Below are 72,089 nucleotides of genomic sequence, written 5' to 3'. Positions count from 1 at the left end.
CATCTTTCTCCCACAGAGCAGCCAGTTGGTTCAAACCCCGGCCTTTCTCCTTTCTTTTTGATTAGCAACCAAGCAGTTTAGCCACTGAGCCACCAGGGCTCCCTACATATACATATTTTGCACAATTATATAAGTGGTGGAAATATTCTTAGAAATAATTTTTGAAAGATAGAGAAAGAGCTCAAGCATATCAAATAGCTAGTTTGATTTGGAAAAGAAGAATATAAACTATGTGTAACAGAATACTGTGTTAATATGTTACACAGATAATTCATATTCCCTATATATTTTTTTTATACATTATTCCTCCAACGATATCTAGATACCAAATCTAAAAAGCTGATATAAATGGCTGTACAGTGACATACATCTGTATACAGGTGGAGAGGATTTGTGGGTGGCAAAAAAAAAGAAAAAAATATTTGAATGGGGGAGTGTTGGTGGCAGAGTGGTTAAGAGTTCAGCTGCTAACCAAAAGGTCGGCAGTTCAAATCCACCAGCTGCTGCTTGGAAACTCCATGGGGTAGTTCTACTCTGTCCTATAGGGTCACTATGAGTTGGAACCGACTTGACAGCAATGGGTTTGGAGTTTTATTTTTTTATTTTTTGAAATAAGGTAAAAAGTAAATTTCTATTCACAGGTAATATGGCCCTGTTCATTATCAGCTTGCTGTGGTAAGTTTGGACATTGAGTGGTATGAGATGGGGACACATCAAAGCAAAAACATGGGATTTTTGCCAAAGAAAAAGCCATTCACTTAGGATTTTCTAGATTAGCCTGCTTCTTACAGTACGTATAAAGTAGGGAAGCTGACTCCAGTGAATTCACTACACATGGATAGCAAAACTATTCTCAGAATGCTATATATAGCCTTTAAAAGTCACCAGTAGCTGAGGGACACACCTTTATTTTTTTTATTATTGTTCTTTAGATGAAGGCTTACAGAACAAACTAGCTTCTCATTAAACAATAAGTACACATATTGTTTAGTGATATTGGTTACCAATCCCAGGACATGTCAACAAATTGACACTCTCCCTTCTCGACCTTGGGTTCCCTATTACCAGCTCTCCTGTCCCCTCCTGCCTTCTTGTCCTTGCCCCTGGGCTGGTGTTCCGGGTTAGTCTCATTTTGTTTTATGGGCCTGTCTAATCTTTTGCTGAAGGGTGAACCTCAGGAGTGACTTCATAAGGGACACACCTTTACATGAAAGAGATATCATAAAGGGTTTTTCACGTGGGCTTGTCACATAAGCAAGAAGTTTGTAGGCATATCTGTAGGGCTAAACTCTGTGCTCAAAAAAAAAAAAAAAAATAGGCCAGGGGCAGTGAATGGGCAATGAAATTTCTTAGGGGGAAATTCTTTCAATTCCTAAACACGAATTGTAGGAAGAACTTGATTGTCATTTATAGCCTTAAGCATCAACAAACACCCCCCACCCAACTTCATTTGACAAAAGGAAGTAGGAACTTTTGAGAAATCAGAATTACAACAGCTCTCTTGTTGGTGAAATGGTACAGCAGACCAAGTTAAACTGGTGTCACTTGACTTATTCTTTGAGCCAATTCTTATTCCTTATCTTCCATTCCTCTAGTTTAAGGATAAACTCCTAAAGAGCTTAATGCTTTGCTTTAGTTTCCATATTCGAATATACTAGAGACATTTGATAAGTCCTTATCAACTAGCAATAGCAATATGGCCTCTTTTCCCATCATTTTAATGAAATCTCTCTCCTGCAAGTCATCAGTGACTAAGTGATTGCGACATCCAATGTTCTCATATTTCATCCTCTTAGTCTCTGTCTTCTTGTGACCTGACCAGGCCCTCCTTCCAGAAACTCTCCACCCTTCCTTTCTATGGACTTTCCTGGTTTTCTCTTTAACTGTGTGACTACAACTTCTGTCTCCCTTCCTTTTTGCACACTTTCCATATATGTAATCTAAAAGGTTGTCAGCCCTCTTCTCTCTTTGTTCTTTCACTCTCTTGACAATCTCCTCTACTATTTGGGTCTTAGAAGCCCTGGTGGTGCAATGGGTAAAACAGTTGGCTGCTAATCAGAAGGTTGGTGGTTGGAACCCACCAGCTGCCCTGCGGGACAAAGGTGTGGCAATCTGCTTCTGTAAAGATTACAGGCTTGGAAAACCCATAGGGTCTCTGTGAGTCAGAATTGATTAGAAGGCACTGGGTTTTTTGGTTGTTTTTCCTTTCCTTTTGGGTCTTATTGCCAGAAGACCTTCACAGTTCTGTCTTTGGCTCCGTCTTCTCCAGAATGCTGAATCCTCATTCCCACCTGCCTGCTACTCTTCTCCACTAGGATAAAAGGCTGCTGAAATTTCAAAAAACTCAACATGCCCAAACCAAATTCAGTATCTTCTCTCTAACATTTCCATTTCCTCCTGTGTTTGCCATTTTTTAAACACTATGTTTTGGTGGTTGTTGTTAGGGGCCATAGAGTTATTTTTGAGTCATAGCGACCTCATGTGATAGAGTAGAACTGCCCCATAGGGTTTTCTTGGCTGCAATATTTACAGTAGCAGATCGCCAGGTCTTTCTACCATGGAGCTGTTGGGTGGGTTTGAACCACTAACCTTTCGGATAGCAGCTGAGCACTTAATTGTTGTGGCACCAGGGCTCTTTTATAATTTAAAAAAAAAGTTGCTGGAAAGTTGATTCTGACTCATAATGACCCTAAAGGACAGAGTAGAAATGCCCAATAGGGTTTCCAAGGCTGTGATCTTTACAGAAGCAGATTGCTACATCTTTCTCCCTTGGAGAGGCTGGTGGGTTTGAACCACCAACCTTTCAGTTTGCAACCGAGTGCTTAACCATTGTGCTAGCAAGGCTCCTTTTATAATGTTATAAAACAACATAAACTACCATGCAGGACAAGTTTATGAAGGTACCTCCCTGAGAGCTTTACAAAACTATTATGACTAAAATAAAATATTAGCCAAGTTGGAGAGCTCAAATTCAACTATGATATCTTCCCTGTGCCTTTCTGAAACAATTTGCAAAGTCCTGTCAATTCTTTCTCTTGAAAGATATTCCGTTTATATCTTCTGCATCCTCTCTCTTCTATAGCCTATCCCAACAGTCTCCTAAAGGCTTTTTAGGCCTTCCCTCATCCAAATTGCTTTATATATTGCTGGCAGAGAAATCTTTTTAAAACACTGTTTTGCTCATGTTTATGTGCATTCTCATCATTTGCTTTGCCAAGACTATTCTTTTCTTACAGAAGAAATCTCTATCTCTTTGTTGCTTCCATATCGTCAAGTATTTGAGAGTCTGGCAAGTTTGTCTTCCTATTAGATGAGAACTCTGTAAGTGCAGAGCCGCATATGCTTATCCTCAATTCCCCCACGTACACTTCAGTGCCTGACATAAAGTAGATCCTTAGAGATCTTTGAGTTTAGTTGGGTAATTATTGTTCTTGTGTTTAAAAGGCTTCATTATTTACTAATTTGTTACATGCTACAATTTTTTTTAAGACTAATATTTTATTGTGTTTTTGGTGAAAGTTTACATAGCACTTTAGACTTCCGTTCAACAATTTCTATACAAACTGTGCAGTGACATTCTTCACGATGTGCGCATATTCTCATTATTTCTGTTCTGGTTATTCTCATTTCCATTGGTCTAGTTTCCCTGCTCCCTTACATTCTCATCTTTGTTTTGAAGTAATTATTGACCATTTGGTCTCATATGGATGATTTTTTAAAGGAGCACAATACTTTCGGGTGATATTCATTGTCTTGTTTTAGCCAGTCTGTTATTTAGCTACAAGGAGCTACAAGGTGACATCAGGGGTTAGTTTCGGTTCAAGGTTTGAAGAGTATCTCAGGGCAATAGCCTAATGGAGTCCTCCAGTCTCAACCAGTCCAGTAGGTCTGGTTTTCTTTTCCTTCCTTCCTTCCTTCCTTTCCTACCGTCTTCCTTCCTTTCCTACCGTCTTCCTTCCTTTCCTACCATCTTCCTTCCTTTCCGATCTTCCATTCTTTCCCTCCTTCCTTCTTTTTCTTCCTTCCTTTCTTTCTTTTAGGTTCTGTTCCACATTTTTCTCCCACTCTATCAGGGTTCATCTATTGTGTCCTTGATTACAACTGTCAGTAGTGGCAGCCAAGCACCATATAGTTCTTCCAAGCTCAGGGTAGATGAGGCCTTGGAACGTGCTATAAATTTATACCTCATCAAAAAGACCCTTACATTTGGGATCTGAGAAAGGTCAGCAAGAGGACAGCAGAAGGCAGGGAAATAGGACCAAAGAAAAAGAAAATTGCGAGAAGTGGCAAGTGGCAGACTAGAAGTATTCTGAGACTTTTTTTTTTTTTTTTTCCACTTTGTCTGGTGAGTGCTATAGAGGGGGCCCAGACATCCCCATACCACAACCACTAGTCTCTCCAGGCAGGAATCTCATAATGTGCAGTACCCCTGTTACACCACTCTCAGGCCAGCTGCTTCCAGAGGATGCTCTTTGCCCACAGGCAGCCACCCAGTTACTGATGGGCTAAGCGCTTGTCTCCTGGCAAGAAAACCGGAATAGCTAGCTAAGGTTAAGAACGAACCTGTCCTGAAATGTTGATGGTAATCCACCTGTATTAAGAAAAGAGTCAAAGCTCTGGAGCCTTCTCTCTTTCCCAAGTAATGCACAAGTATTTTATTTAACAGTGGCTTTCAGGAGACGGTGACCTGCTTTTGGTGTCCAGGAGTATAAGCTAACAGGAATCCAGAACTGTGTAAAGGGAGAAAGCACTGTGATAAATGGATATTTTGGTGTCCCTGATCAGGCTTCTTCTGCTATGAAATAATGCATTTACTGTCACCAGCAAGGCCATGGTGACAGGGATAAAGTGTAGCCTAGGAGAGATGGTAAGTTTCTCCTCAAAGACTAAGTTGTTCTATTAATTATCTGTCTCCTTAACTTCACGTGCACCTATCTTCCCCATAGTTTCCTCCTCCGGGTAGAAAGCAAGAGTGCTAAACTATCAAAAACCTCTTTATGTGTGCTGATGTTGGAAAATGTAAGCTTACAGACTGTTAGGCACTTACAAGTCCAGTCTCATGCCTCACTTCACCTTGGCACAAGTGGATGTCTACATGAAGCTTTCACAACGAACAGTTTCCAGTTCTTAATTCTCCTTCATTTCTTGCCTAATTACATTGTAAACTATTTTGCTCTAACTCTTTTTTGGTGAGAAAGTAGAGTCATTTGTTCTCCATGTCAGCTGTACCCTTTCCTCTGCCTTCCCAGATAATTTCTTCTCTGCATCACGTGTACTCTTTGCTCTGCCTTCCCAGGACATAATCTGATCCACAGTGCACCAAGATCATAGGCATCCAGCATATACCACCACAACTCAATCAGCTTTCCTTACCTCCACCTCAAATTTGTCCTGTCACCATCCTCTTCTCTGGGTGTAAGATTTAAAAAAAAAAAAAAAAAATTCTAGAGCTAGCATCGCTACCTGAAGTCTACCTAATTCCTGCCCCATTAATGACAATATTTCCCTTTATAGCCCAGTTGTTCCTACTCTGCTGCCTCTTTCCTCTCCTAAAAACATGGTCAAAATCTTCATTATCTTAAAGTTTTTCTTTTTTTCCTTCTTCTTACTAACTTCTTTCCCTTCACTTCCTGAATAGAGATTCCACACACATCCTACCTTCTTTTTCTCCTCACTTCCATTCTTCTCACTGCCTTGAAAAATGTCATCTGCCCCCAGGGGTCTACGGGAAGTGTTCTTGTTGACCTCATCGCTGAATCATTAGCTGCTTTTCAGCCCTTCTATGGCTCTGACTCTAACAATCAGCACTGTTGACCATCCTGAACCACCCTGGTACGTTAGACTTCCATGCTGAGTTTCAAGTTTTCTTCATCTACTTGCCTAGAACTTCCTCAGGTTCCCTGAACACTTCCTATATCCAGAGTTAAATTCTTTCTTCTCCACACACTTTCTTCTTTTTCCTTTTACTCCTCAACTGCTTTATGAAATTACTTGCATCACTAATAAATATAAATCTTTTTATATCTCCTCAATTCTTCACTAGAATTTATTTCCTATAGACAAAACTCCTTAAGATGTTTTTGCTCTCCTTGGTTGAGATCCTAACATTTCCACACACCAAATATTTTTTTAATATTTGGGTTCCAGTCAGATGAAATTTTCTTAACTATACATATTTTTGGATTTTTTGGGGGGGTGGTTATTACTTTTTGTTTTACAATCATAAGCACCTGGGGAATGGGTGATGAGGACACATTGTTTGAGATCAGGGAACTTGTAAGTTATAGTTAGCTTCTGAGACCACTGTACATCATGGGGAAACTCATGAGTCCCTTCACCATTCTGGATTTCCTCCTTCCTTGTTGCGTATTTCTGATATGTAGGATGAGAGGGCTATAACCACTCTAAAAGTGAAATGGAACACTAGGTGGTATGCATGAGTGTTTTTGCTCTCACTTTCCCTCTTTGGCTATCCACATGTCTCATATCTATGGGAAGTTCTTGGCAGTGGAACATTTGAACAGGCTTGTTAGGAAGGAAGGACTATGCTCTCCAGTTGGACTTGTGTTTCTTAGTGTGTCTTATACAGAATTGATTGAGAATACTCAGGTAGACGCGTACTTACTTTCGGTCAGACCAAATGGTTTGAAGTGCCCCATACCCATCTAGGTGATATGTCCAACTTATTTTTTTTTTCCTTGAGAAATGTTTATTCTTACAGATACAGGCTTTCAGGGAGGTGAACTGACAATTTCCCTCTTTAACCTATTCTTCAAAAACTCTTGGGCTTGCCTGATAACTGTTTCACATATTCTTTACCATTTCCATTCATCCCTGGGGGCAGAGGCAGCTCTCTTCATCTTACACAAGAAGGGGGTTGAAATGTCAGAGAACAGGTTAGTCTCCCAAAAGGGTCATGAGAACTCTATTTACAAAAAGCCATAGATTTAAGTTTCTACAATGTTGACTTTCCCCAAGTTAATAACTACTAATAGCATGCATTTCTCAGAGAAACTGAGTTAGGTTCCTTCTTGAGAGAAAAGAGTGATGTCAATGCAGAGTCTCTGTCTATCCTGATTCTTATTGTGTATCCTCTGTTTTGAAGTGTCTGACAGGAATAATTGCTTCATAAATATTTGTGAAATTGAAATACATTGAAATGTTGTCCAAAAAAAAAAAAAAAAGACATATATATATATGGTATTGCTAGTAGTACCAGATTTTTGATACTTGGGCAAATGTCTTATTGTCTTATGCCATTTTCTGAAGAAAGCATGAGATATTTCTAAGGTTGTGACTATGGAAGACTTTTCTCTGGGGCGTTGTCAAGGAAATTGGGAATTTGGTTGAAGCTGATCTCTGCTAAAAGATCCAGAGTTTAGAACAAAAATCTCTCCTTAGGACATTTTAGGATTAGGTACTTTCATAAAGAAATCAATGTAGTTCATTTCTTCTCATGGAGCCTCTGGCCCTAGCTGTTGCTGGACACAAGATACTAGATTTGACAGACAAGTAGTCAATTCAAATGTGACATTGTCTTGTGGCTTCTTGGATTTAATAATAAATGTACCTTGTTTGAATATAATTTTGCCAACTATGAAAAATGACCATTTTGGATAATTATATGAACGGTCAAATAGAAATAACCTAGAGCTGACGTAAATGTTACTGACATCAAGTAGTTTTAAATCAGCATTAAAGCAATGTTGATCGTACCCTCCACAGTTTTTTAGATCCCAAAACATTTTATTTTAAACAAGAAGAAAACAAGGTATGTCACAGATGAAAATGACACACATACTTTTGTGCTTATTATTTAAAGAAAGGAGAAACATCTGAAATCTGTTTGCTAACTACAGTATAATACAAATTAGCCTGCAGGCACCATGTGTGCTGTGTCCTGTCTGCTTGCCAGCCCTGCTTGGTCCCAAAGTATTAATGAGCAAGTGCAAGTATTTGAACAATCAGCATTTACGCATTTGCATGCAAACTCTCATGCTGTGTAATTATACACAGAGCTGGCACTCAAATTAATTAAAGCTGATTTCTCTGTAACTGCAAACTGGTCAGATCCTCGGCTTTGCCTTCCTATGAAGTCATCACTCTATATTCAACGTGACACTTCTGTCCCTGGCATTCTTAGGAATGCTAATGTTCGACAATTGTGAACCCGGCAATATTTTAGAGAGCAGCTGACAATGGCTGGGTGTTCTTGTGCTTTTCCTCTCTTCTCTATTTCCCCCCTTCTGGTATAAAGATAAAGAACAGCTTTTGAATGCCTGCTTTGTAATTATCTCAGAGAATAACGCAAACAAATTACATATATTGTTTCATGGGTTCCCTCCTCTCCTTTGTGACTCCACCCACTGATTAGCGTTCACAAACAATTATCAAACTTAAAAAAAAAAATGTTTATTTGATGATAACAAACAATTAGTTTTGATGGTTTTCTTCTTAATTTTGAAAAGGCTCTAACAAATGGTGTTTTATTTTGAGAGATAAAGATCTCATAATTCAAGATCAGGGAGATTTGGAGAGAAAGCAGCAGCAATGACTGCTAGATTTGATTAAGACTTTTTGAATCCTCATCAAACAGAATGGAATTGAGACAGAGACTAGTATTTGCCAGAGAGATCCATAAACCTTAACTTGGAGGACAGAAGGCTTTCTTCAGCTCTTCTGTAATAAAACCATCTCCTTTGGTTTCTCAATTCCTCTGAAGAAACTGTTTCTGTGACAATTCCTTTGAAAAGACACCCTCAGAGCAATTAAGATATTATTATGATTTTCTTCATAAATTTATATCTCTGAATTACAGGCGGCTACTAAAACATTATCACATAGAGCCTTGAGAGATGAGCTGCTTCCACACATTGCCCTAAAATCCCTCTTTACCACTCAACCACAGCTCACCATCATCCTTACTTCTCTGCATCCTGTCTACAGAGACAGCTATTATAGGGCTCAGATGTATGTCTCTTCTAAGACCAGGCACCAAACAGTTCTATCCCTCAAGTTCAAGATCCTGAAAAACACTGAATATTGCCTAGAAGATTGCTCTAATAACCTACATTTGAAAGATAAGATCGAGTAGGAAATTCCTTTGTAATCTGTTTCTAATGATCAAAGCCAGAGATATAATTGCCCTTACCTTATTCAACAGTAATTCTGGATCCACATACAGCGTCAGTTCTCCTTGCTCCCTTTAAAGTCCAACTGGCATTAAAGTCAGAAAAAAGTATCGAGCCTTCCCGGAGAGGCTCCTCGGGTGATCACAGTCACAACACTATCATCAGGATTCCGAAGCCTACCCTTCTGTCTTGTCATGGATTTCCTATGCAGACAGGTGTCATATTGGCATGAATTTAGTTGCCAAATACATTTAAGTGATGGGCGTGGCTGGGATCATGTAGCCAGTTCCACCTGTCTCTAAACTCTCATAACCTCCATTGCTTTCAATATTTCACTCAGCTACTCAGTGACTTCATGAGTTACCCACGCACTGGGCCCGACTAAGTGAGGTGTGGGAACAGTATCGAGTTAAGCAGCACCATCATTGTAGTACACAATGCTCCTTGCTGCTGGCAAATACCTATTTGCTGAATCAGGATTGGGCTGCACTGAGCAGGACTGGGCAGTTCTACTGCTTTCTGTTTGTTTCCTTTTTAAAAACTATCCTCTTCTAATTAGCCACTTAACAAAACAGTTTCTTTTTGAGGTTCATTCGTTCCACAGATTTTTAGGATAGAGAGTTTTTTTTTTACTTCAGCCTTTTTAAAACCAAGAGTTTGCAAAGCAAAGGCAAAGAAAAAAATAAAATCAGAGTTCCCAAACAATTACGATGAACGTCATGACATATGCTGTACATCTTATTTTTAAATGTTCTGATAGCAAATAAAATATATGTTAGTTATGATTCTTTTGTTTCTTTTTAGACATCTTAAGAAAGAGAATCTTTTTTACAAAAAAGCAATAGTAGGGAGTCTACGGATGGCACAAACAGTTAAGTGCTTGACTATTATCTGAAAGGTTGGCAGTTCAAATCCACCCAGAGGTGGCTCAGAAGACAGGCCTGACCATCTGCTTCCAAAAGGCACAACCGTGAAAACCCTATGGAGTAGTTCTACTCTGCACACACGGGGGTCACCATGAGTTGGAATCAACTTGATGGCAACTAACAACAACAAGAAGTAGACATATGACACTCAATGAATGGTTTCTTACTGTTGATTGGGGGGGAAAAAAAACCATTGCCATAGAGTTCATTTCAATTTATAGTGACTCTACTGTTGATGGTTTTGTTAAAAATGGTTTCATACCTCTATAAACACAAGTGTCAATGGAATTCAGGTAACGGAGACAAGATTTTAGAAGCTTGCCAAAATCATATGCATTATTAGTCATTATAAGGAGCCCTGCTGGCACAGTGGTTAAAGTGTTTGGCTGCTAACCAAAAGATCAGTGGTTCGAAACTACCAGCTGCTCCACAGAAGAAAGATGTGGCAGTCTGTTTCTGTAAAGATCTACACTCTTGGAAACACTATGGGGCTTTCAGCTTTGTCCTATAGGGTTGCTGTGAGTTGGAATCGACTTAACATCAGTGGGTTTTGTTTGGTTTTGGTATTAGTCATTATAAGCATAATATAATCGGAATAATGTTTAGAAAACATGGGTTCAATAAATGTAAAAAAGGCATGTCTTGATTTATAATTTCAATCTACATTGTGTGTAGTCACTGTGCTCTATGGGTGGGATATTAATTTTCTCAGATTTCTCAATTCCGTGGTGACATTTAAATCAAGCAAACTTTTTTTGGATTAATTTCATTTCATATCGAAATTTGGTCCAATATCCCACCCAAAACAGGAATTTCCTATATAACATTGCCTTTGCTTCAATTTGCCTACCATCTAGCCCAAAACTGGTGTGTAACAATGTGCAAAAATATTTGTTAAACTAAATTTAGTGATATATTTTTAATTACATATACAGAAATTGTAAATGATAGAAACAAACTGATCTGTAAACTCTTGAATGTGTGCTTCCTATACAGGACTTATACATTATACGCACGTATATGTGAGCAGTAATCATTGGCTAAGTAAATAAAAATTAAGTAACTTTGAAGAGAATACTTACCTATCTCTAAGACAGCCCATTCTCATTTTACTTAGAGAGCTTCCTTAATTTTGGTTAATACCTCCTTAAATTGTCTATTCTTTTGTACGAGTTCATTCTGAAGCTTCTGAGAATGAATTTAATCCCTATTCCTCATGAAAGTTATTCAACTATTTGAAAAATGGCTATCAATTTCCCCTAACTCTACTCTTTTTTCAGACTGTACATTCCTTTAATCATTCTAATATGATATGGCTTTTAAGGCCATCACCATACTAGAGAGATTCCAGTTTGTCCATGTCTCTTCTAAATGTGGCACTCAGAACTGAATGCATTACTTGAGATGTGGTCTAATTATGCAAAGTATATGGCTGATGCCTCCCTTGTTCTGGACTCTGTTTCTAATAATTTAGGATTTTACAGAGGCAGGAAATGCACTCTGAGGAGGGGTTGGCATCATATCATATTCTTAGTTCTTGAACTTTCATAAAAAGAAAATGTCTAAGTCTTTTCCTACCAAATACTATTTAATTAAGTCTCTTACAACTTGTTCTTGTTGCAACTGATGTTTTAAATGGGAACCGTGGATTTTATATCCATCCATACTAGAGTTCATCTTTGATACTGATCCATTGTTCTATTTATATGTGGCATTTTTTGAATCCTGATTTGGCTATCTAATATATTGGAGTTATCGTATTTTCTTTTGCTCATTGTTTAAAAGACATGTGAGTGGCTACTACGTGTATCAGGCACTATGTCAGACACTGGGGATACAAAGAGCAAGATATGGTCCTTTTACTCAAAGGGCTCACTGCATAGCAAGGAGCCTGCCAATAGAATTATTACATCCTCTATATTTTCTTTCAAGTCACTGGCAAAAAAACTGCTAGTGAACCTCTCAGAGACATCTCTTAAGGTAGACAACAATCAACCAGCCTTAGGTAATGAGAATAAAACAAAACACCTATCAATTCTATTAAGCACTTATTAAGTGATATGTAAAAATCATTTTATGTACATTATGTCGTTCAAGAGGCACAGCATACTTATGACACGTTGTTGCTGTGGTTGTCTGCCAACAAGTCAATTCCAACTCATAGTGTCCCCATGTAACACAGCAGAACTGCCACATAGGGTTTTCTTGTCTGTGATCTAGATAATTCTAATCCTTCATTACAGTTGGCAGGAGTTTATGCAACTTGCTCAAATTTACATTACTTTAATTTGAACCCCCAGGCTCTCTGACCTCAAGGTTCATCCTTACGCATTCTGCCAGAGGTAACTGTGTCATTTTGGAAACTTCCTAACCATTCTATAAGCTATCTTTAACTTATGTTCTAGGAACATATGAGCATTTTGTTTAAAAGTTCTGACAACCAGTTACACTCTTTTTTTTTAAGAGTAAAGGCAAATGAGTTTACTTGGGCCTGTTTTATTCTTAGTGAACCCATACTCACTCTTAATAATCACTGCCATCTTCTCAAAATGTGACTTGTTAGTATTTCTGTCTATTTTGATAGGGACTGATATCATATTCATTGGTTTGCAGTTCTCACAATCTTTCTTTCGCTCCCAATAAAATCAGGTCCACTATGGCTCATTGCCTGCCTTCTTGCCCCTGCCCCATTCTCCATGGTACCTCAAAAACAACTGACAGATCGGGGGACAACTTGGCCAATTGGCATAACGTAGTTCATAAAGATATTGTTCTACATCCTAGTTTGATAAGTAGTGTCTGGGGTCTTAAAAGCTTGTGAGCAGCCAGCTAAGAAACAACTATTGGTTTCTACTTGTCTGGAGCAAACAGAAAGAAATCAAATACTCAAAAAAATAATTTAATCTATAGGACTAATAGCTCACATGAAGCACGGCCTCATCTAACCTGAGATCAGAAAAATTAGATGGTGCCTGGCTACCACTAACAACTGTTCTAACCAGGAACACAATAGATGTTCCCAAATAGAATGGAGGAAAAATGTAGAACAAATCTTCAATTCCTGAAAAAAAAACAGACTTAATGAGACTGGTAAAGAATAGCAGATCCCCCAGGTCTATTGCCCTGAGATACCCTTTAACTTGGAACTGAGCCCACTCCTGACAGTTACCTTTTGGCCAAGTAATAGATTGGATCATAAAATAAACAATATGACCTGTGAGTACTATGCTCCTTTAAATAAGAATCTATATGAGACCAGATGGTCAATATTTACCCTAAAGCAAAGATGAGAAGGTGGGGGGCGGGGGGGGGGGGGGCGGAACAGAAAAGCTAGATCAATGGAAACAGAACAACCAGAATGGAAATAATGAGAATGCTGACACATAGTGAAAAGTGTTACCAATGTCACTGAACAACATGTAAAGAAATGGTTAAATGGAAACCTAATTTGCTGTGTAAACTTTCACCAGAAATGCAATTAAAAAAAAAATTACAGAGGTTCCATGAACACATTTGAAGTTCTTTCATGAAGACATTAGAGCTAATTTATGTAGCTATATGGTTCACTTTCTTGGGGTTCACATTGACCCCTGTATTGAAGGAGGGTCTTGGAAGTGAAGTGAAGACAGAATTGTTTGGTACAAAGCCTTACATATATAAAGCACTCCAAAATTTCTTGCTGGGGGAAAAAAAAAATGACGAAGAAGAAGAAAAAAAAAAAAAAATTAAACCCAATGCTATTTTGTAAAAAAATAGAAAAAAAAAAAAAAAGGAAAAAGACCACTATTTTTGCATTCTAGGGAAGTGCAACACTTATCTCACACATGACTGATTCTTTTGTTGAGGAAAACAACTGGATAAGTCTAAATGGGACACTCCAGTTGAAAAAGTCAAGTTTCCTCTGGGCGCAGCCTGATGGGCAGTGCTGGATAAAGACAGGGCTAAATTTCTCCATAATAAAATTATGAACATTTTGTCCATCTGGGAAAGGGGAACTGAAAATGGGAAGAAGGAAAGATATATGAAAAGGGTAGTGGTATGAGGCATTGCCCAGGAACATGGCAGAAAGCCCAGAATGCATCAGAAGAATACAAAAACCCGAACCAAGCTCACTGCCATCAAGTTGATTCCAGCTCACAGCAACCCTACATATAGGACAGAGTAGACCTGCCCCATAGGGTTTCCAAGGTTGTAAATCTTTACAGAAGCAGACTGCCACATCTCTCTCCAGTGGAGGGGCTAGTGGGTTCAAACTGCCGGCCTATTGGTTAGTAGCTAAGCTGCTTTAACCACGTCTCACCAGGGCTCCTTAGAGGAATACAGCCAAGGAGAACTTCTCAAGCTGCTCACACTTACATCTCAACACATAGCTGCCTCGGCACTGTGTTAGCCCAAGTGTTAACATAAAAAAGAAAAGTTGTCTTTGGATACACTTCAGCTCATGGCGACCCCATATGTGTCAGAATAAAACTGTGCTCCATTAGGAGTTCAGTGGCTGACTTTTCAGAAGTGCTAGGCCTTTCGTGGAAGGCGCCTCTGGTGGACTAGAACCTTCAACCTTTTGGTTAGCAGATGAGCACATTAACCATTTCATCACCAAGGGACTCCAAGTGGCAACATGGAAGCAATAATATAACACAGGGTCCTTTCCTTCAAGATGGAAAAATAATGGATAATCTCAATTTTCTAAAATGAAAACTATCTTTAGAAGAGGAAATAACTTTTATTTGAAAACGTTTATTATTCCAGTTAGAGTAGGTTTTAAAAAATAGTAGAATCATTATTTTCTCATTAATATTCGACTGATATGGCTTTTCACTAATTATACATTACTATATTTTTTTAATAGACTATTTTTTTAAGCAGTTTTAGATTTATAGAAAAATTAAGCAGGAAGTATAGAGAGTTCCCATATGCCTTCTCCTCTCCTTCACACACTTTCCCCTATTATTAACATCCTGCATTGAGTGGTACATTTTTTACAATTGATAAATCAGTATCGATACATTATATTTAACTAAAGTCCATAGTTTACATTAGGGCTCATTCTTGGTCCTGTGCAGTTCTATAGGTTTTTGACAAATGCAGCATACTGTATTTTTAAGAGCTGTATTAATTTTTTTAATAGCGGCATATCTTTTTTTTACATAGAAAGGCCTAAAGTTATTTCTGGGAGATGACCATATTCTTAAAGGACATTATGTTATCAAGAGACTTTAGAGTCCCCAAAATGTGAAATATTTTTTAAAAGGTTATTTTATCCCTATCTATAAAAATTAAAGTATCAGTTTTATACTAATTTCATAAAAATAATCAAAGAAATGGTAGGAAATAAGGAAGTTTTGAAATGTTTTCCAGAAGAATATTGTACGTGTATTCACATTAAAGATATTTTGTTCAATATCCCTAAAATATGCTTAGTTAAAAAAAAAACCTGTTGATCAATAAATCAATTCTGACAGAGAATAGTTTATATATTATACTATTTTGAAAATAGAGTTTTTTATGTAATAGCAAATTTAAGACTCCCAATTTTGATCAATGTGCGAAAGGAAAAATTTGTTGCTGAGAATATTCCTCTTCGGTAATACACAGTATTGGGAGCTTCAGCCCAGTGGTGTCATGCTAATAGGTTATGCTGGCACATGAACCTCACTGAAGGACTCAAGAAACCAAATACAGAACAGTTTGCTGTAGAAGGGCAATTATGGGACCTGGTCTGCTTTCATTATCTAAGACAAGTGAGAATAAAATGCAAAACTGCGCCATAAATGATGCAAGGCATATGAGGTTTGAGACTTCTTTTTTATTTTAATTATCCAAGTTTTTATTAATACGGGCATTGAAATACATGATCCTCGTCTGGATGCTGCCTATTTCAAAGAGAAAATATTACAGAGCCTTATATTAGAATAATGCTCATGGCTAACTTTTTCTTATTATGTGCCAGGTATTTGTGAAGCATCTTATATACATTATCTCATTTATTACTAACCACAACTCTGTGAAGTAGGTAATATCATTATCATCTTTTTTACAGAGGAGGAAACTGAGGCCCAGAGAAATTAAATAACTCTTCCAAGGCCACATTGTTAGCAAATAACTGAGCCCGGATTGATACACAGGTAGAATCCGGAGACTTCTACTCATTTATTTTGCATCTATTGGGTGCTTTATGTACCCACTATGTTCTTAAGTCTTTTTCATACGATCTATATCCTCAAGAAGGACAGACTTCATCCTCCTAATTTGTTTTGTAATGCTGCTGCTGCCATTGTTATTAGTTGCTAGTTGTTCATTAGCTGTTCATCAGCTCAAGCTCCTGGTAACTCTATTTACAATAGAACAAAACATTGCCCCATCCTGTGCCATCCCCATGACTGTTGATTTGCTTGAGTCCGTTGTTGTGGCCACTGTGTATTTTGAGTACCTTCCACCCAGGAGCCTCATCTACCAGCAGTATTTTGGAAAATATTCTGTTGGTTGATCCATAGGATTTTTATTGCCTAATTTTCAGAAGCAGATTGCCAGATCTTTCTTCCTAGTCTGTCTTAGTCTGGAAGCTCTGCTAAAATCTGTCCACTATAGACAACCTTGCAGATATTTGAAACACAGGTGGTACAGTTTCCAGCAACATAGCAACATGGGAGACACTAAATACCACAAACTGACAGATGAGTAGTGGTTTGCAATGCCAAGCAGTCCTTAATGTTCTATTCAAAATGAGTGCAGAGTATACTTGCATTCTTTAGGACAAAGCTCAAGGGTCACCTTCTTTATGGGATTTTTGCTGATTTCATTGGACAGAGCTGATCATGGTCTCTGTTCTACCTCCATATCCTGTATTGATGCCCATTATAATATCTGTAATATTTATTGTACCTATTTATTTACATATCTACTTATCCCCAGGGCCTAACTCGATGTCTGGAGAACAGTAGGTGTTAAAAAAAACTTTTGTGGAATGAATCAATAACTGGGATTAGCCCTTATCTTTTCTGTATCATTTCTTGACACATAATTTTCCCTGCTAGGCACCAATTTGTCTCCTCCTGGGGGAAAGCAAAGTACTGCCTTCTCTAGATTTTGAATTAATGTTTTCTCTGTTTACCAAACTAAAGTAGCAAAGAAACACAAGTTTCTCTGCTCAAGCAGAGAATGTTTTTCTCAATAAATAAACATGTTTAAAAAACTCAATCTACAAGATCCCACTTAGATTAACTCAAAGAGAAGTTGCTCAAAGTGTGTCCACATTGCAGTGATAAATATGGCTCAATGCTATTCACCCCCAGCATCTACCCCACCACACCCCCAATCTTTATTACTAAGTAATCTGAACCATAATTTAAACAGAGAAGAAAGGAGAAGTGGTAATGTGGTCATCCAAACATAGCCCTGGGGAGAAAAATAGTCAAGTGCTAGTTAACATATTAGAATAATACTACAGTTTCCTTCCTTCTTTCACTCTTCTAGTATTTATTCAATGAATGAGTGGCTGAATTAATGATGGCAGGGGGAGAGTTGGGAAGCTGTAGGTAGGCTCTGAAATGGCTGCAGAGAGCAGGGCATCTTTGAGTTGACTATGAGACTAAGGCTTAGTCAGGAGAGGGCAGAGTGGCAGGGAACAGTATGAAAGACATAAAGAGCAGCATCAGCTGCATGGGGACATGGGGAAGCATGAGCTCTTGGGCAACTGTGAGAAATTTAGTGGAGCAGAAGGTTCTTGGAGGAAAGGAAAGAAAGATGTGCTAGCCACACATCTGCCCAGTGTGGACACTTTGTGTTAAAAGTATGCAGCCAGTAGACCAGCACTTTAGGCCTAGCTCTGCCATAACCTCAGAGCATGGGCTTATGAAAATCCTCTTACACCAGGTGTTCGAAATTCAAAGGCCTGAAACTGAGGAGACTGGATAGAAGGCAGTAGGAAGTGGTGGTCCCTTGTTGCCATGGGGCTATGGACCCAGTGTTTTCCAGTGGTACCAGGACTTCCAGCTTTTCTAGGGAAGTCAGATATCCAGGTTTTTATGTGAAATCTCCACTTGTTTAAGTACTGGAAACTAATTTCATGTTTTGTTAAGTAGTATGCTGGCAAAAATATGCCTGCTGCAACTCTACAACCCCTATTTAACTTTCTATTCTATTGAATGAGTTGATAATACTTGCTCTAGCTACCTCAAAAGATTATTAGAAAGATCAAACCATCTTGTAGGTAAACAGCTAAAAAATTACAACGTGCTATAGCAATTTAAGTATCATTCATATTATTATTAATGTCACCAGTTCTCATTTTTCCAACAAGCCTATTTGTGTCTCGCTTGCTCTTCCCTGACTTTATTTTTGTCTAACAGCAATCCAGGGGCAGAAAAGAGCATGGCATACAATGGCCTGCCATCAGAGGAATTAGTCCAATATTGCTGGGTGGAGATTGCTTGGCCTCTGTGTTATTTCACATGATTCAATCTATTTGAGTAACCGGATCTTCTCTTGGCAGTAGGATGAGTATAAACACTTTTAAAATACCTTCTCTAATTTGATTATATACAATATGTATGTATGTATTCGTATTAAAAAAAAAAACCAAACCCGTTGCCACTGAGTTGATTCTGACTCAGCATCTTTACGTGTATATACATACATATATGTTATATATATATGACAACCATTTTGCCTCAGCCTACCTAACTCTTGATAACCACATTTTAAAAAGAAAACTAAGAGTAGACATTACCCAAGCATATTGGTATGAGCTATCAAAATACTTGATTTTTAAATTATTATTTCTTTTCTACAAAGTAGAGATTCTTGCGTGCTTACAGGGTTTTTGGCCAAAGCTTTGTTTATCCTTAATTTGTAGGCTAAAAAAACAAACAGAGCTGATACCCATGAATATTGAAGATGGGTCCTAGAACTAAAGATAACAATTAAATATTGGCATGGCTCCCTGACTGGAGTTGCAGAATCTCTTGCTTTCACTTTAAGCCTTTAAGCAGGATTTATCTCATTTGGGAAGATTTTCACATGGTACTGCCAAACAGTGACCTCTCAAGATTCCTGCTGTTGGTTGACAGGACTGTACCATTTTCCTGGAATGTATTCAGAGTTTCTGTGGCATGTGTACTCTTTTAAGAAAGCAAAAAATCTCGTAAGGATCCCATAAATTTTACCCTGCTGCTGATTGGAACTTCTTCAGAAGCAGCACCAGAACAACCGGGTCTTCTTTAAGTGCTCCTGTAAAGATGTTATTTCGGCAGCTGTGGCTGAGGCTTCCACGGCAGGCAGCCCAATAAGGTTTAGATTAAAAATGGGAAATAAACCTCTTGAAGCAGAATTCTGAATGTACCTACCACCAAGAGTGAAATGAATCACATGTTTCCTATAGGTGACATTTTACTCTGACTTAAGGAATCTCAACAGGGAAAGCGTAGGTTTGCCTAGAGAGAACAGGGAAAAAATTGCAAAGAAATGAAAATCCTAGAAAAGAGAAAGGCAGGCTGCCAATTCTGTGATTTTTAACTAGAAATACTCCCAAACTGCGCCCCCTGTTTAGATAGCCAAACAAAACAAAAAACCTCTTATAAATACTGGAAATAGGGCTGCCAACTCCAATTTATCCTACCCCAGGTAGTCCTGGATTTCATGGTGAATAAAAGTTGGATTCTGAGTATTACATTCTGAATGAGGCTAAAATCAAACTGAATGTTGGGAAGATCAAATCGATTGCATCTGCTGTTGATAGCCTTTTTCACAGTGAGAAAGAACTGGAATTCTTCCATTCCTGCTCTGTTTCAATTTATTTTCCTTTCTCTTTGTTCCCTCTGTGAATAAGTTGGGGAATGGAAGACATACAAACAGAGTCTGAGTTTCAGGTATCCATAAGAGCTAGATCTCATCCAAAGATTAGGTCTTATCAGGAAAACTAAATGGCACTGTGTTTGTGAACAACTATCCTCAAGAGAGTTGCAAAACCACAATCTGATGAAGCTTCAGGGAATCTGTAAGATCAAATCAGTCAAAAATACTTACTTAGTCTAAGTCTCAAACAAAATGGTTCCTTCTTGCCCTTTGATGACCTTTCCCCCCATTCAACTCATTGGAACCATTTCTAAAGTCCGGTCGCTCCATTGCCTCACCCACACAGCCTCTGTCTACAGCCAGGTCTGCAGGTAGGTGAAATGGGATGGTGGAACAAACAGGTTTGGGTGTGGTGTGGTTCCTGTCATGTTGTCATAGCATCACAGTAACTTGTTTTTAACATTTTGTATTTACACCTCAAAATGAGAGTCTACAAAATGTTTTGAAAATCTGGGACCTCACACGATGCTTTCCCCTCTTTACAAAAGATAATTGGTGGAGGCTTTTTTTTGTTTGTTGGTTTGGTTTGATTTTCCCCTGGTAGCCTCTGCCACAGGCCTGGGAGATTCTTAAGGAGAGAGGCTGTGTTATATATTTCTGAATTCCTTGAAAATATAAATGATTAATAAATCCATGTTAAATAAGGGAACTAATCTATTAGAAAACTTAACATTCCATTAGATGCTCATTTAGCATGGATAGAAGTTAGAGATAGGGAAAGAACTATGATACGTGGAAAAATTTACTGGACACAGTAGAAGTGCAAACCTCCCTAAGTCAGACTTGACCAATCACTCACTTTACGAGGAAGGTGACAAATACTGCATTTTAGTTATAATCATTAGCCAAAGTACACAACTGTATCCGTTTTACATTAAAGGTAGTATTTGAAAACTTTCTATGTAAGACCATAGTTTTTAACATTTACAAACCCTTTTGGGAATCCAAGGAAAGCTATAGACTCTTTGGAGAAAAATGAAAAGTCACATCTAAAAAACAAAACAAAACAAAGAACAACAACAAAACTTTGTTCATGAACATCGTGAAGCACGTTCCTGGATAAACCTGTATCCCGGGTCGAGAACTTTTCATAAAGGCGAAGCCCCTGAATGGGGATCTTCAGGTTCAGGTCAGGGCTTTCAAGAAAAGGTTTAAGGTTCAGCACAATAGCTCTCTATGCAGTATAATCACAAATTCCGTCCATTCCAAGAGATGACATTGAAAGAAACAAATATGCACACAGAGCTGCCCCCTCTCTGTGGAGGTAATGGAATTTTCACGCACAACCCACTAGGTATAAGAATTCAAAGGCACATGTTTAAGCCAGCTGACCCGCCACAGTATTATGGCCACTTCACAAAGTCCTCACATCCAAAGAGATATACACAGTAGGTTCGCTGCAGTGAAACCCACAAAGCATAGCAGAGGTATGGGGTTTGTGCCCTTGGAGCTTAACGTGGAGTTTAAGATATTTCCTAAACAAATTTAAAAGAGAAATTAGTGTCATTAATCACTCTCTGGTTCCTTAAAATGTTTTTCTCTCAGATTTAAAATTTAAGCTGATTACCAGGCATTCACTGAGATTCAAAGGCCAAGGAGGAACCTGCAAGAGAAAACAATCAGCATCTCAGCTGTCCTTTGTGACCCCTCATCCCCCCGCTTCCCAGAAACAGCTTCCTCTCCCTAATAGTTTCCTTCTTGCAATGGCAGAGAAAAAAAAAAAAATTGAACTTTCTAACTAAGCCAACTTCAAATTGCCAAACGAGAATCTGGAAGGTTGCTTTTTCAAAAGCGTTTGTAGCCAAACAGATGTATTTCTAAATTTTACTTCATTCACTGGGTTTCTCCACTATATTTAGGATTCATTGCTCATTTTCTTATCATTTTCCATTTCATTGCTTTTGTTTCACATTTGAGTAACTGTAGGTCAAATGTACTCCAGACTATTTTGTTAAAGACATGTTAAAATCAAATAGAAACTGTATGATTAACGATATGAATCATCTGTTTTTTTTAAAAAAAAAACAAACAGGAAAGTAAACAAGTGCTTGGCAAAGCCCCAACTGCTTTGCGGCGATTGTGGTGCTGAGTATATCGTGAGGAAAACAATTCCCCCTTCCAAGGCTGAACTAAAATTAGGCTCCACCTGCAAGATGTTAATGAAAACTTACACAGCTGCATTCCAGAAACAAGTTACCCAGATTGCTTTTGGACGACTCTGTGTAAAAGCAAACTTGTTAGCTCTTTGCCTAATTCCCAAAATGTACTATTATTTTTAATGGCAATTATTAGCACAATAACAAACTGATAAGTCGTCTCAAAATAGATCTAATATTATCAAATAGGAAGTATACTGTAATTTTACCCACATATCCTGCTGAATTTTAACCCCTTACTTACAAATGTGTTTTCTCTCCCTTTTGTGGAACTTGTTTTCAAGCAGAAGACTTGAGGAAATGCGAAGTCACGGGACTCAGCCCCAAAAAGTTCCAGTTCCCACAGGACTCTCTTTACCCACCTGACACTTACTTGGGAAGAAGAATGGGAAGCACGGGCTTCCTTTGCCCTGCGCCTTGTACAGATTCTCAAGTTTTCTTGGGAAGAAAAGCCGCAAGTGGAAACCAAATTACACGAGACTAACATCCACTTTTTCTCTTGCCGACTTAAGATACAGTGGCAGCTTGTGAATGCTCACCAGAGAAAGGGGATCCCCCTCGTACCATTTCCAGGTGAGGTCTTCATCGCGCCTGTAGAAGGCCAAAGGGATCATTCTTGTTCCCCTTTACTTTTCTAGATCATACAATGCCTTTCCTCATAGGGAAAGGCATATTATATAGTTTAATTATTTACTACGCTGCTTGTGTCAAAAAATTCAAGAAGCTACCATTTGGGGATGGAGAACTTCTGTCTTTTAAAAAAATCTCAGCCTTGAAAAAAGTGCCACTTCATCGTTCCCATAACTTGTGATTTCTTTAATCTTATCAAAGGAGCAGGAAATGCCTTCGGTTGTTCTGGTTTGATCTATGTTCCCAATGTTGCATAGATCATTGTATAGATTCTTAATATTTTTTATAAATATGCTTTTTTAAAAGATCTTTTATGATTTCTTTTTAAAAATTGTTTAGAAGTCAAATAGGCACGATTAGCTGTTAAGCAGCAAATTCAGTTTCTGTTAGAGATGAAATAATGGAAAAAATAGTAATGCAAACAAGTGGGATGCTGACTTTCCTCACCCTGTCTGATTTCATTAGCCTAATTCATGCTTATTAATTATTGGTCTGATGAGATCATCAATGTAAGTATGCCAGCCTCAAGATGGTTGCCTTTGGGGACTATTGAGTCTTTTTTAAGACTTCTACACAGCTCTCAGATGATATTCCTATTTCATTTCCATCTCAGGCTGCTGACCTACTCAATAAATGTATCTGAACCGCCTGTGAAACCCACATTGCCAGAATAAACTTTTTGTTTACTACAGCCCTGCTTGCAACTGTCAACAAAGAAATATTAAAGGAGATTTAAGTTTTCATTCCTAGGTAGTGAACTCCTCTGTGTTTCTACAATGCAGCTCATTACTGATACAGCTGCCCCCTGAGATTGAACAATTGTGGCGCAGGTTGTAACAAAGGGCTGCGGATCTGGCAGTGTGGGAGTGGACTGGACCACTTAGATGCGTTTCATTCACTGTAGGAGCCCAAGGGAACAGTGCATCGAGGCAGCTGCACTGCTTCGGTTCATGGTGTAACTTTACACTATTTTCCCTTTAAGTCGCTACTAATCCCTTGGGTTTACATGTTTTTTGGGGGCTGCGTCAGAAAAAAGCAGTGTGAAATTGCCTGAAAGCTTCCTTATAAATAAGACTTATGATATAGACCAGCTCCACTGATGAAAAGACTGAGAGAAATGCCCTTGAGAGTCCCAAGAACCATTTAACAAGGCTTCCACTGTGATTTTTTTTTTTTTTTTTTTTTTTGCGGAGGAGGGATCTCTATCTAATAGCTGTTAAAAAAAAAAATACTAACAAGGTAAAAATCTCACTGGTCCCACATTCAGTTGGCAACAGGACCTTAGCATTAATATAACTCCTGTCTACGTATCTACTAACAACTATTGCTTTTTTTTTTTTTTATTGCTTATTTAAGCTTGATCCTCTTTCTTGAAAACATTCTATTCTTTTTGCTGTACAGAAGGAGACTGCAAGAAAAGCAAGAGACATGGGATATCAGAGATTGAAACACTAGATTAAGATTTCTGTGGCTCTGGGTTTGCTTCCTAAACTATGTGCGAGGTGCTGAGTAGTCATTTACATGCTTCATCTTATTTAATGTGCAGGCATTATTGTTCCATTTCACAGATAAGGAGCTTGAGGCTAAAAGAGAGCAAATGACTCATCCAAGGGCACCCTGCTAATAAAATGGCAGAACCACTCATTTAGTATGGGAGTGTCTTTAAAAGAGTCATGGTTTTCTCTACTCTCAGCCAGGGAGTCTGGAGGAAGTGCTCCTATTAGCAAAAAAGATAGAGAAGACAGAAAAACACTCCTCGTTCTTTATTCCCTTGGGGTCTTCATTATCATTGGCTCTTTCCTGTCAACTGTTCTGCTCCTGGAAATTGGCCTGACCTCCTTTATTGCTTTTATGAAAACACTAACTCTTCTTACACCTCCTGTTTCCTTACACTCCATCCTGTCCACCCTGCCCTTCCCACCTCCAGTATTCCTAATCTAATCTGAATCCTCCTACAAACAGCCATTTGGAAACAATTTCAAGGTCCACCTACTTTCCTGTGCATCTGTCTTTTGTAATTGAGAGGGTAGGGACTGTGTGTTTTCTACTTGTCATGTTTATGCCTCATACTCTGTGGGTACCTAATAAATGCTGAATAATAGCAGCTTTATGGCAATGCAGAACTAGAAACACAGGTTCTTATATTTAGTGTTTCATCACCAGCAAGGAACGTTTTTTTCACTGTCAGCACTATGCTAGGCACTAAGTGAGGTAATTCGTGAAGCCTGACTCCTACCTGTGCATACCCAGATATTTAACTTTTCTCTCTGATTTTCTTGACAAAAAAAAAAAAATGGCACTGCCACTGACCCTTCTCATTAAATCCACAGCATCCTGAAAATAGAGGCCAGTATTGTTTTATAGAAAGGGAAACCAAGGTACAGAGTGTGCTGAGTGAGAATTCTTTCTGAGTCAATGGTGAGACCATATAGGAAAGTCCATTTGCTATTTGCACATATTGCCTGCTCCCCTTTCTGCTCGCCTGTAGTGGGAAAGAACAGACTTTCTGAAATTTGTGTCATCAAAAATTCTGTGTTCATGCTGTGTCTAAACAAGCAGAGTAAATTGATACTGTTAAACTTGATAATTCAGGCCAAAGATACATTTGCTTGTAATGTCAATATAATTGACTCAAAAGGGTTGCAGTTGTTGGGGTTTTGTGTGTGTCTGTGTTTTCTTTCTAGATTTCCCTAGATAATTGTCTCAACTCTGTTTCTTTTGCTAGTGTAGACAAATGCTACAATATACTATAAAAATAATAGGCCACTTGTAAATTTGGGACATCTTACTTCATGAGTGGATCCATTGTGACATCTTTCTTTGTTGTTGTGGTGGTGGTGGTTCTCAATCATTAATTTGGTATAATTTTTTAAACACTACCGCATTCTCAGCTGTGTTATGCACCGGAGCTCACAGTTCAGTTGAGAGACAGACATGTAAACAAGTAATTAAAGAAATATGGTGTGGTATAATGAAAATAATTGTGAGTCCTGCAGGAATGTTAATTCTTCCTATGTGCTCCAAGAAGGCTACATATGGGAGGTGACATTTTAGCTGTGTCTTAAAGATGAATAGTTGTTCACTGTCCGAGGGTGGGAAATACATCACAGGCAAAAAGAACAGTGAGTGCAAAGATAGAAGTTCAGGAAAAAGGATAGTGTAGTGTGTTACACAGGATGTATGATAAGATGGTAGAAGATAATGTTGAACTACCTAATGATGAAGGCCCTTGTATATCACTCTAGGGAGATTAAATTCTGCTTTAGGGGCATCAGGAAGTCATTAAAAGTTTTTAAGCAGAAGGATAATATGATTATATTTATTCTCTAGAAAGAGAACTAACGTAAAGAAGGGGTTGGCAGTGGTTGAGACTGAGGCAAGGGTGAATTACAAGGCCATTATTTTAGTCAAGGCCTGAGGTAATGAGGGCCTTAATTTAGTGAGTAACAGGGAAGACAAAAAAAAAAAAAAGGAGATGTAGTTCTGAGGTTTTTGGAAGGTAGAAATGACAGGACATGATAACTAGTAGGACATGTGGGAGCGGGAGGTTACCTTGAACAGTTGTCTGTGCGGTGGTGCTCTTACAGGGAAACAGTAGTAACATTTTTTTGCACCTAAAATATTTCTGGAACAGTGCTGAGTTATTTTCTTATGCTAAGTTATTCAAATATCACACTAACAATGTGAAATAAATAATAGGTAGTTTCATCCTCATTTTATATGAAGCTCAGAAAAGTTAAGACAGTTGTCCAGTCTCACAAGTAGAACACAGTGGAGCCAGGATTTGAACTTGGATCTTCTGTTTAAAAATCCAGTGTGTTCTCTACACAGTTTCTACAGTCTTTAAGTAGCATAAATGAAATCCCCCTGCTAAAATCCTGATATGAGTTTTGAGTCAAAGTAATCATAAATTGGATTAATGAGTATTGTGACAAATTTAAAACTTTAATTTTTTTTTTTCCTAAAGCTGTTTATGAGTTCTAGTTAAATGCCTGGACAGATTTCTTTGCTGTTAAAAAACAGAGATTAGGCTTAAACTTCTGTTAACTGGTTTGTAATTAAAAAAAAAAAAAGTTTGGCGTTTCTTTGCTGAGAAAAAAAAAATCTTTGCTCTGGAAGAGACTGCTAGAGATGAGGCCTAATACATGGGTTGAATAATCCAGGATTTCAAATAGCTGAAGATTTTCAGCTCACTGAAGATTTGACTTTCAATTTTTCAGTATTACTGATTTAAATGCTTAAGAAAATGTATTATAAAAAATATTTCTGAAGTTAGCTGAGCAAAAGTTTAACTAGCGCAGGGAGCTTTTATTACATAACAGATTATGAGATAGAAAAATAAACAAAAAACAAAAACTTGTGCTTTTTTTATGTTGAGGCTGCTTAAATTTTCCTTGATCGTCTCTACTACTCAGTTAAGTCATTTCATTTCAGTGTGGTTGGTGCTGTGTTCCCTGATATCTTCTTTTGCCTTTGTGGTGATTTAGGAGGGCATTCGTGTACAAGAGCTCCCTGCACCTGGCCTGAAATCTGTGAATAAGAATAGGAAGGGAAAAAAAAAAACTTGACAAGGCCTCCAGCACTTCTTTTTTTCTTTTTCATATGAAACATTTTTGTACAAGGATCTTCTGTATATAGTGGAGGATGCTTTTGATACACAGATCAAGCAAAATGGTAAATAGATGGTCTTCTCTTTTCAAACATCCCCCTTATTCTACCATGTGCCTGTAGTGTCAATTTCTTTGATTTCCTTGAGGTCTGCCCTTGGGTTTCTGTTGTAACTTTGTGTCTTTCCATTGTCCCTTACCACAAAAATTCCTTTTAAGAAACTATATTCAGAATTTAATCCATCAGGCTTTTGCTCCTGTTTCTCTTTTTTTCTTCTGGAAGATACAGTGCCTAGGTCCTTGCTTTCATTTTCTTTCTCTAACATTGAAGGTTCTCACTTTCTGTCCTAATTGCTACAATCTGATGTCCCCTTTTGCCTGGGAGTAAACAAAAACAGAAACAATTGGTGAAAAGACACACTGGCTCACAAGCTCACGTGCCTGACTAGCTGATGAATGGCAGTGTCTGGCTCTGAGAAACAAGATCCTTCAACCACACCATGCAACCTCAATTTCAGGATAGGTTCTATGTTAGCCAGAGTGGTAAATGCTTTACATTGTTAGTCTTCCAACCAACTCTATGAAGTAGACCATATTATCATTTTCATTGTTTCCGATTAGAGAATTGAGTCTTTATTAAATACCTTTCTCAAGGTCATTCAAATACTAAGTGATAGAACTGGTCCTTGAACCCAAGTTTTTCTGACTTCAGTGCCTAAGTCTAAATGACTAATTTATATTCTCTCATCTGAAAGCTAGTTAGTGTCACTATAAAACAGTTCCCGAGATCAGAGTGGTAGATTATCATTAAGTCATTCCTGAGTGCTAATACTCCAGAGAGTACATTTCCTCTGCTGCCTGTGGGCTCGTTAACAATCTTCTAAAAATAGGGAAAATGGAAAAGTTGCCAAAGTCGCCTATTAAAAGAAAAAGAAGACACAATAGAAAATGTATAAACATACATATTTTATTGCAAAAAAATTAAAACTAAAGCCAGAGGATAAGCATTGTTTTGTGCTCGCTCTGATTCTCTGCTGGCCTGTTTTGTTTCCTTTCCTGTGATATCAACCAGGATATGGACATGTTTTTTATTATGTGTTAAGTTTTGGTAATATACTATTTCACAAAATACAAATGCTGTTTTGAATACAAATGGAGGTATCTTGACACACTAGAAATACAAGTCCTATGAACTGGACGTTAAGTATACATAATTTTGTTTGTATTTCAGTGCAAGAAAATAAATACTGCAGGAAATTTAACAAATGAGAAAAAGGCCATTAAATTAAAAAAAAAATTCTGTTTAAAGAATGTTTAACTAGACATAAAATATATTTTAGGATGTGATTTTCTTTTACCTAAGTTGTATTCAAATGTAAAATTTAGAAATATTACTAGGGCTCTGATAGTCTGTAAAGATTATTTACATGGGCCGTTTCTTAAAAAGTTGATATGATGATTTGGTGATCTTAATAAAATGGATCGCCCCAAAATACATTCATCCATTGTCATTACCATTATGAAGATTCAATTCAAACATATAGACAGGACACCTCTATTATTAGAAAGCCATGGGTTAGGCTTTTTGGGGGGGATAAAAAAAGACATGATTTCTATTCCCCAAGAATTTGCCTTTTAGTAGTGCACATGTAGTAAAACCTGCAAAAGCTGGAACCTGTGTAAGGCAAAAACCTGTCAGAGAAATAAAACACAAATATTTTCCACTAATAGAGAGCAACAGGGAAGTGGTAAGACTGCACCCATCACAGGTAGAAAACTTTCGAGACCTGGAAAAACAAGGCAGTCTCAATGAATTCCAGCTCTGACAGGTTATACTGTATTAGTACTCTGAAGATTATATACAAGACATTATTAGATATGCATAAATTCTACTATCAAAGTGACAGAGTGATTCTGACTAGAGAAATACAGCCTTTCTGAAGGCGCCCTGTTGGTGCCGTGGTTAAAGTGCTTGGCTGCCAACCGAAAGATCAATGGTTTGAACTCACCAGCCACTCCAGGGGAGAAAGAAAGTCTCCTTCCGTAACGATTACAGCCTTGGAACCTTATGAGGCAGTTCTACTACATGCTATAGTGTTGCTATGAGTCAGAATTGACTTGACAGCAGTGGGTTTAGTTTCTGGTTTTTGAAAGAAAATGGATTTATTGGACCTTGAAAAATGTATAGGATTTTGAGAGGTAGGAAAAGACAAATATTGATTATTTAAAGATCTAATAAAATTACTCTGTTTAAGCACGTCTTTGGTCTCATTCAAAACCAAAGCAGTTGAGTCTTCAAAAATGGAGGAATTTGTGGCTTGAAAGGAAAATTTTAAATGGTGGATATTTTTTTAAATGCCAGAAATAAGATATTTTTCTTTCTTATGTGAAATAAATAAGGCTACAAGCTGGAAAACTATAAAAGTCACTTGATTAAATGAGGCAAGAAAATGCTTCCTAAAGGTCTCAACCCAGTGTACTCTTTCCCGAGGCTAGTTGAAACTAGAATATAGTCGCAGTTGCTCCATCATATGGGTGGCCAGTCAATGTGGTGCCAGCAATAAAATGTGTAATCAACTTTCACATGTTTTTAGACGTTCCCAAATCACTTTGATCATGACTAACAAGAAAACTGCCATTTCAGTTAATAATCTATAAATTCTCAGGGGGAGGTTTAGTCCAATACCCAGTGGGCTAGTTCATGTTTTATTTTTTAAATGTACAATAACACAATCTAAAAATATATTTATCCTTAAAACATTAAATTAGTCAATTTTCCATTATGTAAACTTGGTTCAATGCTAACACTTTTTTAATGGCCATTTTCCACAAATCCAGAGACCTCGATATTTGAGATTAAGTTTTTTTTGAAAGCACATATACTTTACATTGCATTTCACCTTGGTAAAATGAAACATGGTAACTTCAATGGCAGCTTTCAAAACTGCTTTTAGCAGTGCAACCTGCGGCATCGTTGGCCTTTTTCACATAGTTGAATTTTGTTCAATGCAGGGAAAAATAGTCATTATCCCAGTGAAAATACCAGAGTAAAATTTCTCCAAGCCAAGTGCTTTTTTAGTTAGTGAAGATGTGCTTAAATATGTATCAGTTCCATACCACAGGACACAGTTAACATGAGTAGTTAGAAGGGCACCAGCAGCAGCATCCATCCAAGGAAGCAATATATAAGAGCTTGTTGAAAGCAGCAAATGATTTAGAGAGGGAAATTTCAGAGATGACAGCTGTTTAAATCTAATCAAAAACTCTTTTCTACACCAGGAGACATTTAGTCTTCCATTGGCTCTAATATGTATCTTAGAAATCTGTAGGGTTTTAGAAGCCTGCTAAAGCAACATTTGAGAGCCCAATTCAAAGAAAAGACATGGGGACATCATTGACAAGGGATTAATATGGAGGAGGGATAGGTATGAAAGGCTGTTGTCTGAGACATCATCTGAGACAAGAATCTTAAATAATAATGTGTCTAAAAGCTGTGTCTTTTTAACTTATGCTGCCATGTGATCTTTTTTTTACACTCATGCACTATTGAAAGTTGTGCTCCCGAAGGAACAGTATGCACACACACCATATACAATTGAAACCAGTAATATTCACACAGCCCTGCATCACCTGGGAGCTTGTTAGAAATGTAGACTCTTGATCTTCACCCCAGACCTAATGACTCAGAATCTGCATTTTTAACAAGATCCCCAGATAATTCTTACTCACATAAGTTTGAAAAGTACTGATTTAAAAACAAGCTTTAAAGGATGCATAGTTCTCTCATCTTTAAACCCCATGCATCTTCCATTTAAAACCATTACGAATTTCCCCATTATCTAAGGCAGTCTAGTTTAGGGAATGATTAAGAACAAGTATTTCCAGAAATTCCTTGTCCAAATGGCCTGGAGCCCACTTCCAGGGCCATCTTGGGCCTCTTCCCTGGGTCAGTCCTCCTGAGGGTGTGGCTGTCTGGGGCGAGGGACAAGAAAGAGACAGAGGTTAGACACATGCGGGGGAATAGGGTGGGGCTGGCCCCAAGATGGGGCCTCCATTTGTACTCTTGCCCAAGCCTTGTACATGTTAGGGGTATGGTTATTATTAAAAATCAATCTGTGGCTAGAACGTTGGTGATTTGATGAAATAAAGGCTACTCTTGCCAAAAAAAAAAAAAAAAAAAAGCTTGTAATTCCTTGTACCCCTCATTCTATTGCCCCTGGGTGGTGCGATTAAGGGTGCTGGCCCAGATGTCATGCCCTTCCTTTTCGTCTACTTTTTCTGCCTCCATTCACACTGCTGCTAGTGTGGCACAGCCGAGAGCTCTGTTTCCTTAGAGACTCACATCTACACTCAGGCTTCCAGGCTTGGTGCCAGAGGAGTCTGACAGTGACACAGAGGGCAGTGTACTTTCCTAGATACACAAGCACAGCTCCAACTGCCATCAGTGGGAGTTCTGCAATCAGATTGAGAGCAGAGCACAGCCTAGAATTGGAAATTTGTCCTCAAGGTAAGTCAGTATAAATGGCCTGCTTATAGAGGAGTCACATTGCACAATTAATTAGCAAATACCTTGAGAAATTAGAGAAGAATTATCCACAGCCTAGAAGGAGAAGGGGGTGAAAAGAAGTTGAACACCAACCAATCATCAAAGCAGTTTTTAAAATTCCTTAAAAGAAACTATGTATTATACTACTCACCTATTTATGAGGTCTTTTAAATTAGCAATTTCATCTAGCTAGAGGATTATGGAAATAAAAAGCCTCTGAACAACACACACTTTCTTTATACACTCTTTTTTTTGTGTCTGGCCCTTTTATTTCTATCCCTCCTTCAGGTCTCAGTTTAAATGGGAACCCCTCCTAGACTCAGGTAGGTAAAAAAAAAAAAAAAATAGGTGCCTTCTGTTAAATGGAGCCCTGGTGGTGCATTGGTTAACAGTTTGGCTGCTAACCAAAAGGCTGGCAAGTAAGTCCAGCAGCCATTCCTTGCAAACCCTATGGGGCAGTTCTACTCTGTCCTATAGGGTTGCTATGAGTTCAAATCAACTCGACAGCAACAGGTTTTCTGTTAAATGCTCTTGTAACATCCTGCATTGCTCCTTCAGAGCACCTTTCCAAGCTAATGAAATGTTTGGGTCATTATGTGTTTTATGTTGGTCTCTCCAGGTAGGTGGTAGGTTTCATGAAGACCTGAGCCATGTCTGTCTAATTATGTGCCTGAACATAGTAGACACTCAATAAATACTTCTGAATGAATGAACGTACTCTTGAAGTCATACAATAAAGCACATCCAGTTTACTTGACGTAAACTCACTGGATCCTCACCCAAACCTATTTACTCTTTAGGCTCCATGCAAGTGAATTTCTTTATCTGTTTTTCCAAACCACAACCGACACAAGTAGCAAACTGAAAATGAAAGGAAGGGAGCAGAATAAAGAAGGGATGAAAAAGGTCAACTTGACAGGCAGTCTCACAGAGAGAAAAGATAGAACACCAAAGACAGAAGAACTAAAAGAACATGACAATGTACAACCATTATCAGGGGCAAGATACTGCAGAAGTTACCTTAGTAAAACCTGGGAATCCCACACTTAATGCTGATAATTAGAAATGTCAGTTAAAAATACAGATAAAACTATATTCCATACACGCTGCATATGAAGGCAAGAAAATATATCCTTTGGCAAGCTTTTAGAAATAAACTATCTAAATTGGGTTTGTAGCATAATGATAACAATAATACCCACTATAAAGTGCTTTCAAGTTTATAAAGCACTTTTCTATACTTTATTCTTATCTGATTTTTCATAAATTACAAGCTACAATTGTCAGGAACATTTACTCATGTAGAAAACCTTATCTCATGGTGAAGCTGATAAATTAGGTGTCTCTCTAATTTTCTCACTGAATAGTGTCAAAATTGTTTAGATGTTGATTTCTTCTTAAAGGTAATTGTTGGGAAAATTACGATTTTTAAAACTTCTAAATCCAGTGTTTTTTCAAAACTGATTTACTGAGTTTTAGACATTATATTTAAGTCACCTAAATCTCACAACAGAAGTGCATAAATAATATAGAATAGATCTTATAAATATGCAGTAGATGCAAATTTTATTATTTATAATATTTAGAAAGTAGATGTGTCCTGGACATTAACTTATAATTTTACATTAATTATGCCTCTGTATTTTGACAGTAATCTTTATAGAATGCTGAATTAAAAAAAAAAAAATCCACACCTAGATACATTCTCAAAAGCATGCTTACTCTAAGGTATACTAGGAATGCCAAAATATATTTTAAAATTTCAAATGTTGCCAGTCTGCTGAATTACATTTAATTTCTTCATTGAAAAAAAGAATAATGGTAACCATGTGAAAAGTACAAAGTATGTCAGAGGTGATAAGGAGAACTTGTTGACAGACAAAAGACAGCCCCGGGAAAGTTGTTTAGTCAATAACAGCTGTTATGTAGCAATATAAAACCGTCTTTATATAAAATGTTCATTTTATGGTTCCTTGTACACGAGATCAAAAATTAAATATATGCAGGAACATAATTAGAGGATTAATGACCAAAGCCAATGCACAAAGGGAGAGATTTTTCCGGGGAAAAAAAATGTGTTATAAGCAGTTTTTTAATGACTATGCTTTAAAAACAAACCCGAATTGTAACGACAATTGTTCTCTTGTTGTGTGGGAAAGGTCACATTAAATAATTCCTCTCTGATTTTATCCACCCAACAACATACACCCAACCAAGGACAGGTTTTACCTCTTTGATTTGCCAGTACAGTGATTATAGCACAACCTTTTCTTTCGTTAGAGGTATAAATTTGTCTTGGTCTCAACAGGCAATCAAAGGCAAAAAATATCCAATCGCTTCTTACTAACATTCCAAAGAGCCAAGCAGGTAATTTTGCATTTTGATTTCTGTGCGTGCACCATTAAACATAATAGATGTGGCTGCCTCCTAGTTCTTTTGCTTTTTTTTTTCTTCTTCCTGAGTCTCCCCTAGCCACTGTTTTCTTGGATACAGTATATTTTTTCTAAAAGCAGAGACTTGCCCTAGCATTAGATCCTGTTTAATACATTATTATGGAGTGGTTGACCATAGGCCAACGGTTAGCTGCAGCCCTTGTGGGTTAGTTTGCACCAAGAATAAAATTCCAGGCCTCTGGGATTAACTGTGGTGAAGGTTTCCAGGAGCTTCCAAACATTCTCTTTGGTAACAAATAGTGAACTGCTTCAGCTCCAATCGAGTTGTCATATGTTTTATTCATGGGCCATCATAGGAGCCGCCAAACAGATTATCATGTTTACATCAGTCCTCCTTCGAGAGAGAAATTCTTTAATAGTTGAACTAGCAAGGGTCAGTCAGTACAGAGATGCCAGTAGGCGACCAAATAATAAATAAATAAATAAAATAAGAGAAGAAGAAATGAAATCAAATATCGAGAGTTTAATGATGTCCTTCAGCAGTCACCAATCAATATGTTTTTATCTCTTGCTGAAAAGGTTATATTAAGGTTTCCTTATTTTAGCGGCATCATCCTTTTATTTTATTTTAAAGGAGTGAAGAAATGCAGAGGGACACAGAAAAGTGCAGAGTCCACAGAAACCACTTGATTGGACTTGACAAACCTTTACAAATGTCTATTTATGGTATGGCATCTTTTTAGCAATTTGGTCTCTTTCAATAACCTAAGTGCCACATGGAGTTGTCCTATTGTTTCTGCTGGAAATAAATGCACTCTAGCAGATGCTGTGACATGAAGCAGCATTTCCTTTCCTTCAGACTCCAATTTCAGAATTGATTTAAAGGGACACATCACATTTTGGCAGGGCAAGAGCTTTATTAGGTTGTGCTTGCTTATCTACCTATCCATCTATCTATTTGTTTATTTAGTAGAGTTTTCTATACCCTTGCTTTACTTAGCCCAGCCATGTAGCTTTAGGAAGGAAACTTTATTTTCTTACTGGAAAGAAACACATGAGCTAACAGGTGAGCTCATTCACAGGAATTCTTTTCTTTTATTCCAGTTGACTTTGTTATTATGTGTCATAATTAGAGTTACGTAGAATCATCCAGAGTATCATGGGGTATCCTGGAGGTTACTAGATTCTCTGCTGGTCCATAATGGAATTAGTCAGAGTCATGGTATCCTAGAAATGGAAGGTACCTTGAATGTCTCCATGTTGAGGAACACCTGCGTTGTCATTAATATTGAAGGAGCCTTGGTGGTGCAGGGTACAGTGGTTAAGTCCTTGGCTGCTAACTGAAAACTTGGCAGTTCAAACGTACCAGCCACTCTGTGGCAGAAAGATGTGGCAGTCTGCATCTGTAAAGATTACAGCCTTGGAAGCCCTGTGGGACAGTTCTGTTGTGTCCTACAGGGTCTCTATGAGTTGGTATTGACTCAGTGGGAACGGGTTTTAGATATGGCTTCTCATTCAGAGATTTATGATTGTGACATCTAAGGGGTTATTATACAGAGATAATATGACATTTACATAACATACTTTTCAGCAGGAGTATCAACCTCCATTTTCTAGAATATGACCCATAGAGATAGGAGACCCAACGTCAACCCAGCTACCCATTTCGATGACATGGAATTCTATGATAAATTACATTTTAAAATTGGAGGTGAGATTAGTAATGCCTCCATGGGAATTTATTGCCTATATGGATGACCAAGAGATGAAGTATAGCTCAGCTTAGATATTAGCTTATTTAAAGAGAATGGCTAGAAAAGGTTAAACTTTTTATCATACATCTAGAAATAATAAATATATTCATTAATTTTTTTCTACTATATCAATTTTTTAAGGAAAGACACTACCTATAGGAAGACACTCCCTCTGTGGTCTATAGGAACTTACCCTCTTCGTATATTGTACTTTTGTATTTTCTCTGCCCAGAATGTCTTCACAAGCTGTTTACTTGGCAAACTCTATGAATTCTTAAAGATTTAGTTATACATCTATCTCTGAAGACTTTTGGACAATCCCACACAGAGTTCATTATGAATTTCTTCTCTGTGTCATCACTGCACCTTGGTCAGCCCTGTCTTATTGTCTGGCTCACACAGTATTTATTTTCATTTTTTCTCTACATTCCTCTGCTCTCTAAGATGAGATCCTTGCCGGGAGGGACAATGTGCATTCATTTTTTAAATTGTATTCCCAGCATCAAGCTCTGTACCTGGTAACCTGGTATATTATCATGACTCAAGAAATATACATAAATAAATGAACCTGGCTTAAATGCCATACATATTAAATCAGTTTCAGTCTATAGTTTTCCCTGATAAGTATAATCAACAAATTGGATGAATTTAAGTAAAGACATAATATTTACTGATACCCTAGGATTATATAGGGATAAAAAAAGAGGAAATGTAATGCAAGTACTCTCAGGGATAAAGGAAAAAAAAAACTCTCAGGGAATCTCAGGGATAGCCTAATATAAAAGTAGTTTCTTAAATTGTCTCAATTATCCGTACCCTAATACAGCTTTTCAGTCATCCTGTGGGAAGCAATGTAATCACTGAGAAATTTCTTGAATCTATGCCTGGTTAGGGAAACTCTTAAGAATAGAAAGAATTTGATTCACAAAAAGATTTAGTACTGTATTCATGGGATGCATATTCTAATCACTATATGCCATTTGTTTGTTTTAAATGCCACTGATTATTCCAGAAGGAAGCACATTAACTCTATTAAAGTGAAAGTAGAGTGAAATTATGGGTCGCTCTGCTTAGGCATTTTTATTGCTTTCCTGAGAAGGGGTGCCCCTGTAAATGCAAACCTTGGCACAACCTTGAATTACTAGAACACGGTAAAAATATTTTTATTATAAATCTGGGATGTAGTTTACCTTGTGATATCATGAAATTTAAAAATCTGGTATATATATTAAGATAAAAATAATAGTCATCCTTTTATTTGTTTATTTGATAAATACTTCTTTGAGAATTAGTTATAAGGCATTGTTTCAGGCACTGTGGAAAATAGAACAATTTTATCAATGTGGACAATTTAGAAATATAAATCAAGAAAAAAATAAGTAAAAAGAAGAAAGACTAAAAATGTCATATTTCCTTTTGACAGTTGAGTTTTCTTATTACTTACAGGAATGCGTAGGGGCAGCAGGATGATCCTGCTAGCTTTGAGAAAACGTAATAACCTAAAGGAATACGTCCACTGTATTTATTTACTATACTTGAAAAAAAAAATTGTAAGTCATATACATGAAGTACTATGAGAATAAGGAGCCGATTCTTAAAGGCATAATCTCTTCCATTATCAGGCTTCTAAAGTTGACTTGAGGGGCAGTGGTTGTTCAGCGGCTGAATCCTCCCTTTCCATGTGGGAGACCTGAGGTTTGATTCCTGGCCAATGCACCTCATGCAGAGCCACCATCCACCTGGCAGTGGAGGCTTGCTTGTTACTATGATGCTGAACAAGCTTCAGGGAGCTTATAGACTAAAACAGACTAGGGAGAAAGGCCCAGTGATCTACTTCCAAAAATCAGCCAATGAAAACCCTATGGATCACAACAGTCTGACTGCAACTGATCATGGGGATGGCATAAGACCAGTAGCATTTTGCTCAGTTGTGCATGGGGTCACCATGAGTCAGTGGGGTCAATTCCACTGCAGCTAACAACAACAGACTTGGCTTCAGTGATTAGTACAACCAAACAAATGCCTGGACCCTACAAATGGGACATTTAACAGCAAGACCAGATGGCAGCAATGCTTGCCACCTATTCATGCCCTCCTGCAATCAGTCAGACCTAACTTGACAAAACAACCAAATTGCAGGGCTTGGTTAAGAATTGCACCGGTGTACTATTACCAAATGACACAGAAGTAATTTTACCACCAATACTTCAAGAACATTTAGGCAGATTATATTGCTGGCCACTTTTTTCTTCTGTACCCTATCACAATTAAAACTTACTTTTTTTTTTTTTAATCTGGTAAGTGGAAGACCTGTTGGCGCAGTGATTAAGAGCTATAGCTGCTAACCCAAAGGTTGGTAGTTCAATACACCAGATGCTCCTTGGAAACTATGGGGCAATTCTACCCTGTCCTACAGGGTCACTATGAGTTGGAATCAACTGACAGCGACAGTTTTTTGTTTTTTAATCTGGTAGGTATTCAAAATGATATACAGACTATGAGAAGATATGCAGAGAAAAAGGCTGAGGGGGACACAACCTGTTGTTTTTAACACATTTGATCAGAATATGGTGAATAACTAAAGTAACCATGTAATTTATTGTTGAAACCATGGCACTTTCAAGTGAAAGGTGTTATTATTAATAGTGCCAGGCATTGCGTATAAATTAGGACTATCTCAGGAAAACTGGGATGTATGATCGACCTATGAATAATGAGCACATTAGCAGATCAGTGAAGCTAATGACTGCGTATAGTCTGTGTAGGGTAAAATTTTCAAAAGTTTTGACAACGTAGTTGATTACCTAGTCTTTGAAAATCACGTTATTGACTGAGAACAACTTGCTCCACTGTATCTTCCTTGAGGATGAAGTGGCTTGAATGACACATACTTAAATACTTTTTCTTTGCTTTTCTAAAAGCATTTATCATCTAAAACTCTTTTAGTAATAGAATTTCCTGATTGATAGGCAAGATGCATGAGGCTCACAGCCAAATGGAGGGACCATCATACTAGGAGTCAAAGAACCTGGAATGTGGTTTTGACTCTAATGCTACTATCAAGTAGGATTTATCTTCACTCCGCCTTAACTTTTTCACTGATACAAAGGTGATAGTGTCACTTGTTAAGTTCCCAGGGACAGCATAAGGATAAAGAAAAAAATGGTTATAGAAATACTTGAAACACTTATATTTTATTTTCTAAACTTTTGTAGCAATAATGAAGGTAAAAGAGAAGGAAGTAGAGTCTTAGAAAGCACGGAGTTAAACTATGGTTAAAATAGTGCAAAGAGAAATATGTACATAAAATGGAAGGAAAATTGTTCTCTTTAACTGGAAAACTTTCAGCCCTTGATTTGCTAACGCTTTCAGGAGAAAAAAAAAAAAAAAAAAACCCACTGCCTGCCACGGAGTCGATTCTGACTCATACCGACCTAATTTCCTCCTGAACTCCCCTTGTAACGCTTGCTATTGCTTACTTATCTGTGTCTGGGAAACACTGGTGGCGTAGTGGTTAAGTGCTATGGCTGCTAACCAAAGGGTCGGCAGTTGGAATCCGCCAGGTGCTCCTTGGAAACTCTATGGGGCAGTTCTACTCTGTCCTATAGGGTACCTATGAGTGCGAATTCACTCAACAGCACTGGGTTTGGTTTTTTTTTTCTTTTTAATCTGTGTCTGCTACTAGGCTGCATGCTTTGCAAGACTCAATTATGTTTTATCTGTCATTAAATTGTACAGTATCTGATCTAAAGTAGCTGCTCAATACAGATTATTGACCAAATTAATTAGTGTTAATGATAAGAGAGACAGAATAAGAGATTTCTATTTGAATACGAATACTCTCTATTTGGTCATTGCTAGATTCTATTTTCTTTTGAATTTTATCTTTGACCTTTTTCAAAGATTCTTTTCCCCCTAAACCTGGAAAAGAAGCTTATAAGAACTACTGAAAGTTCTATAAATGCTCACCACAGGATGCCTCTCCACTGCAATACAGGAAGAACTAGTTCGGAAATTGAATGTGGATGTGCCTCTGTGCAAATCATCTGTTTACTCTCAGAGGTGTTAGCTCAGTTGGTGAGAGGACAGCAGTAATAAGGGGAAGGTTGCAGATTTTATTAGCTTTACAAAGAGAAAAACTGCCCCAGAGTCACAGATTGTACCTCTAACTCCTGTGAGCTGTCTTGGGTCATAAACAGAGCACGCGTTACTCAACAAAACTTGTTAACAGTTTGGAAAACAAGCAGCTGATGGTAGATCTAATATACAAAAGAAAACAGCACATCATTACTTTACGAAGCTCTAAAAAACAAATTGAGGAGCCCTGGTGGTGCAGTGGTTAACAGCTCAGCTGCTCACCAAAAGGTCAGCAGTTCAAATTCACCAGCTGTTCCTTGGACATCCTACAGAGCAGTTCTACTGTGTCCTGTAGGGTCGCTATGAGTCATAACTGACTTGATGGCACCTGAAAACAACAAAAGAAACTGAACACATCAAACAAGTATAAACTTAAGAAGTGTGCTTTTGTCATCTGTCCCCCTAGAACTTTGGGTCTATTTTCCACAGCTCTAAAATGGGCATGCTTAGAGAAGAACTCTTTAAATCCAAATTCTTAGAATACATTCAAATTAATTTCTAGAATGTTTACCTGGGAGGAAGAAAATACGGCCATGTGGTATTAGCAATAGATTGACAAAAGAGCAAAAATCAATTTGAAAATCATCGGTAGTGATCACGTTTGGCATTTGTGGGGTAATAGATTCAGAAAATATTTGTGTATTGAAATAATGATTTTCTTTGCATAAATGTGCTTTCCCACGCACAAACAGCATTTCATTGTCTGCAAAGCTTCTGTTTTTCCAATAAACATTGATTCATGGCTCACTACCTAACTCAATGCCAGAAAAAGAAAGTCATTTAAAAATATTTTTGATACATTCTATTATGTTAAATTCAGTTACTGGGCATCTGATTAGAATGTGGTAAACCAGTGGGATGCACTAAAAGAAAATGTGATAAGGAAGACAATGAAGACATGTTAACAGGCACCTACGAGTACCATGAAATTATACTTACCAAGTGCCCTTCTGCACATGGCAATGTCCTAGTGTCACAGAAGTTGCACATCTTGTGCTCAACCCATTTTTTTTAATGCATATGTTCTCTGGGAAGGCTAATAAAAAAAACCTTGCCACTGAGTTGATTCCAACTCATAGCAACCTTATAGGACAGAGTAGAACTGCCCCATAGAATTTCCAAGGAGTGCCTGGTAGATTCGAACTGCAGATCTTTTGGTTAGTAGACATAGCACTTAACCGCTGATAAAAAGAAACAATTATTTTGACTGGGTTCTCAGAAAAGAACAGAATTCAGATTTTAAAAATGGAAGATATAGATGGGGAAGAAACTTTATACTAAACTCTCATGCAGACTAGTTTTCTTCTGGGTGCAAGTTTTACTAATTTCATTCCCATTCTTTTTGGGACAGATACTACAAATGACTACCCTCTTTCTCAAAAATGTAACCAGTAGGCATTCTATAAAGCAAGCTGTATGTCAGAAACAAGCATTTTAAAACAGACAATGTTTATGTATCCAAGTTAATAATACGATACCATTTAAATCAATGGATGTACTGCTTAATATACAATGAAGACCATGTGATAAAGTGAGCCTATCAAGAACATTCCTCCAGTGCAAATAAGCCTTTTGACTTGACATACTTTCTTTGTAAGGAATTTTTTCCTTATAGCAGTGAAATAAGGGTAAATATTATATGTTTAAGTTCCATGGTTGAAGATAATATTACAAATAATATTACACAGATGAAACAGTTATAATGTTGCTGTTAGTTGCTGTCAAGTCGGTACCTCCTCATAATGACCCTGTATACAACATAATGAGACATGCCCAGTCCTGCACCGTCTTCATAATGGTGTTTGAGTCCATCGTTGCAGCCATTGTGTAGTGTCTTCTGCCTAGGGGGCTAATCTTCCAGTACTGTATCTGACCATATTCTGTTGTGATTCATAGAGTTTTCATTGGCTAATATTAGGAAGTAGATTGCCTAATCTATCTTAGCCTGGAAGTTTTACTCAAACCTGCCCACCATGGGTGGCCCTACTGGTATTTGAAATACCAGTGGCATAGTTTCCAGCATCATAGCAACATACAAGCCACCACAGTACAAAAAAATGACAGATGGGTGGTAGAATAGTTATAATAGGCTATAATTACTGTTTTTGTTAAAATTTCTAGAAGAGTCTTAAATTCGATATTTGAGATATCCTGCATTTTCTAGCTATAGTCAGAAAACAGCTCTGCCTGCTTACCCAAGAAATGCAGAGAAATAGAAAAATTATATCGAGTTTTTTATAAGAATGCATACAGAAGTTTATGGAATGTTTACCATAGGTAACATTTCCAAAAAACACACGTACATACACACACATTCACATACACACACAGACACACAAATACACACTCACACATACATACACTCTCACACATTCACACCCACCCACACATAGGTCCACACACACACACACTCACTGACACACACATACACACACACTCACACACACACAAAGACAAACACCCTCATGCACACTCTCACCCACCCCGTTCTCCCAAACGACTGCTTTTTCTGGCTACCTGGAGTGAGTGCTAGGTGCCTAGGGGATCAGTAGAAAGGGAGCAAAAGTACTGCTTCTCTTAGGATATTTTACTCATGAGGGAATTCTTTTAGCAGAAAAGATTCACCAGACCTCATATAACGTGTGGTGCTATGTCACAGGTTCATGCTGGAGCCCTGACTTGTTTCTCCTTGACAGAAAAGTCACTAGGAGCATTTTAAAACCATGTAGAGTACATGGAAAATGTTTCAGAACGCTGTTAGTACCTGTTGCTGAAAAGGATTCTGAGATTGAGACACATAGACGTTCTTAGGGAAATGTGGTAGTATAGTGAAAATAACATTAGCCAACTTTGTCTGGAAGCCAGACATCTGGGCACAGTATTTAATCCTAGGAACAGTGTTTAAAGGTATGACTATGTACATTATGAGAGTGAGATTAAGGAAGATTAAGTCTCTTGCCAAGATCACAAAGCTATAGTTGGAGGTAAACAGGGATTTGAAACTTGGTCCTTCTCACGTTAAAGTCTCAGCTAGACAGATCTAGGTTTGACTTCTACTTCTGTCACTCACTGGTTGTGTGAATTAGGGCAGGTTTCTTACCTTTGGTGAGGTAGGCCTTTATTTTCACATCTTTAAAATGGAGATAATATCTACCTCACAGAGTTGTTGAGAAGTTAAATATTTGAGACAGGATATTTTAAAGTGCTGAGCACAGAGTATGATTCATAGAAGGTGCTTTCCTCTATGGGCCTGCCTCAAAGAAGCAGCTACTCTGTCAAGGCCCTGAGCTAGTTACTGCTGGAGACACATTATTCATGACATTCTCCTCCCACAAAGTGTTGGCGACTAGTGGGAGAGAAAGACAATAATGTATTATGGGATTGTGTTTAGACACTTACCCCAATATGTGAAACACATAAGAAAGGGACACTCTGCGTGAAGGGGTGAGGGTGTTGTAAGGAGGATGCAGAGGCCCACCCACTCGGCCTTTCCAAGCCCTTCTGGAAGTCTCGAACCACCTGGTTGAACCCCGGGGCTCTGAAAACTGTTATTAGGCAAGGCAATCTGTAGGGGACTTTCAAACATGTCCTAGTTTCTGTTGTAGGTGTACAAACATCTACAGGAAAAGGCACAAATATGATAAGAACTATAAAATATATGTCCATTGGGGCAAGAGAGAGATCGCAGTTGCTCGTTTCCTGGAAAAGGGAAGAGGGTCAGGAAGGTATTACAAAGAAGGTGGGCTCTACACAGAAATGGGTAGAATTTCAAGAGGCTGAGATCACAATTGAGGAGGAAGAGAGGAATGAGATGTATTTAAAGTAGAAACCTACCAGGAGGAAAGGCAAAAAAGAAAAAATATGAAGCAGCTTGAAGAATTGCAAGTAACCTGACCCGACTTAGCTAGAGCTTTGAGTACTATGTGTAGGAGATGGGACAGATGGGCCTGGAAACCTAAGGCAATAAAGCACTATATCAAGAATGTGTGCTCTGGAGTCAGACAAATGTTGGTTTGAGTTCCAGTTCTGACACTTGCTAGCTGTATGAACAGGGCCAATTGACTTAACCTCTGTAACCCTCAGTTTCCTCTTCTGCAAAATGGGAATATTAATAGTAATGATAAAAATAAGAAATGACTACAGTCACATTTATTGAGCACTGTGCCAGGGAGTCCCTGGGTGGTGCAAATGCTTAACATGCTCAGATTCTAACTGAAAGGTTGGAGTTCAAGGCTACCCGCGGTGCCTTGGAAGAAAGGCCTGGCAATCTACTTCTGAAAAATCAGCATTAAAAATCCTTTGGAGCACAGTTCTTCTCTGACACACATGGGGTCTTCATGAGTTGGAATTGACTTGGTGACTGGTCTTACTTTGTCCCAAGCATGGTTCTCAGTACTTTAAAGGTATTAACATACTTTCTCTACAAAACAACCCTGTGAAGTAGGTACAGTCATTACCACAATTTAGCACGTGAAGAGACAGAGGCAAGAGAGGCTTACAAACTTGTTCAACAAGTCATTCCTCATAGCTGATAAGACCAGAATTAGAATCCAGGCATTCTGGCTGCACAGCCCCCCTCACTGCTATGAAATTCAGCCATCTATCTCGCAGGATACGGTGAGGATTAAACGAGGTAACAACTCTGATATGCCTAGCACAGTGTCAGGTACAAGGTGAGACCCAACTGAATAAATATTAGCAAAGAAAGGGGTGGCGGGGGGAGGAAGATGGAGAAGAAGAAGAGCTTACAGCCAAGTCCTATTTATAAAAGTCTTGAGGGCTTGAATACCATATCTAGGAGTAGTTTTGACTTGTTTCACTAGGTTCCTTGCACTTATATGCAGACTTGTGGTGTGATCAGAAGTGTGATTTAGAAAGTTTCATCTTGTAAGGTATACATTGGCTTAAAAAGAGAGAATGAGTGGATACCAATTAGAACTATATTGCAATAGTCATTAAATTGGCCTAAAAAGGGTGGTGGCAGTGGAGACAGAAAGGAGGAAACGGCGATGTAAAAGGCATTGCAGAGACTGACATTGAAGTGGGGCAATCAAAAGATGACTCAGGGTTTCGAGGCTGGTTGACTGGAAGAATGCTGCTGATGCCGTTAACAGAAACACAGAAATCAGAGGAGAAGCCGGACCTTGAGGGCAAAAGTGACGACTGCACTTTTTGTAGGTTGAATTTGAGGTGATGACAAATCGTTTAGGTGGAGGTACTCAGCAGGCAATCAGCTTTGCAGGAACTCAGCTCTGTATAACAAATAGACAGCAGCAGTATCCAAGCTTCTTTCTCTGAACACCCCTTTGTGATTAAAAATTTTGCGAACACACCCTTAACACATGTTTATTTATTTACAACTCCCTGGTGGCACACAGGGAGCCCTGGTGGTGTAGTGGTTAAGCTCACAGCTGCTAACTGAAAGGTTGGCAATTTTGAAACCACCAGCCTTTCCGCAGGAGAAAGGTGTGTCAGCCTGCTTCCGTAAAGACTACAGCCTTGAAAACTCTATGGGGCTGTTCTACTCTGTCCTAGAGGGTCTCTACTCAGTAACAGCAGTAGGTAGTGCACACAGTTAAGTGACTACTAGCCAAACGGCTGGTGGTGTGAACCTACCCAGAGGCGTTCAGAAGACAGGCCTGGTGATCGGCTTCTAGAAAGGTCACAGCCTTAAAAACCTCATCCAGTCAGAATCGACTCGATGGCGACTAACAACAACATTTATTTACAAATTGTTTGTTCACACTCCTGTATGTTATAAAAGACATACGTAGACAATAATAAATAGAAATAGAAATTCTTTTGTTCTTTTCTATGCCCCAGTGGATGTATTGGAGTACTCCCTGGTAGGCAAGTACCCCATTTTGGAGACCACTGATATGTACGCCTTAGATCCCTTTCCAGTGCTGGGAAGGAGCCCAAATACATGGCACTGAACAAATGACCGTCTGTTACTTCTTCTGTGAATGAAATCCTCCCCTTTTCAGGGTCTCTTGACAGTCTACACAGGAGAAAAAAAGACTAAAGACATCACCATCCTACAAACTCTCACTTAATGTGTACCAAATCTGTGTACCAGGGTGTTCAATGTAGCAATATTCGTGAAGGTGAAAATAAAGATTCATAAGGAAGGAAAAGCTAATGCAAATTATAGTACATCCTTCTATGGAATAAAGAATTAAGGTACACCTATCAGTACTGAATGAGGTGTTGGTGGTTGTCTTGATCATCTAGTGCTTCTATAACAGAAACACCACAATGCATGGCTTTAACAAAGAGAAATTTATTGTCTCCCATCTAGTAGGCTAGAAGTCCAAATTCAAGGCATCAGGTCCAGGGGAAGCCTTTCTCTTTCTGTTGGCTCTAGAGCAAGGTCCTTTTCGTCAGTCTTCCCCTGGACTAGGGGCTTCTCTGCGCAGGAACCCCAGACATGCGCTCTGTTTCAGGTACTTATTTCTTGGTGGTATGAGGTCCCCCTGTCTCTCTGCTTGCTTCTCTTTTATATCTCAAGAGATTGCCTCAAGATACAATCCAATCTTTTAGGTTGAATCCTGCCTTATTAACATGATCGCTGCCCATCCTCCCTCATTAACATTATCGAGGCAGGATTTACAACATATAGGAAAATCACACAATACCAGGAATCATGGCCCAGCCCAACTGATACACACATTTTTGGGGGGACATAATTCAATCCATGACAGTGGTTCAGTAGCAGAATTCTCACTCTCTATGCAGAAGACCTGGTTTGATTCCTGGCCAATGCGCATCACGTGCAGCCGCCACGTGTCCCTCAGTGGAGGCCTGTGCATTGCTATAACGTTGAACAAGTTTCAGCGTTATAGCTTCCAGACTAAGACAGACTAGGAAGAAATGTTTAGTGCTGTATTTCTGAAATTCAGCCAGAGAAAACCCTGTGGAGTCACAACTGTCTCATCTGCAGCCGATCATGGGGATGGCACAGGACCATTTCTGTGTTTTGTTCTGGTGTGTATGGGGTTGCCGTGAGTCAGGGGTCAACTTGATGGCAGCTAACACCACCACGTGTATTGAAAGAGGGCAGAATCTCCAAGACATAACGTTGAGTCAAAAAGTAAGTTGCGAGAGACAGTATCGTAACAAAGGATACTTCACTAAATGTGAAGTATTTTAACAAAAACGAGAAGGTTTGTATTTGACATTGAATCTGAATAAACCTCTAGATCAACTATCAATTTATAGGAATTATAGAGGGCAGAGGAATATATTGGATAACAACAGGGAAATGTAATCAACAAAACCCAAACTATGGGGATCTGTACGGAACAAATGATCCAGTGTATTCAACGAATTGCAATAATTAAAAAAAAAAAAAAAAAAGGAGGAGAGAAAAACATATAAGCTAGAAGAGGAACTGTGATTTAAGGAGAAAAAAATTCAAAAGTAGCAAAATTATAGTATTTAAAGATGTTTGCTTGACCTTTCGGAAGGGCATCATCAGGGCTTTCCTCTAAGGTGCCTCCGAGAGGGTTCAAACCACCAAACTTTTGGTTAGTAACGGAACGCAAACTGCTTGCACCACACAGGGACTCCTATGAAGCCAGTTTTGTTAAACTATATTTTCCTTGAAAAATAAACATTTCATTCAGGTTTTCTAGTTTATATTCATGGACTTCAGTAAATTGTTCCCCTAGATTGTCTTTAGTTTACTTCTCTACAGCTAAGTCTCCTTCACAAGTCCTCAATTTAGACTTAACCTTCCTTATTTTTTCCCTAATGACATTAGCTGAAAAATGTTACTGGATATTTAAAATAGCTCTAACATTTTTATATTTCCTGAAGAATTAATGTTTGCTTTTTTCTTTATTACTCTCTTCCTTCTCTTTTTCTTGGAATACCTTTGGTATTTTTCTACTTGTGTGGATTTCAAGAGTAAGTTAAACATTTTAAATTAAATATAAATTCTTGTTTATTAATAAATTATGGTAGAATAATTTCCACCAAAAAAAAAAAAATAATAAAGGTGCCCGCTTGAGTAATAACTCACTCCCTTACTCTGGGTAGGAGGAGAGGCTTCTAACCAGAAGGGCGGGCCTGGAGCACTTATAGGTGGCTGGTGGCTTCAAATTCACTCAGTTGCAATCTGGATCTTTTCTGGATCTGTGGTACATTGAGAATAAAAAGTTGAAGTTTTAAAAAAGAAAAGAAAGTTGCTATGATTCCACTTATGAAACAAAATAAAACACTGAAATTACATGGCTTGTATATGGGTTTTTCTGGGTTTATGTATAAAAATGTCTTAAAAAAAAAAAGGGCTGGAAGCATCAACAAGTAACTGTTGACATTGGTTAGATAAGAAATGGAAGCACAAACGGTCTTTCGTTTTAATTCTGTATTCTTCTGTGTTGTTTACTGTTTTTACAGAAATGTGTTCATGCACTATTTGCGTGATTAAATATAGCATTAAATAAGAAAAAAATCGAATATAGTGTATACAGGGTGATCTGATGGAATAGACTTCCTATGTCTATGTTAAGGTGAGAGTCCCACTGAGGACTAACAAACCTGAAGATGGACTTGCATTTATAAGGCGATTATGTTCAGAGGAATGTAGTTTATTTGCAGAATGAGTGAAAATACCAATGTTAGTTTTTACATTTATTTTCTCTGAGATTTCTAAACATTCTTGCCAATTTTCTGTTGGATTCCCAAATAGCAAAGATTATTTTTATTATTTGATATCTGATTCTTGAACCTAATTCCTAAGATAGTAGGAAAAAAAAAAAGGTCTTAACTGCTGTGATGAAAATCTCCTGGTTACTGACAGGAGTGTTCTTTTATTCAAAATCTTTTGCGGTCAAGTTGATTCCAACTCATAGCAACACTATAGGACAGAATAGAACTGACCTATAGGATTTCCAAAGAGTGGCGAGTGGATTTGAACTGCCAACCTTTTGGTTAGTAGCTGAGCTCTTAACCACTGTGCCACAAGGGCTCCATTCTTTCTTTTATCCAAATTGCTGCCAAAATAGAACGAACCTCCAGCATTGGAGGATTGTTGAGCTCAAAAACCCAAAACCAAATCAGTTGCCGTCCAGTCATTTCTGACTCATGGTGACCACCTGTATTGCAGAGTAGACCTTCTCCATGGGATCGTCAACACCGTTGCCTTTCAGAAGCAGATAGACAGGCCTTTCTTTCAAGGAGCTTCAGGTAAGTTTGAACTGCCAACCTCTCGCTTAGCAGTTGAGTGCTTAACCATGTGTGCCACCCAGAGTAGTAAAATCCTGTAATTACTCATAAACCTAGTATTATTTTATATTCCTTATTCTCCACATTTGCTTCGGATTTTTTATTTTACCCAGCATCACATCTTTCTTTGGTTGCTTTGTGTATATTTGCAGAAAACTTTCACTTGCAGAAACACTGTTATAAACAAGTGTCATGGTTTTATTAAGCTTAGCAGCCAGTTAAATGTTTGATCTATGGGTCAGAATTTATTAATATGTCAGCAAGGCTCTGTCCCAGTCTACTTTTAGAAGCACATTCTACATATTCTTGGTTTCAGTTTTAGATCGTAATAGAGATGATAGGAATTGTGCACTTTGATTTACTTCTAATTCCTGTAACTAGTCGAGAGCTCTAAACTGAAATGAAGGGGGGGGGGGGGGAACCAGCGTGCATCTTCCGTTTTCCACGACCAACAATTTTCAAGCTATTTTGCAAATATAGGACAGCTGCTTTATTGAGCTAAAAAAAACACTACAAAATGTAATGATAGTACTTTGGACTCTATTCTGATCTCTCTTAAACTCCACACAGCTTGGATTTTTCTGTAATTTTAATGAAAATGTAGCATGGCACGTCTCTCTCATTTAAATTATGCACTGTCAGTATTTTCCTTCTTTGTAACTGAAGCACTTCTTGGGAAAAATGCCAGGTACAAGAAGGGGAGGGTGAAATCCCAAAATAGAAAATGGAGGTGGGGGTAGGGAAAGGAACTGGACTAAACAAACACACTCTCAATGTGGCCATTAAAAAAAAAGACTCGCAAACCATTGGGAAATACATTACAGAAGTTCAAGTATGATTAAGGTAGTACTAGCAAACCTAAATGGTGATAAACAGGTCAAAATAGGGCTACGAGTAAAACTTTAAACGGCACCATTGATTTGTTAAAAAACTAACACTAAATTTCAGTTCATTTTAATATAAGGTCAGAATACATCTTATTACTACTTGGCTACTTATCAAAATAACCAAACCCGCTGCCATGGAGTCGATTCTGACTCATAGGTCTTGGTTAAAAAAAAAAAAAAGTCAATAGTGCTTCTTCAGACCAGTGACAATTCTGAATTAACAAAGCTTTCTTCTTTCATTCGACTTGCTCCTCTTTTATTTCCCAAGCAAATGTCATTCATTCATTTATTTAAAAAACATTTGTTGAGAGCCTCATGAAGAGTAAGACAGTCCCAGCTTGCTATTATCTATTAGATGTCCATCTTTTTAGGATTCACAGTTTCATAGAAATAAAATTCCCCTGGGGAGGGGTGATTAAAGAAAAAAAATAGAAGAAGAAGCCCTATCTTTATATCAGTGAGAAATGTTTCTATAACTTTGGTGCTATTTTACAAACTGCATTTCACGTTTAATTCTCACCTTCACCTAGCATGGTAGGTATTGTTATCTTCCTGTTCTACAGATGAGAAAGGAGTCTTAGAAAGGTTAAGAAAAGGGGTATCACCATCTATTAACGGCAAAAGTGTGACTCATACTTGGGCTATCAGATTAGGAAATGGTGCTTTTCCTGTAGGTGCAGTAGTTATCAATGTGGGTCTACAATCCAGAGGACTTGGATTAGACTCAAAGCTCTGCTACAAGTTACTTAGCCCTTCTAAGCCTGTTCTCTCTTTTCTAAAATGAGAATCATATGGGACCCTCCGTCAGGAGGTTGTGAGAAAGAGTAAGTAATATAGGATTGTATTTAGCACAAGGTCCAGATCCAGAAAGGGTTAACTTGGATGACCCTGTTAGCTTTTTTTCATAGAACTCATTGAAAGCTAAGGGAAACCAGTTGGGTGGAGTAAGAGAAACAAGATTCCAGAAATGGAAATCAACTCTTAATATATCCTATGAGTTAAGACTCATGTTGGGAGTGGGGAATACCCAGGGAAGTCCTGAGGCTCAGCTCAAAATATCTTTTCTACATACTAAGAGTTTTCTTTGGAATACATCAACAGATCTTTTAAAATGCAAATCCTTAGGGTTAAAAAGATTAAGGTGATAGCATTCCTCAGTGAGTCACCCTGTTGTCAATTCTTTTAATCAGATAATGTCTTACTTGAGATCTCCTGCACTGAGAGAAGCAGGAAGGTGTTTTTTTGCACTTTGATGTGCCAGTGCACCACACACGCAGCCACACTTATCTGTCACTGGAGGCTTGTGTGTTGCTATGATACTCAATAGGTTCCAGTGGCACTTCCAGACTAAGACAGACTAGGGAGAAAGGCCTGACAATCTACTTCTGAAAACTAGCCATTGAAAACCCTATGGATCACAATGGTCAAGTCTAAAACCAGTCACGTGGATGGCGCAGGACAGGGCACTGTATAATTCCATTGTGTGTGGGTTGCCATGAGTTGGGGCCTGACTCCAAGACAGCTAGGGACAACAACAAGGCTAGAAGGGATAGAATTAGGTGGAAAGTAGGATGTCTTTGAATTGGATGGTGAAGTCCTGTGGGGCCCTGGTGCTTAAGTGAGGAGAACCCGGGCATTCCAAAGAGGGAAGGAGAGCCTGAAAAATGTGGGACAGCTCCAAAAGAAACTTTCTTTCATTTGCTATTTAGTTTAGGATTGCTATCTGCCTAACCCAGTGCCGTCGAGTCGATTCCGACTCATAGTGACCCTACAGGACAGAGTAGAACTGCCCCACAGAGTTTCCAAGGAGCGCCTGGTGGATTCAAACTGCTGACCCTTTGGTTAGCAGCTGTAGCACTTAACCACCAGTGTCAGTAAAAGTCATCTCCTGGCTTGCATCTGTCACAGCTGTCACGGTGCTGGTGTCTGAGCTGGGATACTTGGTCAGGGCAAGCCCTACAATATGGCACAGCACTCTATGGCTCCAAGTGTCCAAGAGATTTTGTACACACACACCTGTTTTGTCCAGTGGGATGGGTCAAAATCTCTGGGAGTGCAGAGGTAGCTTTCTCCCTGAGACCTGCTTACATTCAAATTTAAATTAATCCTTTAAATATCTGTTGGAAAGATTTCAAGCTAGGAAGCCCAGGAACACCTCTTCCCCACTATTTCTAAAACGGATGGTTAGAATGAAAACTCAGGCTTTTGGAAATGTCACTATGTGAGATGCATCCTAAGAGCTGTGCAAAGCCCTCACGCTAACCCACCCTTCAGGCGGAATCAGAAACCCTGCTCTTTTTGGAGCCCATTAACTGTTCGGCCCCCTCTCCCATCTAGTTCAATCCGTCATCGTGGCATTACATTTTAACCACAGTTAACTGTGGCATCTGGGCACAATTTTGTGCCCAGTGTTCTAGGAGAAGAAAGATGTGTCTTTTCTTTGTTTTGCTGCAGTAAACATAAAGGATTTATAAAGTGCTGGGCTCCAAAATGTCAGTGCACTCAGTGATGAGGAGCTGCAGCTAAGAGGGTGGGAGGCAGAAGGCGGTTCAGTGGAGTGGAGGTCTCTGAACTGAGCCTGGAGCCCTGCACTTGAATCTCAGTTGTCCCCCTGCCTGGACTTCAGTTTCCCTATCTATAAACGAAGGGTCAGAGTCACTGGTCTGCAGTTCTAATCCAGCGAGTTGGCAGGGTCCAGTCGCATCCACTATAAAAGCAGTTTTCAGTTCAGCACTAAACTAGCAGCCACAGCCCCTTGGTTCTGATCTCACCGCTGGCTCTAAGCTGTAACAAACATTTGCTCTAAAATCTCTCTTTCACCTTCTATTTTGAAACAGAAATCCAAAATTCTAGCTTATCGACTGTCCCCATCACCCCCCACATTTGATTTCCTTTGCATTGTGCCACCCAGTGACCCACATCTAAACAGGTGGAGGTGGCATGAAAAGAAAAAGGCAGCAAGTTAAGGCAGAGCTGAGCTGTAGATCAATGGCTGCAATTTTACCCCAAAGCAGGGCTGCGCTTCTGGAAGGACTAAGATTTATTGGATTCAACACATGAAGATGTAAAATGTGCTGTTATTGCATCTGCCCAGAATGTGTCCTGGCACCAGCCTGGGGAAGCTGCAGGGAATAGCAACTTCCTGGTTGCTTAGTCAGTCCTATCATTCATTTTGTGAGTCCAAACTCCAGTACAGCACCCACTGATAGATGTTGTACTATGATATTGATTATTATAGCTTAGATCCTTGCACATTTAAACGAGGTGAAATCTTGTGATATTCAAATTCTTCTGTCAAACACAAATATTCATTTATGCGTGAAACCCTGGTGGCGTAGTGGCTAAGTGCTGTGGCTGCTAACCAAGAGGTCGGCAGTTTGAATCCACCAGGCGCTCCTTGGAAACTCTATGGTGCAGTTCTACTCTGTCCTATAGGGTTGCTATGAGTCGGAATTGACTCGACGGCAATGGGTTTATAGGGTATGAGTTGGAATCTTCTTGATGGCAATGGCTTTGGTTTGATTTTTTTATGTGCGGAATTGGAGCCCTGGTGGCAAAGTGGTTAAGAGCTTGGCTGCTAACCACAAGGTCAGCAGTTCGAATTCATTAGCCGTTCCTTGGAAACCTTATGTGGCAGTTCTACTCTGTCTTAAAGGGTCGCTATGAGTCAGAACCTACTTGATGGCACATAAGAACAACAACAAGAGGTGTAGAATTGGAGGCCTGGTGTTACAGTAGTTAGAGCGCTCTGCTGCTAATCAAAAGGTTAGCAGTTCTAATCCACCAGCTGCTCTGCAGGAGAAAGATGTGTCGGTGGGCTTCCATAAAGACTACAGCCTTGAAAACCCTATGAGGTAGTTCTACGGTGTCCTCTAGGGTCATCATGAGTCCGAATTGACTCTCAGGCAATGGAATGTGTGAAATTGGCGCAGGACTGGAAATGTTTCTTCCTGTTTTAGATAAGGCCGCTATGATTCGGAACCAACTCAGTGGCAACTAATAACAACAGTGCGGTATACTGTAATATGATGTGGCAGTTTATGTGCCAGAAAGAATCTGGATTTTAGACTCAGATTTTATGTCCGTTTTGTTGCTGGTGCTGACTAAGCTGTGTGACCTCGACCATGAGTTTCGATTTCTCTGAGCTTCCCCTTTCTCTTGGCAACAACATTTATCTCACAAGAACTGTTGTGAATATTAATGTATCAGGCACTTGGGTGTTCAAAATATCACTTTATTAGTTTATTCATTTAATAATAATAATAGCCCCAATTTTAGAGCTGGTAAAAATATTTTCATATATGGCATAACGTTTCAATTTCACATAACCCTGGCAAGCTGCTATGACATTTTCCATTCATTTAACAGGTAAGAAAATTGAGTTTGGGTGGCATGGCCTGTGTCAGACGTTGCTTCAACCTGAACGCTAGAAAGGTCTTCCTCAGAGGCAGTGTATTTACTAAGGTTAAAAAAAAAAAAAAAGGAAAAGTTTTATCAACCTAGGAATGGACCAGCAGAATGGCTGAAATGTCTGACTCCACTTACAAGCTTGGACGAGGACGTTTCTGATGGGTAAATGTATAATCATGCCTGGATGGAGTTCTTGTTAATATGAATGAATTTTGTTGCAGAATTCTAGTATCTCATCTTCCTTCAACAGTCACACTACAGTGCCTATCAGAACAGAGTTTAGCACATTTGCTACTTGAAGAATCATCTGATCTTGAGATGATCTGAGTAGCAACCAGTATAAACAAGTGTTTTCTAACCAGGACATCATTATTTTCAACATGTCAGTACGTTATTCTTAGTAGATCATGACCTGGGCCTTTAATACCTAGTGTGATTTCTTTGTTGTTGTGATTTCTAGAGCTGAGAAGAAAAACCCTAGTCCAAGAAATAATTCTTTTACAGGATTCTCTAAGATGCAGCAAGGTTCTTTTATTCAACCTGTAGAAATGAGGATTGAATGCAAATATCCATAAGAATAGCAGCTAATTGACTTAAATTTGCATTAAGGCAAGTGATACCAGATTCTTTCCTGAGGAAACTTTTAGCTGGAGGGAAAGGTGCTGGAAAACGAAAACAAAAACCCACTGAAGTCACCAAAACACACACACACACACACGTAGACAAAAACAAAACCAGTTGCCATCAAGTTGAGTCCAACTCATGGCGACCCTGTGCATGTCAGAGTAAAGCTGTGCTCCATAGGGTTTTCAGAGGCTGATTTTACGGAAGCAGATTGCCAGGCCTTTTTTTTTTTTTAAGGTACCTCTAGGTAGCCACGAACTTCCAAACTTTAGTAGTCCAGGACTCAACCGATAGCGCCACCTAGGTACTCTGAAAATCAAAAATGAACCACTGAATGTGAGAGCTAAAAGGTACCCAAGACATTTTAAGCGCAATCCACCCGTCTCTTCTTCTTCTTCTTCTTCTTTTTTTTACCCCTCTCTTCTTAAGCAGGAAGAATTTACTCAAAGTCGAATTGCCTATTAGTGCTTCAACTGGAACACCATCTTTGGTCTCAACTCCAGTTCCTGTACTCCTGTTGTTGTTGTTGTTGTTAGGTTCAGTGGAGTTGGTTCTGACTCATAGTGACCCTACGTACAACAGAATGAAACGCTGCTGGTCCTGAGCCATCCTCACAATCATTGCTGTTTGAGCCCATTGTTGCAGCCGCTGTGTCAAATTTTGAGTTCACTCTCAGAATGCCCTAGCAACTTGTTAACAAGACTTGGTATGCAAACGTAAGATGATAGCACTCTTAAGAAGCTGACATTAGGGGTTAGGGCAGGGGCCACTTTTGGGAAAGGGCAACTTGAAGTACAAAATGCTGGCTTTACCTAGCTCACACCTTTCTTTGAGACTGATTTAAGGAGTCTATTTTTAATTTTCTTTTTAAATTTTCAGCCAGAAGAGTAGCAACTACTGGGAAGTGTGAGAAAGAAAAGCAGAGGATGACTTTTAGATGCATGCGTTATGGCTTTTACATTTCAATAGTATCAGCTGAAGTCCTGATAGCAAGGAAATGAAAACGATGCTGCAAAGAAAATTTATTAAATTTTTGTTTAATCAAACAACCAGAGGACATTGAATTGTAGTGCACTCCTGATGTAAGCAGGAGATCTGGGGGGTTATAGCCCAGTTCACCACAAAGAATTTGTGAGAAAAATCTGAATGTAGTATGCAAAGAATAATACCTCCCTCCCCAGGTCATTGTGAAAAATAATTAAGGGCAAAATGTTTGACAACGCCTGCCACATTGTTAAAAGTGTGCAACAGATTCTTGATAAATTGATCTCTATTATACTAGCCTTTGGTATTCTTATTTAAGAACTTTTGCAAATAAAGATACAGAGGGGGTAACAGAAGTGATGTAGCATACTTTGGAGATAAAGATCAAGATAAAGAATTACAGAATTTTGGAACGTGTAGAAGTTTAGATACATTTCAATGATTCCAACAGCCTCAGTTCACCGATGAGGCACTTGAGATCCTAAGAGGTTACATGACTTGCCTAAAGTCACTCAGTAGGAGAGAGCTGGCTCTCCAGAATTCCAGGATGTCCCTTTATTTTTCAGAAAGCTCATTGTTGGTTTCTTTTGCAAGAATGCAGCCATTCTACCTGCTTACCTAAAGGAAGCCAGAAAACACTCAACTGCAGGAAGCTATGTAAATGAAGCTCAGTGTGTGCCGAGAGTGTCCTGTTTACCCCAACGATGTGCTACCATTTCCCCAACCACTGGTCAGGTCATCAAATTGGCCTGCTTCTGATTGTTTATTGCAGATAGGGGGCGGGAGACGTACCTACCTCAAGGTCTCTTGCAAAGGAAGTGGTGCAAAAATGTGAGTGGAGAGGAAAATGTCAAAGGCTTGGAAAGGGGACCTTGGGCTGGTTAAATGATGTCACTTAGTTTATTCTATCATCAGAAAACTGCCCATTATTTTAAAAATTCATTTACTATTTATTCTCAATCAGGTTGCCAGATGTTCAGCACAGCACTAGAATTACACAGTCCTGTATTTTAACTAAGGAGCCCTGGTGGCACAGTGGTTAAAGTGCCCTTGGAGGCTAATAGAAAGGTCCGTGTGGTTTGAAACCACCAACCACTCTGTGGGAGAAAGATGTAGCAGAAAGATGCGGCAGTCTGCTTCCGTAAAGATTTACAGCTTTGGAAACCCTATGTGGCAGTTGTACACTGTTCTATTGGGTCTTTATGAGTTGGAATGGATTAGATGGCAGTGGGTTTGGTATTTTAAAAATGGACTTTTTTTTATGGGTTTGGTAAAGATAAAACAAAAACAGAGAAAGAGAAAGAGCAAGCACAAGGGAGGGAAAGAATGTGAATGTTTACAAAATTATTTAAACTTTATAAAAATTGGAATTCAAAATATATGTGGTAACACTGTCATGTAGACAAATGTGATCTTTTCATACTATGCTTCTGCAGGCCAACAAATTATACATTCACCTGGGCTACTGTATATTAAATTTTAAGTTAATATTTCACAATTATTTCCTAATTGTGCATGGATTCCTCTCTTAAATGCTGACTTAGAAACAATTTTCAATGTATTGAACAATATGTGAACAAATTATACAGAAAGCTTTAAATTGAATTTTTGTGTTTTCTTTGAAATTCCATGCAATTGTTTGAAAATAATTATTTCTAAGAATATAAAATAATCCAATACTGTAAGGAGTAATTACAAAATATTAGTTGAAATAAGCAATAAGTAAAAAAATTAAATCTTTATTTAATACTCCCTTTGCCACGTTCTGTATTTTTGAGGACATCTAGAAATAGTTTTCTTTAGCTTTAGCAGAAGCTGCTCCTGAATGCTTCATCTTTTCTCAGCTGTGCTAAGTAGAAAAAAGGGGCCCTGGAATCAGATCTACCTGGTTTCAAATCCTTTCTCGACTGTTTAGTGCTATGGAAACCAGTTCAAATTATTTTACCTCTCATTTTCTTTCTTATGAAATTGAAAATTATAATTCCTACCATAAAGGTTTTGTTGAGGAATTTAAATGAAATAATCCCTCCTTTACCCTAGAGGTGTGGAGCCCTGGTGGCACATTGGTTAAGAGTTTGGCTGTTAACCAATAGGTCAGTAGTTCAAATCCACTAGCAGCTCCTTGGAAACCTTATAGGACAGGTTGCTGCCAGGTGGTATTCCAAGAAAAAAAAAAAAAACAAAACCTCAATTGCTGTAGAGTCAATTCTGACTCATGGCGACGCCACGTGTTATATATATAGTGTAGACTGCTCCATAGGGTTTTCTTGGCTGTAATCTTTACATAGCAAATCACTAGGCCTTTCTTGCGTGCAGGTTGCTATAAGTCGGAATCCATTTGACGGCAACAAATTTGTTTTTGTCGTTGTTCTTCTTCTTCTTTGGTGGAACCACTGGGTGGGTTCGAACCACTAACGTTTTGGTTAGTAGTCAAGCACAAACCGTTTGTACCACCCAGGGACCTTATAAGTGTACAAACTCTCATGAAAAGCAGTTAGCGTGATGCCTGCCTTGGAACATGTGCCCAGGATTTGTAATAACATCCTCTTCCTCTTGGGCTAGAGCAGAGTCAAATAAGTTTGGAGGAAGGCTGCATGTGCTATACCTCTCTTTAGTACAGGCAAATGCACATTAGCACATTAAACGTTCGAAGAAGGATTAATCTGGTGTTTTCCAATCTTATTTGAGTACAGGTTTTTTTTTTTTTTTTTTTATTAAATCTCTAGAGAACACAAATAAATGGTTCTGAGGAATTCAGTTTGGGGAAAACTGGGGCAGAAAATGGGGAAGTATGGGTAATGGCTTTAAGGCTCCTGAGAGAAAGAAAAAAACTTAGGGAAAAAATAGGGACAGCTTGTGTAGCTGTCCATTCCCATCAGAGTTTCCTCCCTTTTTCCAATTAGAGATGGGTTCCTTAGAGGAAGGCTTTTTACACTTTTCCATCAAAGTACCCCTAAAGCAAGGGACAATGAACACTTATTTTATCACAAAAGCCCATGAGAATCTCCTATTACTCCATAAGATGTTTGTTTAAATATGAAAATAAAAATTTTAATTATTGAAAAGTAAATGATTTAATATGTACACAGACACACACACTTTTTCTGATCAAATTTATGTTCCTGGGAGATATGACATATTTCAGTATAATGGGTACACACACACACACACACACACACACACACACACACACATATGCACCCCACACCTGCTGGCAGTGAGTCTATTCCAACTCATAGTGACCCTATGGGGCAGAGTAGAGCTGCCCTATAAGGTTTCCAAGGAATGGCTGGTGGATTTGAGCTGCTGACCTTTTAGTTAGCAGCTGAGCTCTTAACCACTGTGCCACCAGAGCTCCATAAGGGGTATACTGGGTATACAATTGGGAATACATGTACCCTGATATGAGAAGTAAAGCCTCATAGGTCTGCCAGTCTGCAAATATTGACAGTTTATTTACTATCTCCTCTAGTCCGAGTACTGTTTTAAGGGCTAAGCAAGAAAGCAGAGAGAGTGTGCACCTTTAAGAAGTCCCTGTAATCTTGTGTCCTGTGAATATGTTTGTGGAGGTAGGGGCTAATGTGAGGAGGGGAGAGGTGAGACCGCCAATAAACTCATGAAATGATAAATAAATAGAATAATTCTTAGCATTGACTGATGAATAAGATAAAACAGCGAGAGTGACTGGTGGAGGATACTAGAGCCAGGGGGTCAGAGGAGGCTCTTTCAGTATGAAACATTCAGGTTGAAGCCCACTGATCAGAAGGATGGCACGCAGAGATTTGAGACAAAAACTTCAAGTTGAAAGCAGAGCTCATGAAGAAGCCCAAGGATGGAATCTTGCTTGGCATGTGTTTTAGTTTGGGTTTCTCCCAAAACAAACCCCGATACATTGGGTACGTGTAATTTGGGGGGAGGTCACATCCAACAAGCACTAGGGAGGAAATGGGGAAAGTGGGTCAGGGAGGGAGAAAAGGGCACAAAGGCTGTGTTATAAGTAAGATATTGCTGTGGACAATGGGGGCTCCTTTCCACTGGGGCTTGTTTCCCTCTAAGAAACCATTTGGAATATAGCTCAGAATTATCCTACCGGAGCGCATGGAAGTTGAGCCATGTATCTACCATCTCTTGTCTCTTATCTCCCACTGGTTGAGTGTTACCCTCAGGGTATTGACTCCCTCTGCACTTACAGATTGTACCTGTGGAGGTCCAGCAAACTCTGGAAGAACTAAAGAAAGCACTTGGGAAAATAAGAAGGGAGACATCTGTGTGCTTAAGATAGGATGCTGTCAACTCTTCACCTGCAGCCGTGAGTGTGAGGATAAGGCCAGGGCATCACCATTGTCTGTCTTCCACACAGCATATATAAAGACAACTCAAAGCTAATTTGGTTGAAGCATAATAGGGGGTAGGGGGGACATGGAGGAAATGAGTTCAGACAATGTGTAACTTTGCCTGTTTTAAGGTGCTAAGTAGCTACTGGAGGGTATTAAGTGGAGAAATGATCTGATATGATTAAGCTTTAGAAAGATTACTATGGGTTTTTTTTCTTTTTTTTTTTTTTTTGAAGATGGCCTGTAAGGAAGCAAGAGAAGAGGCAGGAAGACAGATAAGGAGGCTACCGCAGTAGTCCAGGCAAGAGATCATAGTTATGAATGAATTCAGTGATCAAGTAAGTATTAGTCCTTAATTCATCAATCTATGAGCAGTATTTGACAGTATTGATCCTTTCTTCCTTCTGGAAACACTTTTTTCTCTTGTCTTTTAGAACTCCAATTTCTCTTGATTCTCTTAACTACTTCTCTGGGTTTCTTACCCAGTCTCCTTTGAAGTTCTCCAGGGCTGAGTTCTTTGACATTGTCTCTATCCTTATAAACTTTCTGGGTGATCTCATGCAGTCTTATGGTGTTAAATGCCACTAGCACCCGTAAGTCTTTCACATGAATGTCTCCAGCCCAGACCTCTCCCTTGATCTCCAGAGTTATTTATGTAACTAATAAATCCATCTCCGTTTCAGTGTCTGATTAATCTCTCCAGCCTAACATGTCATGGTGGTGCCTTGGATTAGGTTTGTATCAGTGAAGAAAAGTGGTCGATTCATGAAATATTTTGGAAGTAGATCGAACAGGATTTAATGCTGGGTTGAATGTGAGGAATCTTGGGTGGCAGCTAGGATAGAAGCTCAGTTTTGACTTGAACAACTGGATAGGTGGTGGTGCAATTTACTGAAATGGGGAGGAGGAAGGGATTTGACAAAGAAAATTAAGTGTCTTATTTTGGCCACGTTAAGATGACTGTTTGGCATTAAAAGGGATGTGTGAGGTATTTGAGGGCTCCTCTTAAAAAAAAAAAAATTTTTTTTTCCTTAAAAGGAAGATTCCCTTACCCATATCTACATTTTAAAAGCCAAAGATTTTACGAAATGGAGCCCATATAAAATCTGTTTCTCTCTGTATATTGGAACTCCAGAGTAGAAGGACAGTTGTTTAGCCATTAAAAAATTGGAAAAGAGTAGAGGACAATATGGACTGATAAACACTCCTTTGCAGTATGTCCTCAAATAGTCACAGGCAGGTTAGTGACTGAAAAGAGTAGACCAATATTGTCCGTTTGATTAAAAAAAAAAACTCTCATAGGCAAGTTGATTCTCTTTAAATCCTCTGTACACATCCCTCCATAGACTTTCCATTTCACTTAGAATAAAAGTTCTTACTCTGTCCTCCCTGTCTGTGCCTAATCTGGTCCCTGCCACCTCTACCTCCTCTCATATTGTATCCTTTATGTTCACTCAGCTCCACCCACAATGGCCCCCTTAACCAAAAAATCCCGTTGCCTTCAAGTCAATTCCAACTCATAGCAGCCCCGTAGGACAGAAAAGCACTGTACCATAGGGTTTCCAAGGAGTGCTTGGTGGATTTGAACTGCCAGCCTTTCGGTTAGCAGCCGTAGCTCTTAACCACTACGCAACCAGGGTTTCCATGTCCTTTTTACTCTACCTTAAATTTTTTTAAACACTCAGAGCCTGTGCCCCAGCTCTTCTTTCCCTCTGCCTAGAAACTTCTTCCTCCTCGATATGTACGTGGCTTATCCCTAGCCTCACCCTAGTCTTTGCTCAAATGTTTCCCACACACGACGTCCTTCTTAACCATCCTAGGTAAAATTGCAGACTCTCTCAGTCTTTATTCTTTTATTCTGCTTACTTTTCTTCATGATTTTTAACACTACTTGGGATAGCTTATGTATTTATGCACTTACTATCTGTCTCCCATATTAGCCTCTAAGCTTCTTAAAGCCGGGGACTTGACTTGTTTTGGTTTCTTTACTAATGTATCGCCAGATCCTAGAACATTGCCTTACACACAAGAGGTGTGTGTGTTCACTAGAATTTACTGAATAAACTAGCGAATAAATGCCTCATTTTAAATTTATATCATCAAGTATTTACTATGTAGCTATGGAATGTCACACAATAAATATTTGATGGACAGGAGAAATACACCATGATAGAAAACCTCAGAGCCAAAAATATTCAAAGATCTGGGTAGCTAGACCCTATAAGCAGAATCAAGGAAATGTTTCAAAATTTTGCAGGGCTGGAACAACAATTTAGAGAAAGAGCTCCAGTGTCTCATTTAGGGGTAGGAGTGGGTGGAGGGATGGAGGAAGTTAGACTGGCAATAATTATATTGGGTAGACTATGGAGACTGGCACTCCAGAAGCAAAGTAGAACAAACGAGGAATTATTATCGGAGCTGAAGTACATTACGGGAACTTGATATCAGGTATATATGATGCCTTTGAATTGTGGTTTTGGAGAAGAATACAGAATACATCATGAACTGCCAAGAGAATGAACAAATATCTCTTGGAAGAAGTACAACGAGAATGCTCCTTAGAAGCAAGGATGGCAGGACTACATCTCACATACTTCAGACATATTATCAGAAGGGATCAGTCCCTGGAGAAGGACGTCATGCTTGGGTAAAGTGGAGGGTTATCAAAAAAAAGGAAGACCCTCAATGAGACGACTGACACAGTGGCTGCAATGGACGCAAGCAACAATTGTGAGGTTGGCACAGGACTGGGCAGAGTTTCGTTCTGTTGTACATAGGGTTGCCATGAGTTGGAACCCACTTGATGGCACCTAACAACAACAATTGTACCAGTGTTCCCCAAACTTTGCTGCCCATTAGAATCAACTGGGAAGCTTTTAAAACTAAGACCAGATTGCACCTGACATCAACAAAGCCTGACTATCTGGGGATGAGATCAGGCAACAGTGGGCAATTCTGATGTGCGGCCACATTTGAGAATCAGTGTATTAGGCTTTTGCCATTCAAAGGTTAGCAGCTCTGGCATTAGTTGGAAATGCAGACTTGTAGGTTCTATCCAGAGCTAATGAATCAGAACCCACATTTTAACAATTCTTTGCAATTTGTATGCACATTGAGTTTGACAAGCATTACTATTGACCACAAGGTCAGAGAAAGGCAGGAGAGAAGGTCATTAAATCTCAGTTCTTGAGATGAATTAGAGGGCCATAAATCCTCTGGTGTTGTTAGTTGTAGCCTGAGTCAGGGCAACCCCACGTGTGCTGAGTGGAACTGCTCTATAGAGTTTCCAGAGCTGTGACATTTTAGAAATAGATTGCCAGACCTGTCTTCTGGGGTGCCTCTGGGTGGGTTTGAACTGCCAAGCTTTCAGCTAGTAGTCAAGAACTTAATCATTTGTGCCACCCAGGAATTCCTAAATCCTCCAGGCTTTCTGATTTAGGTCAGGATTAGATCCGGAGCTTGGGATGGGGTACAATGGAGGACAATTGGCCTTAGCTCTGGATGGAGGAAAATTAATCAGGCAGGGAATGAGTCAGGGTTTAAGTCAAGTGAGTGGCAACTGGTAGGAGATGGAGATAGGATGGGAGAGGAGTCACAGATAGGGATGGTGTTGGAGCAGGTGAGTGACATGACTAACTCTGTATTTTCAGCTCAGATCGATCAGGCAGAAATTCTCAACACACCCTGAAAAAAACAACGATGAAGTAAAGATAGTGCAAGAATGTGAATAAATGGGGATTTTTGTTCACTGTTCAATACTAATGTACGTCCACAAGTCTCATAAAATTAGGTTGTGTAGCTTATTATTTTAATCACCCAAATATTAAAAACATCATTTAAAATTAGGAGAACAGGTAGAAGTCAGCAGCAGATTAGAAATTGTTTTGCTTGGTTGGCTTTGTTAAGATTCTGCTAAACATGGTTCTTCAGAAATACAACTTTATTTCCATATCAATAGCATAGTTGACACGGTTTGATGCCACTTCATATAATTGTTCTTACAATTGCAGGCCTTTAAGTTGTAACACATTTTACATATTTAAAAGGCATATTGGTATATTCAAAATTTCTTTTAGACTGCTAATCAAACCCAATATATATCTTCACATTCCTTTTACCTTACTCTAAATGCGTGTGTGGTTTGATTGTTGAAGAATCAAGAAAGGTAGGATGACTGGGAAGTGAAAGGAACTTGAGAATCATCCAAGGACTCTGATTTGTGATGGAAATGACCCCTTTGTCATTGCAAATGTATCCTATTATCTGCATCCTACATATTTTTCTTCAATTTCAATTGGGCTTTGACCTACCCTTTGCTGTCAAGTTGATTCCTACTCACAGTGACTCTAAAAGTCCTGGTAGGACTGCCCATTTAGGGTTTCCAAGGAGCAGCTGGTGGATTTGAACTGCTGACTGTTTGGTTATTGGCTGAGCTCTTAACCACTGCACCTCCAGGGCCCTAGTAAACTATAATCTCTATAATCAGACTGTAACACATAACAGCATTTTTAAAAAATGGAATAGAATAGATTAAAAAAGAAAAGATAATGTTAGAATAGAATAAAGTGTATCAAACTGCGTAACACATGGTAAGGTTAAGTATTGTATTATGAATACAAGCTCCATATTCACTGCTGTTTCCCCATCAAACAGAACAAAGAACAATGGCATGGAATACATGCTAATAAGTATTTTTTGAACAAATGAATGAATTTTATCAGCTTTTAGTGGTTAAAAGCTATAGCTGCTAATCAAAATGTTTGACAGTTCGAATCCATCAGGCGCTTCTTGGAAACCCTATGGGGTAGTTCTACTCTGTCCTATAGGGTTACTATGAGTCGGAATCAACTTGACAGCAATGGTATTTTTTTTTTTTTTTTACAGTGTGAGGAGTCTGGGTCATGGCTGCTCCCTTCTTTGAAGGGGGATTGCCCCCAGCTGATGCGAGCTGCCTGGGAGGTTAGACTTCCGAAACCTCAGCTTTGCCTTGCTCTCTCTCTCCACAGCCTTATCCTGCTTGCTTCCCTCCCTTGTTGTTGTCTCCTGAAAATGCTTTCTCAAAGTATCACTTGCACAGGAATCCCTGTCTCCAGCTCAGCTTCTAGGGAATCAGGCCGAAGACATTATATAGGTATGTATGATATATATTATAGATGTATGTATGTATATGCACGTATGTATTAATATATTTATATGTATATATACACATATACACACACAGTTTTCCAAATTTTTTATCCTATCCTACAGTAGGAAGTACATTTTACATTATAACCCAGTAAAAAGGATTAATAAAATTATATATATTATTAACATATATGTATTAATAAAAGTAATAAGCATTTGATGTTTATATTTATATAAATCTATACATTTATCCTCATTCATTTAACAGCAAATGTTCATTAACTGCCTATTATGTGCCGGGCATTGTTCTTTGTTCTATTTGATGGGGAAACAGCAGTGAATATGGAGCTTGTATTCATAATACAATACTTAACCTTACCATGTGTTATGCAGTTTGATACACTTTATTCTATTCTAACATTATCTTTTCTTTTTTAATCTATTCTATTCCATTTTTTAAAAAATGCTGTTCATGACCCACTAAAGTGACTTAACAACGTTCTTGGGGTCATAACCATCAGTTTGAAAATATTGCCTTAGAGCATGTCAGATTTGATTTTATAAGGTGTAAGCCTGTTTTTGTTACTACCTTTAGACATACAATATCTAACACCAAGGAAAAATATATATAACTGATATATGCATAGTATTATTATCTTCCTCCTTGAAGGCAAAGAATCCATCCTTTATTTTTATTGCTATTTCTTTTCAAAATACCCTTTTCATTTTCTTCTACTAGAAGTCAATAAATGAAACTTTTGCCCTATGTCGAAACTGTCAAGGTCTCTAAGAGAAAATGTGTTTTAAAGAAGTAGGAGTTAATGGTCACACTTGCACTATAAATTCTATTGGCAGATACTCTACTAGCTGGTAAATATAAAGATGACTTTCTCCTTGAAAGGTCTAACGAGACTTGAGAATAGTATACACTCTGTGATTCAGGTACTATCCTGCAAATGGAAGCACTTTTAAATAACCTTAAAATTTTGTCTGAAAAAGATTACACTATTTCTTGTTATTTGTTAGAGAAGTAAAGAAATCTAATATAGTTCATAACTATTTGTTAAGTAAAACTTTGTTTTTCATTCTAAAAGAAAAAAATTCTCTTTTTTAAAAAGTTGGTGCTGTTATGTACCATCAAGTTGTGCCACTTGATTGACTTAGAAGTGAAGAAATACTATCTTTTTCCCCAATATTCTACCTGGAGATGGGTTAGAAAAGCCAGGGCTGAGGCAACTGCGAATGGTGAAAAGAAAGCGCTCTCCTAGGCATGACCTGGATTTAAATACTAACTCTACTACTGAGGAAATAGGTGGTATAGGGCTTGCTCATGAGTCTTAGCTTCCTTATCTGTAAATTGGTATGATAATCCTAACATCACAGGATTGTTGTAAGAGTAAAATATTAGACAATAAATGTTGATTTTTATTAATCAAGATTGATCAGGAAGGGGCACTTAGATAACTTGGTGAGAGAAGTCATGGCAGTGTAAGAAACTATGATAAAATATCAACTATGATTTTTTAAGACACCTATCAGACTTAAACATTCAAAGGATAACCGTGAGAGGCTACACTCCCAGACTGCCGTGGTCACGCCTCACTCAGAACATCTTTGGAACTGCAGTTTGGGGATAGTCCTCAGAATAAATCTTCTTACTTTATAGTCACATTTTCGTGATTGATAAAAAGCAAACTAATTTCCATCAAGTCCTTTCCAACTCGTGGTGACCCATGTGTGTCAGAGAAGAATCGTGCTTTATGAGGTTTTCAATGCTGACTTTTCAGAAGTAGATCAACCAACAGTTCTTTCTTCTGAGACGCCTCCGAGTGGACTAAAACTGTCAACCTTTGATTAGCAGCTGAGCATGTTTATCCACTGAGCCACCTAGGGATGTCTAATGATTCACCCAGCTGAATCTCCCTCCACCTTACTCATCAGGCTTGAACCTCAACGACTTTTTTTTTTTTAATAATTTTTATTGAGCTTTAAGTGAACGTTTACAAATCAAGTCAGTCTGTCACATATAAGCTTATATACACCTTACTCCATACTCCCACTTACTCTCCCCCTAATGAGTCAGCCCTTCCAGTCTCTCCTTTCTTGACAATTTTGCCAGCCTCTAACCCTCTCTACCCTCCCATCTCCCCTCCAGACAGGAGATGCCAACACAGTCTCAAGTGTCCACCTCATACAAGTAGCTCACTCTTCATCAGCATCTCTCTCCTACCCATTGTCCAGTCCCTTCCACGTCTGATGGAACCTCAACGACTTTAAAAGACCAATACAATCTTAAAGGATTAAGATATATATTTTAAAAAATGTGGTGTAGGGCCTGAAGGCAACATCAAAAATGCCGTGATTTATTCCAACTAATGTGATTGTTAGACTACTGGCTTGGCTTGCCAAGATGACTACTTAGAAGAAGCCAAACCACTTATGATACTCACCACTGGCCAAGGATGGCTCCCTGCTGCCCAGAATCTAGCCACAGCTGTGGGCCAGGGCCAGGCTATGAATTTTGTAATGAGCTGGAGCTGGAGAATGCCAAGACTTGGGAGTCTGTAGAAATCCAGAGCTTTAGATCTCTCAAGGCTACAGGCTTTGAATCTGTTTAGGCTGAAATGCTGCCAGACTTACAGTTCTGATCCAGTTCAAGCTCTCTTACTATTTTCAATCTGCCCTTGGTACACAGGCTTTGCTTTTACTCAGAATGAGACAGTTCCATGATGGTCATGGGAAAAGTTATTTAAGCTCTCTGAGCCTCAGTTTCTTCATATGAGAAATGGAGATAATAACAGCAGATTTTAGAAGGATTGCTGTGATAGCTAAATAATTAAAGTGCTTAATGGGGCATCTGGCACATAGTAAACTTTCAATAAATAATTACTATTATTATTGTTGTTATTGTTATTATTATTAGCAGCAGCAGCACCTGAAGACCAGCTCCACCTACGTCTGTGCCCAGCCCAATGTCTTGGAAAGCCAGCTCAATTTGAAGCCTGTCCTCTTGGATTCACCCAAAAGGGGGAACTAACAACTCTTCCTGGGGTAGGGAAACTTTTATAGGACTCAGATTATGGAAAAAAAGAAAGCCATTAAGGGTACCAAGCTGGTTGGAATAAATCTTCAGAACTCCAGTTTAGAAATTGCCCTCAATAAATCTTACTTTATAGTCACATTTTATGAAGCTTTTTTTTTTTTTTTTTTAATGGTCATGTCCCTTTATAGTCACGTTTGCTATGGAAATATGAATTTGGTTTTCATGACTTCTGAATCTGCTACCTAGTACCCATTTCTAGAATGATGATAATAATAATGAGAGCTAATATTTAATGAAAATTACTAAGGGTGCTACAAAGACCCTCTGAAGTGAGATGCATATCTGGTTTAGCATCATTATAATGAATAATGTCTTGAAGGAAGAAGAGCAGAGATATCCCCTCCCCCTAATTTTGACTCAGCCTTCTCCCACCCACCTACCCAACCGTGCCCTTCACCATCCTGGTGTTGGGAAGTGTGTAAGGAATTCCTGAACTGTATGACTGCATAGGAACAAATGCTTTCCGTTAAAGTCAGTCCATATTAATTGTCTGCTGTGGGCTTCCATGTACTGGTCAAAGGACTGAAGTGGGGTGTTCTTTCATGGACCACCTAGTGTAGAGACCTTAGAGTGTCTCAAAGGTCCTTATCCCGGGGCAATTCACTATGTCAGAGTGAAGAATCTTTTTAAGTAAATGTTCCATGCGTCAGTTTTTACATGTTTTAAATGATGATAATACTTGTCCTATTTGTACAGCATATTTGAAAGTGTGATAGTTAGTTAAAGCAATCGTTCACTGACAGGTAACAACATTACTGTCTTGGTCTTTGGTGTTGCTTGTTGGTCTTTGGTGTTTACTAGTCAGAGTGGAAAGGATGGAGTACTTCTAGGCAAGTACTGTGAGAAGACCATGCTAGAAAACCACCCATCCCCGATGGAGTTTTGTGGCAGAGTGTTTACGCCGCTGTGGCTGTGTTCTGGGTCTCAGGTTCCTGCAGCCTAACACAATTTCTAATCATTCAGGGGGTGTGTCACTTGAGAATGTTATTGTGTCACAGTGGAAAAAATATAGCTGAGATTGCTGCAGGCTAGCCACTCTTCAAAGGCAAATGAAAGAATGAAAATTCCTTTCTGACAGCTTCTTAAAACAAAGAACTTTTAACTATACATAGTCCACAGTTCCACTCTTGTGAGACATGCTATTATTCTTAAGTCTGATTTGCTCTTGATGGTTACTGCCAGTAGGAAGCTCGTTTGCTAGTGAAGCGTGTGTTTTAATGAGGACTATTTGATGCTGGTTGTTGTTGTTGCTTCAACTTTCTAGGTAACAGTACCCTAAAGAATGCAACCGCAACGTCAAGAAAGGGTAAAATTTTTAATAGTTTGTTGAAACATTTTGGGAATGTCTTTTTTGAAGGGGTAAGACAGCTTAAGAATTGGCTTTTTCTAAACAACAAAATGAAGCTCAACTCTCACGACATAGACCTGGCAGCTCTGCAGTTCCTTTCCATAAGTAAAATAGCATTGATAACTGCTGCAGTCCTTACAGACTGGAGCAAACTAACAGCTTTACAGAAATGATAGAGTATCTAACATAACTGTTCTTTATTCATTAACCCTAAGAAGGAAAACACCTGAAATAACCAGGAAGAAAAATACCTGTTTTTCTGATCACCCCACATGTCAGTTATTTCCCTTTTGTTGATTGGCAAATATCCTGTCACCAAAATCTATTTTTACAAATAGTGGCAAGGGAATTTAGAGGAAAGAGAGGGAGGGAGGGATAAATAGAGGCGAGAGCAAGAGAGGGTGATAGAATGCGGTGTGTCTCCCACCAGCATTTCTATGCCCTTTATATTGTCATTAGTTTTTCTCCTGATAAGCATTTTGCCTCATTTAGGCACTATATTACACTGAAGAATCTTTTTCATTTAACTCTCCCATGTCTCCATTTCTTTATCCTTTAAATAATGATAATGCTTGTTCTGTTTCATAGTGAAGGTGCTAGGATTAATCGCATGTTATAGATAAAGATGTTTTGAACTCTCCAGAAAGATACAATACAAAGTATTCCTATTGTCGTTATCACCAAAGATACTCTGTGCTTTCTTCTTATTGCTTTTTAGCTTTCCAGCAGCTAACCAAAGCAGGAGCTTAATGATGGATGTAAAATAATACAGCTGCAAAAGAACTGAAAGATTGTCTAATTCAGTCTTTTCTTTTATACGGTATGAGATAGTGGGGCTTGGCAATATTAAATGACCTTTTCAGGTTGCCATACTTCCTGCTCAATTTCCTCAACTATGAATGATTTTCAAGGTTATGCTGTCAGTTTTTTTTTTTTTTTTTTTTTTTAAAGTATGGTTATTTTCTTAGTGGCTTGAACTGTAATCTTTATTCTAAAGATTCAAAAATTGGCCCCTCTATCCCTGATCTGTATGTTCTTCAATCTCATACTTCCATTTGTTTCTAAAACTTTAACAATTAGATAACTGTATTAGTGTCTTAGGGCTGCCCTCACAAAGTACCACAGACTGGGTGGCTTCAAACAACAGAAATGTATTCTCTTACAGTTCTGGAGGCCAGAAGTCTGAAATCAAGGTGGTGGCAGTACCGTTCTCGCTCTGAAGAGCCCAGGAAAGATCCTTCTTTGCCGCTTCTTATCTTCTGATGGTTGCCACAATCCATAGTGGTTCTTGGCTTGTAGCTGTATCACTCCAATCTCTGCCTCTGTCATTACAAGGCCTTCTTCCCTGTTGTGTCTCCATGTCCACAAATCTCCCTCTCCTTACAAAGTCACCAGTCACTGGATTTAGGGCTACCCTAATCCAGTATTACCTTATCTTAACTTGACTACATCTACCAAGACCCTATTTCCAAATAAGGCAACATTCATAGGTACCTGGGGTTAGGAATTCTACATATCTTTTTGTTTGACACAACTCAACCCACGAAAATAACCTACTCTTACATTAAATCAGCATGACTGAAATCAACTTCATCATACTCTTTTCAAATTGACTACTCCTCCACTTATGTCGACAGTATCACTAACGTTGAAGTCTTCCAGGGTAGAAAACAATTTTAAATTTCTCTACCACGCTCCTGCTCTAGACTAATTTTGTCACAAAGTCCTATTGTTTCTTTTTTTTGAAACATTCATGAACTTCTTTTACTGTCCATTGCCACTGCATCTGCCCTGCGGCAGGCTTTCAATACACACTTAGTCTCTACTTTACATAGTCAGGAATCCCTGAGTGGCACTCAAATACTAACTGAAAGGTTGACAGTTTAAACCAACCCAGAGGTGCCTTGGA

The 72,089-nt window shown here is 38.6% G+C and overlaps 1 long non-coding RNA gene across 1 annotated transcript; it reads left to right on the top strand.

Moving 5' to 3' along the window:
- Positions 1-22,296: 22,296 nt before the first annotated feature.
- Positions 22,297-68,878, top strand: LOC126073214 (uncharacterized). Its single transcript, XR_007516679.1, has 5 exons — positions 22,297-22,638; positions 49,245-49,324; positions 60,839-60,940; positions 65,609-65,733; positions 68,653-68,878. It is a non-coding gene; the product is annotated as an uncharacterized LOC126073214 (long non-coding RNA).
- The last annotated feature ends 3,211 nt before the right edge of the window (positions 68,879-72,089 follow it).

Source organism: Elephas maximus, chromosome 3 (genome assembly GCF_024166365.1).
Source record: "Elephas maximus indicus isolate mEleMax1 chromosome 3, mEleMax1 primary haplotype, whole genome shotgun sequence".
Lineage (NCBI taxonomy): Eukaryota > Metazoa > Chordata > Mammalia > Proboscidea > Elephantidae > Elephas > Elephas maximus.
The sequence above is the reverse complement of the archived record's forward strand: the minus strand, read 5'-3'. Positions and strand labels throughout refer to the sequence as shown.